Genomic DNA, 72089 nt, shown 5'->3' on the forward strand with positions numbered 1-72089 from the left:
AAAAGAGGAATGTCAAAGAAACAAATCAAAATTTCTAAAAATGGTTCCCAGGTAGGAGTTATTTAAAATCTACTTATGTATTAATATATACAAATAACAAATACAAACAATGTCAAAAAGCAAGAAACACAATCAAGCATTTAAAATGGTCTCGATTATTATTCAACTAAGAAAACGCTGTTCTATTTTTCTTTTTTAAGGAAACCTTTCCTAAGTGAGCAGTCACTGAAATTACTGCTAATACAGCATAATGTATTTCGCAGTTTCACAAGTGCATCTTAATTTCTCCCGTATTTCTTTCCTTCTGCTTCTTCCGTTTATCCCACTGCACTGTTTTCTGATCTTTTCTGAACTGACCATCTTTCTGTAGCTTCATCCTTATTCCTTGCCAGCCTGGGGCCTGGCTCTTTCTGTGAAAAGATCCTTGGTACGTATGTGACACCTCAACCCTTGTTTCAGCAGCAATGACTGGTGGAACCTTCTGGACTATGGTTGCAGCCCCGAAAGCAATGCCTGGGTCCCCAGCACTGGCCCTCAAGTAGCTTTCTGCTCTGTGCCGTCCTTGTTGGACTGGCCTTGGGCTCTGTGTCCTGTGATTGGGGTTTGGCCAGATCTATCGGGGTAGACAGATAGATGGTAGGTGGTGCCAACATTTCCTTTGCTCTTTGGAACCCTTTTCTCTTTAGAATTAGAAGGGACAACAAAAGGGCACTCAGTTCGGTGTCAGGACTTTGAGAGGAGTGGGATGCAGTCGTCTCCTGGGACCAGACAGGAAGGGTTTTAGATAGAGATGCAACCAACGGTGTCTACTTCCTGATTAAGACACTTGAAGATTCACACAGACCAGTGTTCCTCCACTGGGGACCAACCGCAACATTAGTGTCACACCCAAAGGTGTTTGGACGAGTCTGGCCTAGGCCTCTCTCTGTATCCATGAGTCAGAATCTCTATTGGCACCTCAAACAAGGTTAGCATTTTCTTTACTACTATCGGCCCAGTGCACGAAATCATGCGGCCCTGCCCCGCCACTCTTGCAGCTCTGCCCACCCATGCACGCCCCACCCACTCGCCCTGCCTGCAATCAGAGCCTGTGGGCCGCAGGGGAGGGACCGAGAGTTGCTCCATGCACTTCTTGGTGACCGGGCGTTTGGTCGTTTTGGTCGTGATGCCTCTGGCCTTTTATTATTCTGATATGAGCTTTCCTTGCTAGGGTAATACGCTTTGAGAATCTGAAGAAAGGGGGCTGTTATGGGATAAAAGGTGTCACCCCCAAATTCGTATGTGAAAGATCTAACCCTCTCCATAATGTGACTGTGTTATTTGGAGATAGAGTTTTTAAAGAGGTAATTAAGGTAAAATGAGGTCATAGAGTGAGCCCTAATCCACAGTGACCTCTTGTCACTATAAGAAGAAGAGATTAGGACGAGGACAATCCCAAAGGGAAGATCATGTGAAGACAGGGTAAAGATGGCTATCTACAAGCCAAGAAGAGAGAGGTCTCAGAAGAAATCAATCCTGCCCACACCCTAATCTTGGATTTGTAGTCTCCGGAATTGTGAGAAAATCAATTTCTGTTGTTGAAGCCCCTCCCGCCCCCCCAGTCTCTGGTACCTTGTTATGGGAGCCCTAGCAATGGACTACCAGGGGTAGAATCGATTGTGTTTTCTAAATGAATTCGATCACACAACCCCTCTTTCACCAATAGAATTTAGTAATTTCCTGGCCACAGTCGTTGTCAGTGGTGCTGCTGTGGCAGACATCTCCCGGGGATGGGTTAGCAGGTGCTGTGTGCTCTGCCTTTTACGCATATTCATACACCAGGGAGCTCGCTCGGCTCTGCCTCACAGCCACATTCACGAACTGTGGCATACGATGGGGTCCTAGTTTTGAACTTTGTAAGCTATGGAAGACTGATTTCTACACAACACAATCTTAGTTGGAGTTCCTGGAAGTCAGAGATGGTGTTTGATTTGTGTGATCTAAAGTGAATATAATAATTTGTAACTGGCTGACATTGGGAGGAAGATTTACATATGCATACATTACAGTTCTCTGTCAAAAAAGATGTGGTTTAAACTGATCACTTCAGCAGAAGTTTCTAAAGTCTCTTTTCCTTGATGATTGTGTCATCCTTCTGAAGGATGCTATCTCTTTAATCAGACGACCTGGACCAGGTGGCATGATGTAAAGGCTTGGGAATAAGGTATTTGATCATTCCTCACGCACAGTTCCTTTTCACAAAGGTATATTCCATTTTTTGGTTATAGATATCACTATTGGCAACAGTAACTGTAGATTGTAGGATGGCTAATAAGAAAGAGAGAAAGTGCTATTTTTTTTTATCAGAACACATAGCTGATGTTCCAGAGCTGCACTAATATCAAGTGCATGTGGTAAGTAGTTCTGTAAGCCTTTCATGGAGGAATGGAGAGTCTCTTAATAAAATGAAATAATTATTGTTATTGGAAGGGAAGAGAAGAAGGGGCCAAGCTCGGGTTTTCTCGGGTCAATGTGACACTACTCACAGGGTCAAACGAACATCTCTAGAAAGGTCACAGAGCAGATTCATCCCGAGAAACGAGTCAGGTAAGAATTTTATTCTCTGTTATGTGTGTGTGTGTGTGTGTGTGTGTGTGTGTGTGTGTGTGAATGTGTGTGTGTGTGTGTGTGTGTGTGTGTGTGTGTGGTTTAATGGAAAACAGTCCCTTAAGAAGGGGTGGCTGTGGTGGAGAGTGGAAACAAGGAGGGGCTGTGAGCATGGGGTTTTTAGATAGCAACTGACTCTGGCACCCCACATGTGGCCACCATGACTGGCCAAACAGCCCAAAAGCCGACAGGAACTACCGACATATGGAAATTGCGAAGGAAATCAAGTTTCACGTATCAGTCTTTTGAGGGTCAAGCTCCAGTGTTCCCCAAACTCACCTTTGGATGCTTGTTAAAGTAGATCCCAGGGACTCTTCCTCCCACATTCAGATTTAGTCCATCAGGGGTGGGGACCCAGTATCTGCATTGTAAGCAGGTGCTCAGGTGATTCCGAGATAGTCAGTCCTCAGCCCTGGCTTGGGGAACCACTGGCCTAGAAAGGCCTGTTCTGGGCAGGGGACGGGCCAGGCTGTCTCCTTGCTGCATAAAGCTTGCCAGGAAGCCCTGCAGCCTGGCCGCGTGATGGACATAATACAGTAAACGGAACTTAGATGAGTCATATGTAAACGTATTAAGTTCAAATTTTTCATAAGCAACTTATCCTTTCCAAAAATCAGGTTATAATGGATTTTAGAGGGAGACTTGGGGTTTGCTTGTCTGAAATGATAACAAATATAGTCTTGGGGGGCGTTGCCACCCAAGCAATGGATTCTGTGGAGCACAGGAGCACAATCTCTGTTGACAATCAGATGACTGATTTTGCTGGACTTCCCTACAAGGGTCCTGCTGTGTGTTACACATTTCCTGGCCTCTTGTTTGGAATGCAATAAACCAACTGCCTGTTAAAAGCCCCTCATTCTCTTTAAATGTGTCCCAGGAGGTGATTTCTTTCTGTCCCACAGAGTTTAGAGTCTCTCCCGAGGAATGGGCCTCAATTTTTGCTAAATTAACTCTTCAGGTATTATTCCATCAGGAGAGACTCAAAAAGGGGGGATCTTAATTGCTCACAGATTACAGAGTCAGCACTCTGTGGGACATTTATGCAATTTGTAGCCCTGTGTTTATCTTAATCCTGAAATGGTTTGGATTTTATGCAAAACTAGTTTCGTCCTGATCGCTGCTGATAAAATGATGTAAGAAACACACAAAGCTTTTCTTGAGGTTTATTGTTGTTTTATTCGTCTTTAAGATGTGGATAGAAATTTTGTTACGGGCCAGTCTATAAACCTCCTCATACATTGCTGGTCATTAGTGTCTCTCAAAGTCCAAAAGTCGCAAATACTATTGTCAAAATCTAAGGGGGAAAGAATTTTTTTGGGGGAAGTCAAAATCCATTTAAGCGTTGTGAAACAGTGCCGTTCTTCTATTAAATGTGTATTTACCAATGTAGCAATTAGATAATTTGGATGCTTCTTGGCCTATCGTGGGAACCTGGAAGGCACGTATCCACTCCTATATGGATGATGTAATCTTAATCTCACCCAGAGGGATGGGTGTTAAACCCCAGTGAGCCCATTGTCTGGTTATTATCAGAAAGGATCAGTAGCAACCATAGGAAAATTAAAATTACTCTGGTTGGCCGAGATTTCTCCGAGTTGAATTGAACTCAGCCCTAACCGGATAGTTCTAAATGAACCACTCATTCAGAGTTGAGTAACATAATGAGTGTTCTGGATAAAATATGAAGCTCTACTCACATTAAAGACGACTTTTGTATTCTTGGGGCTACTGACTTGGGGTACCTAACATCCTAGTGGGCTCATCGGAATTTAGAGCTATTGAAAATCAGAAATTCACCTGGGGCCATATTGGGGATTTAGAAACTATTGATATAGCCAACTAATATGACTTAACCTTGAAAAATTTCAGGCCAAAATTCTTTCTTTTTTGACCCAGAAATCTTGGCACTGCAACCCAAAATTCATCTAATTTAAATTAGCATTTGGCAAATTTTAAGCCCAGTTTTTGTGAAAGGCTCTGGCCCTACGTCTAGGCCAGTGGTTCTCATCTGAGAATGCTCTTCTGCCTACTTCTAGGGGGCCGACCTCCCTCCTCCTCCCTCCACCATTTCTTCACCCTCACAAACCAAAGAATTTATGCCCCGTGCAGGTCAATAATGCTGAGGTTGAGAATCCCTATTCTAGGCCATTCTGGTTCACATTGTGTGCGGTTCTGGCAGGCATTCCATAAAGCCTTCTCTGTCTTCTCAGTAGCATTTCAGTTCTGCCTCTGGCATCAAAGACTCAGAGACTCCTCTTGAGGTGTCTTCATAACTTACTGACACTGAGTCCCTTGGCAGGGATGTAACCTCTAAAAACAATCTAGCATTTGCCCAAAGGTCAACTGAGGTTTGATTTGAGGGAGATGTCTAAGGGAAATTTTGCCTATTCATTCTTCTAGAGTCTCTAAAATCTTTCCCTGCATTGACTAGAGCAAACAAACAAACAAGTCAACATCCAAATATTTCCCAATTTAGGTGGTGGCATGATAACGTCCTGGGATGGGGAGAGTTAGTGAAAGAGAACGGTAGAATGCCATGTAAGCACTGGGATGATGATGAGTTAAGGTTTCTCTTGTAGCTTTTTTTGCGGTGTTATTTAGGAAGCATTTCTATGATGAGTAGTTCTGCGTCTTCATACATCTTTAGTATAACTGTATACTAGTATATCCTACAACCTACCAGCGTGGCGTTCCTGAGAGAGACAACACAAGGAAGTGACCAGGCCTGAGTCCTCTCCATTGAACTCCCGCCCCCAAGTGACACAGAACCACTAGAACAGAGCCAGCTTAAAGCTTCAGCTCTCCCCCCTCATCCCTTTCCCAGCTGCTCGCTGGGCTCAGTATCCAGATCCAAAGCTCCTCTTAAGGGAAAGGTACCCCAAGTCCCAAGTGTTCCCTTCCAGAGAAGGCAGATGAATCTGGAGTTTTCTGTAGGATGGAACAGGTGAGCACAGGGCCAGGCAGCTTCCTTCTGGAGTTTCTGCAGGATGGAACAGGTGAGCACAGGGCCAGGCAGCCCCTCCCAGAGGGCCACAAGCAGAGTTTGGGTTGAGGGGACAGGAAGAATTTGGGTGGCACCAACATTCGAGGTGAGGACTCTCATTACTTACTGCTTCTTATATAAATATGCCAGAAATACAGTACCTGGAAGTAAAATTAATCTCTTCCTGGAATATAGTACCTGGAAGTGAAATTAATCTCTTTTCAATGAAGTTGGCTGCTTCCTTTTACCAGGAAGCCAGTGTCAGCGAACGGAAGCCTGTTGGAGTGCGCAGTTGCAGTGACTAATTAAATCCAGATGCCTGCCTCTTAATTGGTTTTGATCTGTCTTTTACCTGGAATCTTTCTATAGGATTTAATAATGTAAGACAACCGTTCTCCCGAGAACGTGAGCAGGGTAGAAATGATAACAGGTAAAAAGAAGAGATACGAAGGTTTAAAGTTGATGTCTTTTAATAACACGATATTGATACAGAGCCTCTGCTAAATGTGGGATTGAGTAACTAAATAAGGGAATCATTTGAGTATCTTGTCTAGGGCGGTGGTGGTTCCCATGGATGGGAATGGCCCAGCATTCCTTTCTTCCTTGTTGGCTTTGCTCATCCATCATGGACTTGACATCCTCCATGTCTTTCTCTTAGTGCCTCTTCTCCTTTCTCCAAGTCTGCTTTTACCCTGCCTAAGGGTTGATAATCTTAACCTTTTGCACTCGGATGTCGAGATTAAAATGACTCTTTGAATGTATCAATAATTTGAAATATAAAAAAAATCCAAATAAATAAGTTTGTATGAAAAGAAACTCCCGTTTTTTATTCTACTGCCGCGCTTTGTAAAATCTGGGGTATTTAAAAAATTAAATCCCGAGTAGAATAAAGGAATCGAGGAAAAAGCAAGCGAGTGCAAAGGGTTAAAACAACCAACAAACCTGAAATAGGTTAATTCCTTTGCAAAAAAGTCTGCCTCTTGATTGGCCCTATGCTGTTGTGAGCTAGACCAGGCATCACAGAAGGGCAGAGTCCGTGTTCAGTCCCTTGACTTCTGAGCTGATTGGCTTTAAAGGTGCAGTGTGGACGGCTCCCTCCCCTTCCTGTCCTCAGTGTCTTCCCTTTCCATTAATTCTTTTCTCCCTGCCACAAGGAACCTTAGGGATTAACCCATCTCCGTTGAGTCTAGTGCTTTTCCTATAATGGTTTCCCAAACCATTTGAAGTTAAGCCTCTGGCCATTGTTACTTCAACAGAGCGAAGTCACACTAATTTGGATCTCCTAGAGTTATAGCATGTGTGGTTATTCACCTTCAGTTAACTAAAGTATCATCTTTTGTCCGAGGTGCAGAAAGGGTTTTCTAAGTCAGCATTTCCTAGAGTGTGCTCTTTGGAACACTGATCCTATTAGATGCTGGAAAAGATAGTTTTACCATCAAATAAACAATGTTTGGAAATCACCGCTTATTGTGCTTTGCTCATAAGAGGTTCAAAATGCACATTTTTGGTATGTTACAGTCCCAGAGAATTCTTGCAAGTTCCCCAAATGTATTCAACTATACCTCCTCCTACTATATATATATATCACCATATCAACTAACAACATCTTACCCAACACCATTAAAAATGAGATTCTGGGAGAGTTAACCTACCTCAGAGCTGAAGAAGAAAAACTCAATAAGGATGAAGAATAGATGGGTTCTCCCAATCAAAAAGCTCTGAGCCTCTGAGGAAAAGAGATGCCACTGGGGAAAACCAATGGTCTCTTTAATATTTTCTCTGCCAATGTTAAAACCATGCTCTGAGAACCAAACATGAAATAAATGGTGTCAGATAATTTTATCAGAAATTTAGTAATTGCCCTGCTTCTAAATGTCCATTTTTATTCATCCTAAAAATTCATGTGTTCTTAGTTTTCCCCAGAAGGAAGTCTTAGGAACTACCCCGCCATTATTATTATCTATTCCTGCATTCACATGAAGTGCTCTTTGTTTCTGGTGTCACTTATCCTCAAGTGAGAACTTCCTGGCCTGCAAACAGGGTTGCAGTGGGCTCTTAAGAAATAGTCCTTTAGAGAACAAGTGGCTTGAAGGGACTTGACGATGTTCTTTCTACCACCCATGGAGGTTGCTAATTAACAATGGAGATTATTGAATGCAAACACAAGTCCACTGAGCTGGCAATGCCTGGTGATCATGAACATGGACTTGGAGTCAGACATTCAAAGCCCAGTTTCATCCCCTGCTGCTTCTGTGATCTTGGGCGCTGTTCTTAGCTCCTCTGAGCCACAGTGTTCCATCTGAGACAGAGAACACTAAAGGCACTCACCTTGTGGGAGCCCGGGTAAGGCCTGAAGGAGTGTCTGCCTGCGTTACTTCCCCAGGGCTGCCATGACAACGCAGCCCAGACCCGGTGGCGTAAACAGCAATGTATTGTCTGCCAGGTCTGGAAGCTGGAAGTCTGAGATCAAGGTGTGGGCCCCTTCTGAGGGCTGTGAGGGCGAATCTGCTCCAGGTCTCTCCTCGCTTCTGGCGGCCTTGGTTTGTAGATGGTGTCCCCCCCCCTGTCTCTTCATATCATCTTCCTCCTAGGCATGTCTGTGTCTAAATTTCCCCTTTTTATAAGGACACTATTTATATTGGATTAGCCCCCCCCAACATCTTAACTTCATTAACTGTAAGAACTCTACCTCCAAATGGGATCACACTCTGAGATTCTGAGAGTCAGGAGCCCAACATCTCTTTTTTGGGGGGATTACAAGTCATCCCATAACGGTGCCTAGGAGATGCTAATAACACAGCAGATGGTAAGCACACATTGAATTTCATTAATTATTACTAGTTAATCTTTATGACATTGCTGATATTTGACCATTTTCCCTACAAAAATGGAAATATAGTAAGATTTAACATGTTTTTCTTTGCTTCTTTCCAGCAGTCTCTCGCTGGATGCTCTTTGTCCCGGACATAGACGCCCACTTTCTGGGCAGCTCGCGTGAGGCGGGGCGGCGGGGGGGGGGGAGAGAGAGGGGGTAATGCAGGAGAGGCCTCTGTGCTGACTCGCTTTGCGGCTTCCATCCAAGGTGCTCTTCTCCTAGCTCAGGACCTTCTTCTCTAATCATTACCTCCAGAATGCAGTAGGTGGGCTGTGAAACTACTGGTTTACCTGTCAGGACCCCTCTTGTAAGGGAACCTCCCGAGGCCCGGGGAGAGACCTCCAACAGGTATTCACATTGACATATATTTTTGTAAAATTGGCAGAAATAAAATATTTAACCCTAGTCACTTACTCTCCACCTTCTCTTCTGCTACACTTTCCCTCATCCAGAGTCATTGGAGTAGCCATGGACAATTTTTATAAATAGACTTTATTGTTTTAGAGCAGTTTTAGGTTCAAATCTTTGTGCAAAGATCTTCTCTATACCCCCTGTCCCTACACAGGCACAGCCTTCCCCACTATCAACATCAAAGTGGTATACTTGTAATAACCAATGAATCTTCACTGACACATCATAATCACCCTAAGCCCATAGTTCACGTCAGGGTTCACTCTTGGTGTTGTGCATTCTATAGATTTGGACACATGTGTAATGATAGGTATCCACCATCCTAGCATCATGCCGGAGAATTTCACTGCCCTAACAATCCTCTGGGGTCCACCTATTCTTCCCTCCCTTCTCCCAGCACCTGCATCCACTGACCTTTTTACTGTCTCCATAGCTCTGCCTTTTCCAGGAAGTCATACGCTGTAGTTAGAATCATACAGTAGGTAGCCTTTTCATTGGCTTCTTCCACATAGTGACATGCACTTAAAGGTTCTTCCATGTCTTTAATGGCTTCATAACTCATTTCTTTTTAACGCCAAGTAATAGTCCGTTGTCTGGATGGACCACAGTTTATTTATCCAGTCACCTACTGAGAGCATCTTGGTTGCTTCTGATTTTGGTATTTATGAATAAAGCTGTATAAAGCCCTGGGCAATTCTGCGATAACTCGAAGTGAAGGTGAGATGGGAGTACATTTACCTTGGGTGCGGTGGGATACACGGTTTGACTCACAGTCACCTCCATGTGTCCTTGAGCATTGCTAGCTATCCTGGTGCAGGAGCGCTTTGGGAATACTTGTGCCACTCCCTGTGCCACCTCCTGGCCCTGAGGCTTTGGGTGGGGGCCTCCCTGCAGTGTGTTCCTCACTTGTTCCCCGAAGTGGGAGGGAGTGGGGAGGAGAAATAAGGTTTGACATGGATGGGGCCAGTGGCCAGCTGGTGAGAATTTCATTAGCTGTATGGCACTGAAAGTGGGAAATTTGGTTCTTAGCAACACCAACTCAAATGGAAGTTCTCTCTGGTCAGGAATATATCCATTAATGCAGCATCTCTCTATCAGCTGTGCCAGAGGGAGGACTGAACTATCTTTCCATTCTATATGTAGACTATATGCAACTCTTTTGTCTTAAGAAGAGGTGATTAAAGAACATCCAGGCGAAAAATAAAGGAAAAGAGTCTTCTTGAGCTATGTTAGTTACTTAGTTAATAAAAATATTGGTCATTGTTAGATTTCTATGCTCTGTGTGGTATTTGTCAGTTTTACTTGTAGAATTTATTTTCTCAATTATATATTAAATACACCCCCATACCAATTCTACATTTAAAACTTCGTATTTTTTTTCTTAAAAAGGGACTATAAGATTGTAGAGTCTTCCGGCTCTCTGAGACTAGATTCTTCCATGCCCCTTGGCTTTTTAAATCTTAGTGTTTGACTGCTTTTTGTGGCATCTGACCAATTCTTTTTGGCACATTCAGGTCATTTTAATACCCAACAATAAAGTGAGTATTATTATACGAGGCTCTTGACTTGCAAAGAAATTAATGATGGCAATATATAAAGGAAGACATGCTCTAAATAGTTCATTCCTCTTGGCCTTCCCCCATCTGAGCACATCTGTGGACCAAGGTCTTTCCTGTATTTGCTGAACATCGTAGTATGAATGGTAGAATCTGTATATTTGATTCTTAAAAATAATCTCTCATCATATAATTAAAAACATTGTGATTACACTCATGGAATGATTCAACAGTGTTTTATAATTCTGCAAAACTTCTGTGTTTTGTTAATGTTAAGACAGTGGTCGGCAAACTCATTAGTCAACAGAGCCAAATATCAACAGTACAACGATTGAAACTTCTTTTGAGAGCCAAATATTTTAAACTTAAACTTCTAACGCCACTTCTTCAAAATAGACTCGCCAAGGCCATGGTATTTTGTGAAAGAGCCACACTCAAGAGGCCAAAGAGCCGCATGTGGCTCACGAGCCGCAGTTTGCCGACCACTGTGTTAAGATAAATTCATGTTTTTTTATTACAACAGAAGTGACTTTTGCTCCAGTTTTAAGTAGGGGGTATTTGACTGTTGTTAACTATATTTTTACTTTTTTAAATAAAATTTTTCTATACTTGCTTTTTAACTTATTAGATTGCTGAAAAAGGTTGTCTTTGGAACATGTTGTTAGGACTGGGCCTATTTCACTGTTGGTAGAGTTGATGTAAATTTCTAAGCTCTGTTCCCAAAACTCCACTTTTGTTGTCATTTATTTGTAATTTGGGATTCAATTCAATTATTTTACTTGATCTAAACACATTTCACTCTGATTTTTGGTGGGCAGTCTTTGCTGTAGAAAGATGAGAATTTACATATTTTGCTTCTAAATAGAACCATAATGAAGGATTTTAGGTCCTTAAGTGGCTAGTTTAAGTGGGGAATAGCTAGAAAAAGGCTGCTGCCTTTTAATTCTGTGAGTTTCCTGAGTATCATTGAATATTGGGGCAGCCAAGCGTTGTTGACAGCAATAAAGAGAACAGTCAGTGTGTTGTTCTATGTCTGGACATTTAAACGTCGGCTCCTGGTCCTCTCACCACTGTCGACCGCATGTGGTGTACATGTTTCACCTCATGCCTGTACACAAGACACATCAAAATGACAGAGCGGGTGAGGATTGCAAATCATAAGACTCTTGGAAAACATCATCCGGCATTGCTTTCAATTGTGCAAATCCTACGGAGTTGTCCTTAAATTATGCAGATTGTGTTATAAAAAGGAAATGACATAAGAACTATGTCAGTGTCACATCAAAATGAATGACTACAATGCCATATAAAGGAAAAACAACTCTTATACTTGATTTCATTGACAACATGCTTTTAGGTATGAAACACATCTCATTGCACAGGCCTCACTGGAGTTCAAAAACACAAGACACAGCATATCCCAAACAGTCCTGAAGGGCGGAAGTGTAATCATCCATGTTTGCAACCCTCAGCTCCTTCCTGAGCCACTGCTATGCATGGTTTTCAGCACCACAGACGCAAGGGTCAGCGCAGGTCTGGGGTCCTTGCTCTCAGAAGGCTTTTCTTTCAGCGTGATGGAAAACAAACCAGTGACAATATGCATATGTAATACTAGAGGCCCGGTGCATGAAATTCATACCCTTGTGGGGGTCCCTCAGCCTGGCCTGCACCCTCTTGCAATCTGGGAGCCCTCAGGGGATATCCGACTGATGGTTTAGGCCTGCTCCTGGGCCTAAGCTGGCAGTTGGACATCCTTAGCGCTACTGCAGAGGTGGAAGAGGCTCCTGCCACCACCACTACACTTGCCAGATGTGAGCCTGGCTTCTGGCTGGGCAGTGCTCCCCCTGTGGGAGCACACTGATCACCAGGAGGCAGCTCCTGCATTGAGTGTCTGCCCCCTGGTGGTGAGTGTGCATCATAGCGACCGGTTGTTCTGCCATTTGGTCGATTTGCATATTAGCCTTTTATTATATAGGACTGGAGGCCTGGTGCACGAAATTCGTGCACGGGGGGGGGGTGCTCCTCAGCCCGGCTTGCACCCTCTCGCAGTCTGGGAGCCCTCCGGGGATGTCCAACTGCCGGCTTAGGTTCGCTCCCCACCAGTTGGACATCCTTAGGCGGGAGAGGCTGCTGCCACCACTGCTGTGCTCATCAGCCGCGAGCCCGGCTTCTAGCTGAGCAGCGCTCCCCCTGTGGGAGCGCACTGACAACCAGGGGGCAGTTCCTGCATTGAGCATCTGCCCCTTGGTGGTCAGTGTGCATCATAGCGACCAGTTGTTCCGCTGTTCGGTCGATTTGCATGTTAGCCTTTTATCATATAGGATAAGCATCACACCAATAAAGAAAAATAAAGCAGGGAAAGGGGGTAGAGACTGAGGGAGATGGTACTTTACAGAGTTATCTGAGAAGGCCTCTTGAAGGTGGTGATATTTGAGTTAGAGAACCTATGTGCATGAGGGAGGGAATTGTGTGGTTCTAAGAAAAGAGCTTTCCAGATGGAGGGAACTCCAAGTGCAAACGTCTCAAGGTGGGAATAAGCAGGGCTTGTTGAAGGAGTAGCAAAAAGCTGGTGTGTGTGGAATGAAGTAAGTGATGGGCTGAGTATGTAGGGGACGATGATATAGGGGAAGCCAGGTGTGCGTTGGCTTTCAGTTTAAAAAGATTGGTGGGCCCGGCTGGCATGGCTCAGTGGTTGAGCATCGACCTATGAACCAGGAGGTCACAGATTGATTCCAGGTCAGGGCGGGTTGTGGGCTCCATCCTGAGTGAGGGGCATGCATGAGGCAGCCAATCGATGATTCTCTCTCATCATTGATGTTTCTGTCTCTCCCTCTCTCTTCCTCTCTAAGATAAATAAACATATAATTTTTTAAAAAAGATGGCTGGTTACCCTGGGGAGAGGATGTTGTGGCAGGCAAGCACGAGAGGAGTGTTTATCCATTAGTGTTTGCAGAGAAACCATCCCAAGATGTAGCAGCTTAAAGCAGTAGCCATGCATTTCAATAGCTCACAAGTCTGTGGCTCAACAACCTGGGCTGGACTGGGCCGGCAGCGTCCGCTCTGCTTCAATGTTTCAGTTCAGCTGAGCATGGTATTCCTAAAATGTTGTGTGGTTAGAAGGCTTCACGGAGGGCTTGGGACTTGAGCTGTCTCTGAAAGATGTGGTGGGTTTGAACAGACGGGTGAGGGCGTTCTGGAGGAGGGGCAAGCATGAAGGAAGGAAACACGGAGTTGGTGATGGAGTGGGAACCAGTCCGACTAGAGAATGATGACTCTGGGGCGGGGCGGCTAAGGTGGTCGGGTATGGCCAAGCTTTGGGGAGACTGGACCACAAGAGGACTTCAGCTCTGAGGTGGAAGGAAATAGCCATGGGAGGCTTGTGAGCATGAGAGCAATGTAGGTGATAAAGGAGGACAGAGGCATTGTATTAGATGACGAGGACTGTGGGGGGCGGCGGGGGCTGCCCACCCCCTGGGGAGCATGGTGCTGAGAAGGCCCACCCTGGAGTGATCACCACAGGAATCAGGAGGTGGATATGCAAGCCAGCTTGTAAGGTGAGGCAGAAAGATGTGCTGATGATGGTCAGATGTGGGAGGGCGGGGGACATGTTTATAAAAGGTGGTCCTTTATGGCAGCATCTCCTAAAAGTGTGTTCTCTGCTCCATAGTATAATAACTGTACTGTTGATTAAGTTCTCATATCATCATCATAATGGTCAAAGATATAAAACCCCAGGTATTCAGAAGGCAGGGACTTAATACAGGGGAATCCTTAGCTTTTAGCGGGACAGGAGGTTGTGGCATCTCCAGGAAGCGATCAGATGCAGCTGCCTCCAACACAGATGGTGGTTCACTGAAAAGTCCCGTGTTTGCCAAAGCCCTGCCTTGCCCCGCTGCCGGAGGAGCAGCATTATGATGACGGCTGCTCTTTGCCTTCCAAACCGCGGTGAGCGCTCCTCCAGGGTGGAATCTGACAGGGTGCCCTGCAGGGAGAGGGTCTTAGACTCTAGCTCCACAACACGGGGTCCAGGAGGAAATGGTGCTGAGCAATCAACAGCCCATCTGACTCATGTGGGCCCTTCCTTCCTTCCTCTCAAGTGTAATGCCAACCCCTGCAGAGATCCCTGCCCTATTTTACAAGACTCCTTTGAGCAGAGTTTGGTTAAAATTTCCTCTTGGCACTCCCATAATCAGTTGCAAAGAATAATTTAATTTTATTTTAAAGACCACTCAGCAGTTTTTCTTCTTGTTTTCTGTTATGGAGCATGACTGGATAAAAAATTACGGTGAAATAACTTATTGATTTGCAGGTAGACTCACTTGTACTTGCCTTACATAGTTTTTCAGCATATCTGTCTATACATTTATCAAAACAGTGGTAGGAATGTATAACTTGCTAGTTAATTGAATCTCCAACTCCTCAAGCATGTGCGGCAACATCAAAACGCATACAGAGATGGGATCTGTTGTTCAAAAATATTTTTAAAGAGCTCAATAGGCACGCTCTAAATTAAAGTTCATAAAAAACCAAGAGAAGTAGATTTCCGGGGTGTATTCTTGAGTCCATTTTGCTGTTTTGTTTGTCAAGACTGCTCAGTGGTCATTCTTACACTGCCTCACCCAGCCCTTATTTCTCTGTTCCTTCATTCTGCAAACATTTATCAGGGGTCTGTTGTATGCCAGAGATTATGTTAGAAGGTGGAAGATAAAAATATGGCCTTGACTCGTCTTTAATGTGAAGTATTCCCATTTAAATTCATCTTCCTCACCACTTCAACATTTCTCTGTGTATTCTCCTGTCCTTTTCTGTGAGATAGAGTGGATGGGTTAGTGATGTGCTAGGTTGGAAGAATAGACTCCTGTTGAGTGGGGACCATGGGGGTGGGTTCTGAGGATAAGCCTATTAGACAGACAATGGCCATGAACCCAGATTTTGGTCTGTTGGTTTAGAGTCTTCCTCTCATAGCTGGTCTCCACTCAGGACACTATGTCCAAACTCTCCCCCCCCCCCACCCCCACACCCCTTGCCACAGCCTTGCCATTTCAGCACATGAATTTTCTGCTTTTAATTCTTAACCATAAGGTTACTTCTCATAGAAACCAGGTCTAGTATGTAGGTTTTTAAGCTTACAAAGAGTCTCTCTCTCTCTCTCTCTCTCTCTCTCTCTCTCTCTCTATATATATATATATATATATATATATATATATATTTCTTTTAAATAAAAGGTTTTGTTTTCAAGTGAATGATATATAAAAGAGATATGCTTAGAGCCTGTGGTCCTGGAAGTCTTGTCCAGCCCCTACCTCCTCCCGCAAGGCAGCTCTTGAAGAGGCCCTGAGCGGAGTGTGAAAGCTTGGGGTGTGGAAGGAAGATTTACATGGAGCGCTTGGTGTGGGTCTTCTTTCTTGGAGGCATTGGCTAAAACACTCAATTCCTGAGAATCTTACTTTCCTCATGTTTATACTTTTTCTATAAAATAATACTTGCCTTCCCTGTTCATACCTTAAAAGATCTTGTAGGTAAGGTCCCTTTTTTCTAGGGAATGATTTTTAAAAAGTGAAAATTCCCTGCAAAAGAGAGAAGTTTTGCAAATGTTAATTGCTGCATTCAGATTACAAGCACCTCCCTGAATTCGATCAATATTTGTTGATTTTTAAGAGTTTTAACAAATGTATGGGTGCCCATAATTATTTTTAGCTACGGTACATATTTCCTGTTGTCACTTTTTAAGTAAACAATTCCCAAGGCTGGCGTAATAAGCAAAAACAATATAAATGTGAATAGCAACTCGTGTTAAATGAGAAATGGGTGCACACTACGGTGCATTTTGTGCTTTCTCTGAGGGATGCTTCGAAAGCATATTGCGGACTGAAAAATAAGAGGTGTTATAGTTGTCTTTATTTTTCATGTTCTATATCTGAAAGCGGTACCCAAAATGCCCCAAGACCAAGATAATGGAGGTTCATTTATGTATTCAGCCCTTTACGCCCTGCAATAGAATCCAATGGGTGAATGTATTTTGCATGATTTTCCCATAGAGCGTGCTGTGTTTAATAGCATCTGGCACATCTCGGAGAGCCCCACTGCATATCATGAGGTGTTTAAATCGTATTGAATACTTTATAAAAGCAATTTCCATTCTGCTGTGTTCTTTCTGCAGATGGTGATCTGAAACAGTTAACGTGATAATACTCTTTACTTTACTTATTTGTGACTTATCCCTGTTATAGATGAAGAAACAACATTTACGGATCACTGTTTCTATTCCCTGGTTTTGAGGCTGACTTCTCCTTAGACAGTACCTGGGATTTCACATTTAGGTCTCTATTGCCAGATGGAAGCTAGCATTTGTGTATGTGGACTTGATTTGTACCTGTAATAGTCAAATAGAGCGCTCGATTTAATAATGACTGGTACCTACAGAGACCAATGAACTTGATTCTTCAGGTAATGGAACCAACACAAATACCCTTTGAAGAATGTGTCTGTCTTGCCCAATTTCAAATGCCCATGAGCACTCACTTATTCAACGGACATTGAGCAAAGTGGTTGACTCTGTGGGGCTGCACTGTTAATAAGACACACTTCTGGCTTTCCGGGGTGACATAATGAAGCAAGGAGGAGTTATTCCATACTAACAAATATTCATCAAATGTCTTCTTTGTGCCAGGCGTTGTATTATTCAAGACAGTACAATGATATTTTATTTATAATATTTCAAGCTAACTCACAACATATCCAATTTGAAGCTTGAAGGGGAGGGGGGAATAAAGCATTTTAAAGTCACTGTGATAGACTCAATAGCTTTAGTTGTCCAATAGCCCACCAAATAGAATCTATATTGGTAAACTAGGCATCCTGGTTGGTAAGCCAATCACTATACCTTAATCCATTCACCAGTCATTTACCAAAGACATCTCTAACTTGCTGCTTTCAAGAAGTAGAGGCTAACGTTTTGAGCTGGGGGAGATTAATAAAACCAATATGTTACGTTTCTTCTAATTCATTTAAAGGAATATGGAGATATTTACATTTGGGTGATAGTCTCTGTAAATCTCACTATGTATATATTCACATACCAAGTTAAGTGCTAAGATGCTTTATAAGTGTAAAGTGTAACCATATCACAAATATGCACACACATTTTAATATAAGTGTATGTGTTTCTATAGCTCTCACATGTCTGCTGTTAGATTGTATAGCCAGGTGTTACTCAGTTTGTGCAGCAGAGAAAAGAGAAGAAAAAAAATCTGTCAACGTTCATCCATTTGTTCACTTCATCATTTAGTCTTTAAATAATATTTATGCACTAATTCATATAAATGTTTAAAGAGTGTCTATTATGTACTAAGTACTGGGTGTTGGAAAGAGAAATGAATTAGGCAGCATCCCTACCCTCAAGTGCATGAAAATAAATGCCTTTAATACAATGTGATCAGAACTCTGAGAGGTAAGCAATGGATAGAGCGCTTTCATGGGAGCAGGGAGATGACTTCTGCCTTGGGGGCCCGGTAAGTGGTGCGGACTCTGAGTGAGGCTTCTTCAGAAGAGGAGATGGTAGACATGGGACAAATAGGATATCTCCAGGGAAATAGCAGGTGTGGGAGGGCTGGGGTGAGGGCACTATGGCTCAGTGTGTGCGTGAAGGCTCAGAGGCCCAAAGGCTCTCTCTAGTGTGGCTGAGGAGGGTCATTTGATTAGAGTGTGGATGATTGGAGATTATGGGCCAGAGATGAGAGGCCAGATCATGAAGGGTTTGTGTGTGTGTGTGTGTGTGTGTGTGTGTGTGTGTGTGTGTGTGATGCTGAAGAGTTTGGGCTCCAAGAAGTACTCTAGGCCAGTGGTCGGCAAACCGCGGCTCGCGAGCCACATGCGGCTCTTTGGCCCCTTGAGTGTGGCTCTTCCACAAAATACCATGGCCTGGGCAAGTCTATTTTGAAGAAGTGGCGTTAGAAGAAGTTTAAGTTTAAAAAATTTGGCTCTCAAAAGAAATTTCAATCGTTGTACTGTTGCTATTTGGCTCTGTTGACTAATGAGTTTGCCGACCACTGCTCTAGGCAATGGAGCACCAACAAAGGGTTTTAATCAGCTCCATAATCACACCTTCACTTTATAATGGTGCCTCTGGTAGTAGTGCTAAGGAGAGATTCAAAGGGGTCCATTTGCCGATAAGAATTTAGTTAGGAGATTCTGATGAAAGTGCAGTTAATGAAGAGGGTACAGAAACAAGAGACATTAGAAAAGGGGGCATTATGTTGGGGTGAGTTGAATGGGGAGTGGGGGTGAGGGAGAGGAAGGTAGTTAGGATGAATGCCAGATTTTGGAAAACCAGTGGGATGCAGTGCCATACTCACCAGGGAGAGAGATGGGAAGAGAAATGCTATTTGGCTGCAGATGATACATTTAGTTTTGTTTCGGTTGAGGGTGAGGTAATGTTGGACTGTGTGGAGGGGAGTCCTGGTGGCAGTTTTTGGAACGTGTGACTCGCTGTCCCAGGCAGACGGGAACACGATGAAAAGAGCATGAGTTCCTATGAAGAATTCGCAACCCAGTGGAGGAGTCAGTGTCCACACTCTAGAACAGTGCACGCCGAGGCTCACCCTGAGCGGAGACGGAAGACATTCCACTTGTCTCTCTACTTCCAGCCTCTCCACAGCACTCATCCTCCTTGAAATGCTGGCTCCAACCCTGGCTAGACTTTGGGTCACATATTCAATTATGTCCCTTCCCAGGTAAAGATCCCTCTGATGGCTCCCAGTTACCTATGGGATAACCCCCTCACCCCTTAGCCTGTCTGTCACTGAGAGCTCCTCAGGGCTCATAGTCCACACCCCCTTACACACCAATAGATGGGGCCAGTCCACTCCACAGGCTGCCATTGTGCCTGTGAGCTCACACTCCCGAACTTTGCGAATACGTTCTCTTGGCTTGGACAGTCGTCCCCAGCTGCTCTGCGGGGATAGTTCTGATCACTAATACTCTGCCTTGACCTCTGCTGCATCTAGAAGAATGACTCCATAATAGAAGAAGAGATGATGAGGGGTGGATACTGGAGGACCTGGGTTCTAGTCTTGGCTCAATGCTTTCCAAATGACATGGTCTACAGTCAATCACTAAGTGTCTTTAGATTTGATTTCTTCATCTGTAAAATGGAGGCGAAAATGCTCTTATAGTTTTCCCTGGGAGATGAAGTTCAGAGTGATAAATAGACGTAAAGTAACTTGTAAATGAAGTGCTTTATAAATGTATTTTATATAGACATTTCACTTTAGGCACTGAAGTGTCTATTTCTAAATAATAAGACAAAATGTACAATTAATGATATCTTTCAATTGCAAACCTTTTTTCTTCCTGAGAAATTTTTGATGAATATATACTGCAAATCGGGAGGTGCCATCTATCACCAACCTGCATCGATCACTTACATTGTACTTGGTGCCCTGCTAGGTACTGAGAGTTTATCATTTATTTTCTCCTTTTGGAGATGGTGTATTTGTATGTCACAACTGCCTGGGCTGCAAATTATGTTCTCTTATATTTCAGGGAAATTCAATTTTATCTCAGATCCCATAACTAACTTTTACTTAGGTTTGGCTGCACAATGGGTAATAGATAATTTCCTGTACTTTTGCTGGATAGTCCTCAAATATTTATGATCCGTTATTCTTCTCAACATGGTAATTTGATGGCACTTGGAAGATCCCTCGGTGAGGAGGCTGCAGCTGGAATGACGGTGATGAGTAGCTTCTTTGACATTCGCATTAAACTTTTTATCTGCTGTCCATGCATCTGCAAAAGTGAACGCACTAACACGGGGGCGTGGGGGGAGAATCAAAAATGGGCTACTTTGCAGATACGCATTTGCATGTGTCATCTGAAATGCAAGTCCTCATCGGGCCTGGATGGCTGCTGTAAACTTTCGTTGTCCCTCTGATTTACCAGAACTGTTGCATCTGAACATTCTTTTTTCTTTTATATATTTCTGCACCAGCAAATACACAAAACGCTTGCATATCCCCATTTTCTGAAAAACCCAATATTTTATCCCTCATTTCTACCCCCTAAGCACCGACCTTTAGCTGCAAACATCACTTAGCAACATTAACAGCAGTACTTATATTACTACTGCCATTGGTATTTATCAAACATTTCATGCATCGGGCTCTGTGCAAAGTGCTTTATTCACATTATCTCATTTATTCTTCAGAACATAGGTTGGTAAGAACAACTATATGAATTGATAGGGACTATGGTATCCTTGTTTTGCTCGTTAGGAAAATGAAGCATGGAGAAGTTAAATGATTTGGCCAAGGTCACCTACCCAGCTTGTGACAGGGCGAAGTCTAAAACCCAGGACTCTCCAATTCTAGAACCTGGACACCTAAACACCGATTCCCACTATCTCCTGAGTCTTTGCTTCCTGGTTACATTTCTCCTTGCAAACCTACCCTACCCTTCAAAGAATTATGCATTCGTTTACATCACATGTGTCTTCTCTCTTCTCCTATCCTTCCCTCGGCCCAATTAAATCCCAGCATGCAACACTTGAAAGTGAAGTGTCTGAACTGGAGGGCTTTGAATGTGTCACCAGGGGTGATGAGTGGCCTCCTTTACCCTCGGGGTTGGCAGGCCTGTCCTGGGGTGGCTGGTGGCTCTGGCTACCCCTGGCTGTGAGCAGCACTGGTCTGCCTGGTGATGTACATAGACACATATGTCCTTCTATGTATGTGATGTGATAACAGGTTGGGGGCCTGGTAGGGTCTATGGGAAGCCTGTCTCCTCCAGGGAGACTTCAGAGAGGTTCGGCTGCTCAGGTCTCATAGCATTATATTCTTTCTCACTGACTCAGCTCTGAAAGGATCATTGCTCACGTTCACCGATCTTTCTAGAATCTGAGTGTTGACTTCAATTAGAGTAAAACTTCCCGAGGGCAGTGCGAGGCACATGGGAGTTGCTTGTGGGTAGGCGAGCATTATACATAAATAAGCAAGTAAGCTTTTGCCCTGAACAATGACCTGTTATTATCTTGTGACTAGGTTTCCAAGTCAAACTGAAATAGAAAATTGAAGTAATTATCTGGACAATTTAGCAAGAAAATAGTGGCAGGCTAAACCCTCCAGATAACGTGTGATTGGTTCCCTTATCACTTCGATGAGGGGATCTGGACTGTGTTTGCACACCTGGTCCTATATACAGGGTGTCCCCAAAAACGTATGTGCACGTCAACAGCTGGTAGCTCCATTTTGAAAGTGAAATGCGTGTGACCAAACACTGCCTTGGTCATTATTCAGAGTGTGTGTATGCATTTTTTGGGGACACCCTCGATTAGGACGCAGCTGTCAGCCCTGCAGGAGAGCACCCTGGTTCTTTATCCAGAGAATTCCTCTAAGTCGCCTGGGCAGCCGGGCTCCTGGCAGTCTAGTACTGTACCCGGTACAGTCATGCGTCACCCTGTCTGCCACCCCCCTTGACCACGCTGTTGGGGAACCAGGTAGCCACCTGAAAACAGACACGTGCCACTCATCGAAGAAAATGTTCATATGTGGGGAGTATTGCAAAATGCCATGAGCTACACTCCACGTGGCCTGGATAAAATGCTTTCTTGACAGAACCACCTCAGGGGCAGCAATCATCGGTCTAATCAAGGCACCAAAGACCGTGTCACCCCTAGCAGCAAGGGACAGGGCGCCGCCATGGAGGCATCTCTCCCTGAAGGCAGGATCTTTTGTGCTGGAGACTCCATAGGTGGGAAGCACAAAGGGAGACAGCATAGCTCTTGGGCTCTCCCATTCTGGAAGAACGGCAGGGGGGGTGAGGGAGGGGCCTGCAGGGGAGGACGCAACCTTGTGTCTCTTGCTCAGGGACACACTAACCCGGCCTCTCTCCTTGTAGCAGCTCCCATCCCCACACACATCTCCCTTCCTGCCCAGACCTGCACGTGGCTGTTTCCTCTTGGATTTCTCAGTTCAGCGTGTGGACGTTGGTACAAGCCAAACAGATCCTTCCCGCACTTAATAAATCCAGAAGAGGCATGGAGGGGGGCCTTATAAATATCTAATAGCCACCTCTGGGTAACACTTAGCCATTTTAACTCCCTGAAAGGGATGTTATTTTGAGGGTCTCCAATTGTAAGGTCGTGAAAGGAACCCCGCGGAGGCTGTGGAAATGGAGGGGGTCATGCATTTAACATGGCTTTTCTTCGGCCCACTCTTTCATCAGCTATTGATTTGATTGCAAAAGCCTTTAGTCAGGGCAGGAATTCCACTGGTAACAATTAAATTTTCAAGAGATGGGCTGGTAGGAGAAACGAGGGGGCCGGGGGCGGGAGGGGCTGCCTGTGCAGTGGGCTCCTCGGCCGTTAATGACTCTGTTAGAGTTACATGAAATTAACAGAAATGAGATCTATGGTTATTGAAGAGCCTCCTTTCTATGGAGAGGAGCCATTTGAGTGTAACGATTGGGGATTATGGGTCACCGGAGCCTTTTAACTGTTCGCTCGCTGCCTGGCTGACCGCTGGGCGGGGTGCGGTCCATTCAGGATATTGTGCAGCGACGCCCGCTTCCCTGTCTTTTGGGTTCCTTTACCCGATTTTCTGCATCACACACACCGCAGTGCGGGCCAGTGCTGGGATTTATTTTTTCCAAAGTGAGGTTGACTGAAACGAGCAGTTCTTGCAAAGTGTGCGGTAATTAACGGTTTCCCCCTATTTATCTCGATTTCTGTCTAAGAGACCTTTCCCCCCATTTCCGTAGAATCTAATTGGAATGTAGTTTCAGCGTTTCCTTCCTACACGGGCCCCAGTGGCTCTAAAAGGTTACCTCGCTCTGCACGTGCGTTATCTCCAAGTAGAGGCGGGGGACCGTTCAGAGAACAGCAACATTTAAGACAATAGCGTGCAGCTCCTGCGACTGACGGATCCCTTTTTTCTTCCTCTGGAAACATTGTGTATGCTAATGTGCTTCCGACTCTCCTGCTAACTCCGGCCTTGGTTGCCACGTCCGTTAGCTCAGGTTCCATGGGAAAAGAGAGTCTCTGTGAGTAATGGGGTGAGAAGTGGCAAGAAGAATGCAATCGGACTGCGTGTGATGAAGACCTGACAGGGAAGAGTTAAAGCCCCGTCTATTGTCTGAGGCGCGCTTAGTGTTGGGAAACTGGGGCGCGTACAGGAATCCACTGGGGGCCAGCCGTTTGATTTCTCTGCCTGCCGCTTGGCACGGGAGTGAAATCGTAGCTGTGTTTATAGCGGAAGGCTGGATCATGTTCTCTTTTGCAGGAATTCAAGCCCATAGGATAATGTAGGCAGGGCCAAGCCAAACGAAGCCCAGACTCCAAAGGGGAGTTGGTGGAGTGAATGCAAGGCCATACCGTTGGTTTTCGCGTCCAAATGGTGTTGGTGCCCTGTGCCACCCTTTGGGTGGGTGGCCCGTGTTCCTTGGGAGAGAAATGTGTGCAGAGTCTTCTGTCGCTTTGTGCCGTGGGTATTTTTTTTCTACGTTTCGCTCGGACTAACCCAGGAAAGCGTGGCTGCTCTAGAGACTGGGCAGGCTCCTGGACGATGCCCTTGGCGGTCACCACTCCCAGGTCTCACAGTGCTTGATTGGGCTATGAATCCGCCATCAGCCTGTGACTTTATGTGCAGATACTCAGGGTAAATAATTCAGGTAGTACAGGGAAAGCTAGGTTTTTTTACATAAATATTAAAGGGTCTGTTTTAAATGCTTGTGGTGCCAAAATGCCCACCACGGAGCAGACTTGAGACGGCCAATGTTACACTAATGGGTCAAGGCAGATGGCGGGGTGGGGGGGGGGAGTTTCAGTTCTCAGGGGCTGTGCAAGGAAGTGCCAGGAGGCTGAGCGGAAGGTCGATGGCAGGATGCTGCTGATGTTCACTGCCTCCCCATAGGCGATGCTATTTTAAGTAGAAGCGCTTCACAAGGTAGTTAGGTATGAGCCGCTCTCATTGCCAGGGGCCAAAGAATCCTCTCCCAGGTGGGGGCCTGGGGCCCTGTTTCTGGATCCACAGGCTTGTTCCACACAGAGTGTTTTGGATCCACAGATCTGTTTTAAACAGTGTGCTTTGGAGATTGAGGTGGGATGCAGACCCACTGCTGGGGTGAGGCAGCAGCCATAATAATAACATCACAGTTATAATAGTGATATTATTGTTCTTATTTTAAAACCGCAAACGATATTTTGGAATACTGTTTTTATTTTTTTTCGAATGGCTTTGACAAGAATAATCAGATAAGCTTTGTGGTAGATGAGAAAGAACGTTATTTTGCAAAAGACTGGACTATAAATACATACGTAACAATTCTGCTGTAGCGGCTATTTTCAAACCCAGAATTTGTTCCAGTGCCATTGGTATCTTAGGAAGCCATGTGAACACCAAGTGAATCTCATTGATGTTGGCTTATGTGTGATCTCGTCAGAGAGAAAGGCTGGGTGAATACAGAAAACTACAGCCCGGAACCAAGGCTCATAGGCCGGCCTCAGGGAGGACCGTACCCCCAATCCCCGCCACCCCTGTGGACCCTCACAGGAGTTTCACTCATTTGGGACCTTAACCAATAACAAGGATCTGGTCCCCTCCTTTTGTAAAACTTTATTCACATCTCATAATTAATGGCTGATGACAGAAAAAATGCTTCTGGAATTCTACTGTCTTCGGACGGCAACTGTAATGTAAATGCTACTTTGTTCCCAGGGCTATAATGGATATTAAAGTTCCCCTGCCTCAGTGACAACCACTAATCTTTATTAGTTCTCAAGCACAGAACAAATTAATAGATTTTATTGTTGTTCCCATAGCTTCACAATTCCACAAGCAATACATTTTCTCTAGGCATGATTCATGGCCGCAAACCAGAGGATAGCAAGGAAGATATCTGCAATTAAGAGATAAGTCTGGGGTCTGGCTGCTGCTGGGGATCGCTCGGTGGTGTGCCCAGGGGGATAGCCCACACTGTGGTGAAGATGCCCCGTCTTTCCAGAGGTCAGCCTTTACTCAAGGCTAAGGAATCACCTATTATTCAAAAACTAGAGGCCCGGTGCACAAAATTCATGCAAGAGTAGGCCTTCCTTCCTCCGGCTTCTGGCACTGGCTTCCCTCTGGCACCTGGGACCTGGGCTTCCCTCTCAGCCCCGGCTTCGTCCGGAAGGATGTCCGGTCTAATTAGCATATTATGCTTTTATTATTGTAGATGTAAAATGGAAGCTTTTCACCCAAATGAAATATATAGCAAACCCCAATATATGAAAGTTTTTGGAAACTGCATGGGCAATCGTAGTTGGCAGACCCTGGGGGAGCATGGCTCCTTCCCTCCCTTGGGGAAATGCTTGGCACACTATGGTGATACATGAAAGGCACATGCCTCAAGTATCTGCCCACTACCTCAGTGCACCATGCATGATGAGCCACACCTGTGCACAGGTGCATGGTGCTACCACTTCCCTCCTTTCCAGACAACCTCCCGGCCACCACTTCACAGGAACTCACCAGCAGCAAGCAACCTTATCAAGTCCACAGCATTATGATGGTAAATGCCATATATGTAATATATGCATATGCATTATTATGCATATGATTTCTTAACCATCTCACTGATGTATGCACTGTTGTTTTTCATAGGTTCTCTTTTCTAATTTTTACCATGTCACTGATGAAGGCTGTGCCCCCACCTCATTTTCTCCATAAACCCAATGGCTTTATCGTGTGATTGTGCAGAGTGCAGTGATATTTAGGAGCCCATATGTTGCATTCTGATAGGACTGACTGTATTTGTTACAGTCATTCAGCAGAAACTAACATTTCTCTCTCATTTAAAAAATGTGTTTTCTGAGTTCATTAGAGCCTCTTTTAATGCTTAACTAATTTAAGATAAAATAATATTCACCATCATATGAATATTTAGCTTTGTGAAATCACAGATCTCTTCATATTAAATAATCTCAATAAATGTTTGTTGAAATGATTTAAATTGGTTTATTCACTGGTTAAATAATAGAACCTGTAATTAGGGATGCTAAGATTCCTGCCTCATATCTATTCACGCTCACCACACACATCCCCATGAGTGTTCCTGATTTTATTTGTAGAAATAAAATTCTATGGAGACAGTATTTCCAAGGGTCCGGTTTAATAACGATACACGCAAAGCAAGATTTTAATGAAAACAAGGTTGAAGGAGCAATTTACTTTCTTTCTCTTTGGTTTGTAAATGTTATTAGTCACGGCTTAATCTAGGAGTGGATTTATCAGAAACTCTTAGCATGCTCCTTCCTCTATTTCTTTCATTCTTACCTAGGAGTTGGCAGATCTGATTGACAAGGGCAGTTCAAGGAATTATGTGACCAACTCCTTCATATATGGCTGATGAACAGATATTGTTCTCTGTTGGTTTTCAGTTCACTCACGAGTCCCTTCCTTTTTTCAGAAGAAGAAAAAGAAACTGCGATAAGTATAAAAAAGAAAGGCCAGGGAGACACCCAATATTCCCCCTACCATAGGGAAAATCTATATATTCAATTCCTGTGCAAGAAGAGAGAAGCAATTTTAAACAGATATTTCTACCGGTGGACTTCTGAATTTAAGTTTGATGACTCTTCTTCCTCTGAGGTTGCACCAAGTTGAGCTCAGGGCGTTCCTGGAGCAGATCAGAATGTTCTGTTTGGTGGAAGAGTTTCTTGGAAGACATGTCATAAAAAAATTTGCATTCAGCCCTGGCTGGTTTGGCTCAGTGTATAGAGTATCTTGGCCTGCAGACTGAAGGTCACGGGTTTGATTCTGGTCAAGGGTACATACCTCGGCTTGATCCCTGCCTCTAATCATGTGTCTCTCTCATGTGGCTGTGTCTCTCTCTGTCTCTCCCCATCCCTTCCACTCTCTCTAAAAATCAATGGAAAAATATCCTCGGGTGAGGATTAACAACAACAACAACAACAATAGTTTGCGTTCATTGTCAGTGAATTTTGAAATATTCAAAGATATTTATGTGAGATTTTATACTTAAATTAAATTAAAAGCTCTAAAAATATTTTTGAAATTAAAAAACTTTTGTTTTTGGGGAAATTTATTTCCTGGCATTTTTCTGCCATTGTTTTCTTCTGATTTATTTCTTGCTTTTTTGGCTAGTGTAATTTTTTTTGTATAGCTTCTATGCTGATTCCTTTTAAATTATTGCCCCTATTTGTAAGACATTCCTGTCATGGAAAGGCCAGAATCATAGGAATTCTCCTTGTGCCATAGGGTAATGTGTGAGAGAATATTCTTTTACTCCTTACTGCTCAGTTAGCAGCATTTGGTAATCACAGGCCTGTTGACAATCTGACTTTCTTCTGCACCACCTCATGGACAGATTGCTTCCTACAAATATGGCTTGTTTGTGTCATTCTTTGTTCCGATTCAGCTATTCTGCACCTGATTGAATGAAGCTGGGGAGGAATGTTCCCCCGAAGGGAAGCCCCCAAGCTGTTGGTGGGAGAGAGGGATTGATTTGAGGAAGGCACTCAAATATGTCTCTAATACTCACATAACTTGGAACTAATTATACACAAACTCTAAAGATAATTCTCCAAATTAGCTTATTTAATGTTTTCTACTGCACCACACTGGGACTTCATTAGAATGGTCACTACATAGAAAAGGGACTGATAGTTCCGGAAATGCCGTTCCCCCTTGTCATCCATCCCACGGAAGAAGAGCTGAACGTGGGACCACCAGAGGAGTGTGGGTCTGAAGAGAAACCAAGGGAGGTCACCACACCTGCACCCTGAGCCCCATGTTTGCATAAGTGAAGGATGAGCTGTCTTCTTTCTTATCAGGACATCGGGACAAAAGTAAATGTGAGGACAATGGGATAACCAGTGGGTCTAGGAATGAAAGAATGGCAGGCCATTTTAATTGCCAAATCAGTCCTGCTGCACAGACTTGAGGAATCGTATGTCTCCCTGGCCTTTCTTTCTTAACGTCTACGCCTTGCTTTTCAGTTAGTGCCAGGCGTCTCCCCTTAAAGAGAGCATACCTATTACTAACCTGCCCTGGGTTCATGTGATAAACACGTGATAAAGTTGTGCTAAGGATTTAAAAAGTAGAGCGTCCTAAATATCCACAATTAAAACAACGTACATTGAAGAAATTTGTAAGCAATGATCTCACATGTTTGGAAAAGACTAACAGTAGGCAGTGGGTGTCCAGAAATCTCAAATAAATGTCCTCAGCCAGGCTTGTTAACTTGCTCGGGATTTGCTGGGCAATCTTCTCTCCCACAGACGACAGAGGGAAAGACCCGCAGATAAAATCATCCTGCAATCCAGAAGCAATCACGCAAACATTGTGCCGGATAATGGCCCGCATAGGTCCGCAGGTGGGATACTTTATTGACTGCGAACTCCTAGAGCCCACGCACAAATGTCGGCAGGCAGGTGACAGCGAGCAGTCGGAAAAGATAGGCAAATAGATGAAGCAGAGTCAGAGTCTGGGAAAAAGACCCTTATTGTCGTGGCCACATAAGTGGAGAATTTCCCTTCGCTTTCACCCACAGAGCAGTCATGGACTCATTCTTCCTCCAGTCATGGTTGGGCCATATCTATGGTCTGCACCTGTGGTTTCCAGTCGTTGCTGCACAGTACAATCACCCGGGAGGCTGTGAAAACTGCTGACGCCTAGTCTGCACCCTGGGAGAGTCTGATTTATTTGGCCTGGGTGGGGTGCAGGACCTGTTCAGCTTTATAACCTCCCCCCTCCCGCCCCCCGATGATTCCATTGTGGAGTCAGTGTCGGGCAGCACTAGCATCTCTGCAGAGTAGCTGTTCTTGGGTCTGGAGAAGTGACTCTTAACCTTGGCTGCATGTTAGAAATCCCGGCACAGCTAATAAAACAGCCACTGTTCAGGGCACATCCCTGACCAATTAATTCAGAGTCTCTGGACCTGGACCCAGGAATTGTTGTTTAAAAACCTCCCTAGATGATTTGCCCGTGCAGCTGAGGTCACGGCCCACTGACGTAGGGCGATGTGGGGCCTGCAGGACACAGTTTAGTGTGAGGATATCTAACCACGAAGAGACGTACTTCGAGCAGATGTGGTGGTGCCACTAGCAAGAGAGCAGGCACGGCAAGTCCTTTAACTTCTGTCCAAGGGCTGAGGTCTGAAAGCCTCATCTGTCCTCCACCGGAGACCCCCTACCTTTTGTCTCCTTTTATTTTGAGCTTTATGCACGCATCCTTGCATCGGAAGAAAGAATTCTACAACTCAAATAAATTTCAAAAATTGCAGAATTAGACAATTTCTGAAATGGTCTCCAAGCTCCCTCCAGTACCACCATTTGAAAATTCTAGATCCCAGAATTGGCTCTGAGGCTCCTGGCAGAGAAACACAGGTTCTCTGTGCCATGTTCTCAGGCAGCCCTCCTCCTCCTCATCTCTGAGCTGTGTGGCCAGCACCCAGGGGGCAGAGGGAACATCTCGGTGCTTGTGCTTGGGTCAGGCACTATCAGGTGCCACCCCGGACCTGTCAGCACAGGGAGACAGTCGGGGCAGAGTCCGGCCTGGACTGTGAGCCTCGCGATCCTGCTGGAGACTCAGAGGAGAAGAGATGGACCATCAGGAATGCGATCCAGAATGAGCAGGGCAGAGCCTCTATCTTTTACTTCTTCTGATGTCCATGTGCATTGTATGTGGGAAGCACTCAATAAATGGTTGTCTAATGAATGAAAACCCCGATCCCAGGTAACAGCCAGGGGGCTGACCAGAGGAGCATGTGGGGATTTCCCTGTTTGGGGTTTTCTGGGCGTCTCCCCCTGCAGCAGTGGAGATCAGGGGACGCAGGAACTCAGGGCGAGATCAGTGTTCTTGGGAAGTGGTGCATGCTACGCCCTTCCGTGTGCTGCCGTGCGCTTGGAGGTGGTGACAGAAAAGCATGGTTTAGAGCAAGACCATGGGTGTGAGTCTTGGCTCAACTGCTTATCGACCCTGTGACTTTGAGTAAGTCACGGGACAGGGCTCAGCCTCAGTTCTCTCGTGTAAATTTTGATTAAGTAACAAATTGCAAAGACTATTGTGTAGAGGACACTGTGTGTGTGTGTGTGTGTGTGTGTGTGTGTGTGTGTGTGTGTGTTGGCAAAGAGCAAGATCTCAATAAATTGTAGCTATTTCTTTATCCCAAGCAGGTGCAGCCCCTGCCCCATAGAAATGTGTGCTCTGAACCAGCTGGCATTTTCTCCGATTCCATGGTGCAGTGATAAAAGGCAGTGACTGGGCAGGGCGGCTGTGTGTGCCGTGGGAGCTAGTGCGACCCGAGGCTTGGCTGATCAGAGTGGCCCACGGACCATCAGCAGCAGCATCGCCTGGGAGCTTGTAAGAAATCCTGACTCTCAGGCCCCACCCCAGACCTCTGAGCCAGACTCTGCATTTCAATAAGATCTAAGTAATTTGTATACATATTAAAGGACTGGCAGGATCTGCAAGGCTAAGACCCACATCGTCAAACTGCATGGAGTAGAACTCTCAAGGCAAAGCTCAAGGAGGAAATGCTGGTGTTTTTCTAATTTTCCCTTTAGGGCAGATATATCTGCTGTGTGATACACTGAGGAGCAACCCCAGGGCTGGCCTCCACCCGTGAGGAGGTCTCCGTGTGCGTGCGATGCGTGTTCTGGGTGGGGTAGAGATACGTGCGAAGAAGCTCCGCACTTGCTTCTACGTTTGACCTCGATCTAACTGATTGCTTCTGTGCTGGCGGCCCGTGTGCGTGACGGGCGCTGCTGAGTCAGGGTGTGCTGGGAGGGAGAGGGCGCGTGGCTGCTGCTGGTGGCATCTGCAGTTGTGACCCGTGGCCTCCATGGAGCACAGAGCAGTGGTTGCCATGGCAACTGCTGTGCTTGGTCAGGGGTGACTGGCTGAGCTGCAGGAACTGGGCTGCAGCCCCTCCCAGGGTCCTCCTGTCCCTGACACAGCCACACAGCGAGGTCTGGCCCCTCTCGCGTGGGAATTGGGCTGCGAGGCAGAGGGGGCCTCCTCCTTCCTTGCTTTGCCATGTGTCCTTCACTGGGGAAAACCAGGAGAACCGAGCGCTCGAAATGCAGAGAGATGAATGGGAAGTTGACAGTATTCTGTGCTAAACATGAGGAACATGGAGTACATGCAATCATAGGAACTAAAAGCACATGGGAGCGGCCCCCTCCATTCCCATCTCAGAGCTCATCAAGATGGGAGCTCAGGGGAGCTACGAGATCGCCTCCGCTAAGCCCCTCATTTTACAGATGAGTCTGAAGCCCAGAGGGGTCAGTGCATTGCTCAGGATCACACAGCAATGCGTCAAGTAAAGGATGAGAGTGTGCTCTGTAGACGTTTATGGGCTGATTCTAGAGCCCAGGGTTCCTTATCCTAGCACAGTGCTCTTCCTGACACCACGCACGGCCTCGTCATGGATGTTCTCTGCGTGTCCGTGTTTCCCCGGCAGAAGGCAAAGGCACCTGCCCTCAGCTCGGTGGCGTGGCCTTTAGAGTGGCACTGACCTAGATTCCAACCCTGGGTGGGTACTCACGAAGAGTGGCCTTGGGTCAAGGTATCTTCCTGCCCCGAGTCCAAACGTATAAAATGCAAACAATAGAAGCAATAACCTCTAACGCACAACGGGGTGGAGATCCTGTCTGTGAAGTGCCTGGCAGGTCTGTGTTCAGTAACCATCCGTTTTCCTTCCTGCCCTCAGCTGCCGTGGAGGGACCTCCTCTCTACTAGTATGTACCTGACCTAATTTCTGTGAAAAGTTTATAATATCGAGTGAAGTGCATATTTTCAATGCGTGTCAGTGTGTGACTCAACAATGACGAAGGGGGAGGCTGAGAGCAAACGGACTAGAGCCTCCACACCGCAGGCCGCCTGTGGTCCCCCGTGACAATAGATGCTGCTTGAAAGCACAGTGATGAAGCAGCACGGACATATACCAACAGCTCTGGGAGGTGTGAAGAGAGGGTATTGAATGTGAGTCAAAGAGAATGATTCTGCTGTTCTATGGAAGCACTAGCAGAGCCTCATTTAGAAGATCGTTTTCAATGCTTACCACTCTGGCGTAAAAAGGGTATTGTGGCAATGGGGATGGTAAAGCAAGAATGATGAAAATGACTCCGGGACTCAGGGAACTTGGTCGGATGGAATAGCCAAAGGATCTAGGCTTGTACTGATTTACGGAAAGCACGAATGGTGACGCCACGGAGGCGGAGGCGCCCTTTGGGAGAACGTGGAGAGTCGCTACCGCGTTCGTGCTTCTGTGAGAAGGGACGTTGTAGGGGGTGGAAATTCAGTTTTGTGTATCATAGCAGCAGGTTCCCAGGATATTCTGGAGCATAATGTACACGGCATATTAGTTTCCTAGGGCTGCCGTGACGAAATGCCACAAACAGGGTGACTGGAAATAACACATTCATTCTCTCACAGTTCTGGATCTTAGAAGTTCAAAGTCAAGGTACTGGCAGGGCCAGGCTCTCCCTGAAGGCTCTAAGGCAGTGGTCGGCAAACTGTGGCTCGCGAGCCACATGCGGCTCTTTGGCCCCTTGAGTTTTTAGCAAAGGCCAGCTTAGGAGTACCCTAATTAAGTTAATAACGATGTACCTACCTATATAGTGTAAGTTTAAAAAATTTGGCTCTCAAAAGAAATTTCAGTCGTTGTACTGTTGATGTTTGGCTCTGTTGACTAATGAGTTTGCCGACCACTGGTCTAAGGCACAGTCTTCCCTTGTCTCTTCCGGAGCCTGCACGGTGCCAGCATTCCTGGTGCTCCTTGGCTTGTAGCCGCATCCCTCTAAGCTTGGCCTCCATCTTCAAAGGACTCCTTCCTTGTGTCTGTCTGTGTGTCTTTTCCGGTCCTTCTGAGGACACCAGTCACATTAGATGAAGGGCCCACTCTGCTCCAGGATGACCTCATTTTAACTAATTACATCGACAATGACCTTATTTCCCCAAACAATCACATGGTGAGGTTCCAGGGGTAGGACTTGAATATATAGTATATTGCAAGGAGTGGGAGGCACAACTCAACTCACGACTCATAGGAAAGAATTCATAGGGTTGTCGATTGAAAATTACCTTCTGCTACCAGGACGGTTAAACAGAGAGATTTCTGACCTCAGGAATTTTTTTTTTTTTAACTTCAAATGTTGTTGTTTTTTTTAAATTGAAAAAATGGTGGTTAAATAACATAATAAGTAAATTTACCATCTTAACCACTTTTTGAATGTACAGCACAGTAGTGTTACTCTGTGGAAAACCATGGGGTTTTGAGGGCCATGGGGTGGACCCCGTGGGACACTCCCCAGTCCCACCTGCCCCGCCCTGTGCTGAGTGTTTCTGCGTCTCTGCATCCTCTGTTCTCTGGGTCCAAAGTCCGGCGTGCATTTCAGTGTCACCGAATCCGTTCCTCCTTCACCACTGCACCAGTGCAAGAGCCGGGAGGCCAGACCCTCAGGGCTCAGGTGGGAACCCTGTCATAGACCAAAACGGGGGTGGCCCAGTAAGCCCCGCCCTTCCTACGCCTCTTCCCTTACCCCTCCCTTCCCAGCAGTTCTGTGGCAGTGGGGGTCTGAACTCCTCAGTGACCTGTCCATGGCACCTCCTGGCACTCCTCCCCTCAAAGCTCGGGTAAAGGTGTTGGCACTGTCTGTTAAAGCCCTAACCAGAGAAGGGGTGCCGGGATTTGTGAGTCTCCCCTGCAGTGCGGATGGAGCTAACCTCACTTTCAGAGCAGCCTAAAGCCAACATAATTCTTGGCCGCCTGGAGCCTGACTCCCCGTGTGCTGTGACAGAGCACATCAGTGCACAGCACTTGCTGACACAGGGGATGCGAACGTGCGGGAGAGGCGGCTGCTGGGAGCTGGGAGCTGGGAGCTGGGAGCTGGGAGAGCGGCAGAGAATAGTGCAGCGCCATGCATTATTTTCACGTGGATAATTAATACCAGAGCAACAATATAACGACAGAGAGCCGCCATGAGAGAACCGTCGGCTTCCTCACTCATTTATTCTTCTCTCACCAAATTGATGCCCCAGTCGGCCGCCTTTCTAGATCCACACGGATGATGAAACTGCAAACAAGTTTCATTTAAATAATGGGCAAATCTTCCAATTAGTCAAAGCCTAATCTTCCTGCCTTAAAAATGACAGACGGCTCTGTTTGTTGAAAAGCTAAAAAAGGGGGAAAACCCCAAATGCAAATATTGATGGGAAGAAATGTAGACGCACAGATTCTACTGTGCATTCATCTAGGGTGAGATTCACAAAGTCGGTAATTGTCATGAAGATTCATTGGTCAACATTTAAGGCCTAATTAAAAAACTATATTTTTGATGGTTTTATTCCTAGAGTGTTTGCATTTTTTGGCTCTTGGAATATTTTAAGTTCTCTGTGAAACAAAAGAGGAGTTTTCCATAAAGGAGCAGGTGTGGCTGATATAAATAAGTAGGCATTTAAAAATAAATATCTTAAAATGAATTTATTGTCTATACGTTTAAACGTCTCTGCTGCTGACAAAGATACAATGATTTCTCTACTGGGTAGCTATTTGTGTTCTGGTTTAGAAATCAATCTTAAGTACGCAATGACTCAACATGTTCATCATTATTCCTTTATGGGTCCAGCGAGCTTTTACTGAGCACCTATTATGTAGCAGGTCCCCCGCAAGGAACTTAGCAACAAACCAATGCCCATCTTCAAGGAGACACGTGCACAGAGGCCACGGTGATGTAACTGAGTCTAATTTAATGCAGATTCCCAGTTAGTCAATGGTCTGGAGAAGGGCCTGACCCTCTGCATTCCCAGGGATGCTGGGGGCCACTCCTGGGGGACAAGGTCTCAAAAGAGAGCCAGAGAAGGCTGCTCGTAGGTGGAGAAGGGAGAGGAGCAAAATCTCTCTCTAAATATATACATTTTATCTATATAAATTTGCACTGAATGGGTTGGTTTTCAAAGCGTGACCCCCAAGACCTGTTAAGGAGGAGACTCAGTTACATCATTAGAGAATTACCCATTCTCTAATTTGTGGTGCTTCCCCACTAGTAATGTCAGTGGTCGGCACACCGCGGCTCGCGAGCCACATGCGGCTCTCTGGCCCCTTGAGTGTTCTAACGCCGCTTCTTCAAAATAGACTCGCCCAGGCCGAAAATCGACTTCTGCGCATGGGCCACGAAGTTTCCATCGCACGGTACGTGCACGCCCGCACGTGGTGTTTTGTGGAAGAGCCACACTCAAGGGGCCAAAGAGCCGCATGTGGCTCGCGAGCCGCGGTGTGCTGACCACAGGTAATGTGAATGGGGATCTCCCGGAGAGCTTGTCAAATGCAGATTCCCAGTTAGTCAATGGTCTGGAGAAGGGCCTGACCCTCTGCATTCCCAGGGATGCTGGGGGCCACTCCTGGGGGACAAGGTCTCAAAAGAGAGCCAGAGAAGGCTGCTCGTAGGTGGAGAAGGGAGAGGAGCAAAATCTCTCTCTAAATATATACATTTTATCTATATAAATTTGCACTGAATGGGTTGGTTTTCAAAGCGTGACCCCCAAGACCTATTAAGGGGGAGATCTGTGGATCAAAACGATTTTCCTAAGATGTCATTGCTCTTTTGCGCTAATGGTGCCAAAGCAATGATGGACAGGCCGTTGGTGCCTATGAATCAAGGCAGTGGCCCCACGCTGTGCCAGTATTCATTGCATTCCTCACCCCAAGCATCCAGAGAAAAACAGACAAACAAACAAACAAACAAACAAACAAAGCGTAATGCCAATTTCACTTAAGAATGTTATTGGTAAGCATTTTATTGGAACTTGGCCTTGAGTACACACCTTTCTCACGTCACGTGTGCAAAAGCGGAAGTGCACACACAGCGTGCTGCCACCAGCGAGGGGCGCGTGGCTGGAGGAGAGGCCGCTGCGGACTGAGCCGTGAGCTGCACTCGCTGCTTTTCCTGGAAACACTGTTTCTCACTGAAAACATCAGACAGACAAACTGACTTTTCACACTGGGATGGGTATCAGGCAGACGCTTTCTTTCAAAAACGAATGAGGGGAGCCTGTCACTCAGAGGAAAACCAGGGGCGGTATTTGTTGCCAACGATAAAATCTGAGCTTCCAAGTGAAATGATAATTTTGGAAAATTTGTACCTGCCACTACGAGCTTGATAGCGTCCCAAGGCTTAAAAATGTTTTTGGTGAGGTTTGTGGTCATGTTAATGAATGTGGGGTTTTAAAAATAAATTAGTGAACCAATTGTTTCTAATTAATCAGTGCATGAATAAAAGATCCATTCAAAGTGCACAATACATGAATGGATTTTGATATGACCCAGTAGGGACAAGTTCATCAATATCATTTCAGATTCCATATCACAACTAACCTTTTAGAAATGGCCACTGTTGAGTTTTGGTGTAGTACTGAAGAATACCCACAATTATCTGAAAAGGCTATAAAATACTCTGCCCTTTTCCAACTAATATCTCAGCGAGGCTGCGTGTTCTTCATATGCACCAAGCAAAACAAATATCTCAACGGATTCAAGGCAGAGGCAGAAATGAGAATGTAGCTGTGTTCTATTAAGTCAGATATTAAAGTGATTGGCTAAACTACAAAACAATGTCTTGTCATTCTTTTCTGTTTTGGAAAGTAGTTATTTTCTATAAAATTTTATTAATGGCAATATGTAATATATTTATTGTTGTTTTCTAAAAACGAACTAATAGCCCTGGCCGGTGTGGCTCAGTTGGTTGGGCATCATCCCATGCACCAAAAGGTTACTCACTGGTTCCATTCCCGGTCAGGGAACTTCCCGGTTTCCGGCTCAGTCCCCAACAGGGGACATACAGGAGGCAGCCGATTTATGTTGATGTTTCTCTCTCATCGATGTTTTTATCTCTCTCTCCCTCTCCCTTCCTTTCTCTCTCAAGTCAATAAAACATTAAAAAAAATAATATAGTAACTAACATCACTGGTCTAGTAATATTCTATAATATCCAACTTTTGACCCACATTTTACTTTTTGTACAACAAAATCTATAGCTTTGAAATAACGAGCAAAAAAAAAATATATCAGGATGCTATTCTGTTGTGGTTCTGATCTGCATATTCAGCAGAGCCGTGTACTGCCTGGAAGAGCGTGGGCTTGGGTGAAGTAGACCTGGGTTCAAATCCTAGCTTGCTGATGATTGATTTTGTGATTGGAGACTCGGCATATAATCTCCCTCAGGCGGCTTATTTGTGAAGTGGGCAGAGTGAAACAAAAGCTTAGGTGAATTTACAAGGAAAAGCTTTTAGTGGAGACCTTTGCATAAATTAATGCTTAATAATAAAAATATGGTAATTGTTTGATCCAAACGTTTTGGAAATTGTGTGTGTGTGTGTGTGTGTGTGTGTGTGTGTGTGTGTGTGCATGTGTGCAGAAATGAAAAATGCAATTTTCATTTTCAGCAAAAAAAATAGGAATCGCTTGTCTATCTTATCATACAAAAGTGGTATCACCTTGCCTAAATGCCTCCATCAATAAGGAAAAAACTAAATGAAGGAAGCTAACTATTTTTTTCATATTAAGCCTATAGGAATATGTTTATTTTCTTAAAATATAGGCTCTCTTATCTAACTTTCATGCTTCCACTTTTTCTAGAGACATGGGTGTAAGAAATATATCCATCTTTTAGCCAGTATAAGAAAACCATTGGCCAGAGCAGGCAAGTCAAAGGCAACTGTCTCTGGTCTTGTGGGCAGGAGAGGCTGAAGGTGGAGCCACTGCTGGAGACCAGGCCCGTCTGACCCTGCCCTGTCCTCCTTGCTCTATCCTTTGGGCTTCTCAAGGTAAAGATCCAGATACTGGATAATACCTGAACAGGAAGTGGAGTCTAGCGGTAATGGGCCCTTGTGCTGGAGGCTAAGTGGGATCTCTTGGCCCACACTGCCCTGCCCTGGTCCCCACTCCTCCTGGTCTTATCCTAGGGACTGCACATTCTCACGTGTCTGCCTTGAGACAGAGAAGCTGAGACCCAAGTGTGCCCAAGTCTACTTTTCACCCATCCACGCGGAACCTGGAAGGGGCCATGGGTGATGGAGTTTATCAGTTCTGTGAGAAGGGTAGAAGGAAGTGTAAGAAAGAATGTCCCCGCCTTCAGAGGCTCAGTGACCCCACCCACCAGCCCATGTATCCTTCTTAGGGAGTGGGGGTGGGGCTGGGGAAGAAGGGGCTCAGCGGGAAGAGTGGCTGGGAAGGAGGAAGAATCCTGGGATGAGGAGGGCAATATTGACCTTTGAGGCATTGTTTCCTCAGCCTCTAAATAAGGTGTTGTCACTTCAGAACTTCAGTTGTCTTAGAGCCACATTTCTTCACCATTTCCATGTCCATGACCTTAGCCCAAGGGCTTACCACTTCATGCCTGGCACAGTCCCCGCGTGCACCCTCCCTCCCTCCATCGCCCTTATTCAGCTGCTACAGTGCCTTCCACACTGGGCCTCCTTCAGCTCACACTCCTGGCTCGGAACCATAGCTTCACGTGTGGGATTGCAACAAGTCTAGATCCCTCTCTGGCCTTCACCCCATAATCCCCCTTCCCCCTCAAATCTGGTCCCAGGCTGCTTTTCCAGAGTGAATTTTGAGGTGTCTCCACTGTGCTCCTCTTGGTCCAGGCGGGCAGATTTCTCCGGAGGACTTGCTGGGGCTCCCCGAGCTGCCCTGCTTCTGCTCAGAAGCAAAGACTTCCACCTCTACCTTCACTTCGCGCAGGTTCAGGCCTGGGTTGGGAAGAATGACTAGTGCTACTAGAAATCGCTCATAACTAAAAAAATAGGACACCAAATTAGCAATAACTATAATTATAATAAAACATTTTCACATGGGGAAAGACTAGAAAGAAATATTTCAAAAATCCCATTAGCTGTATTGCAGGGTAGAAATCAATAGGAGATTCTCTATTTTTGTAACTTTTCGTAATGTTTTTATGTTTCTTTGATAATTACATGGAAACAAAGGAAAAGTAATGAGTTTTATTTTTTAATTAGTTAATTAATTTTTTAAAAAAATATTGGTTTCAGAGAGAGGAAGGGAGAGGGAGAGATAGAAACATCAATGATGAGGGAGAATCATTGATGGCTGCCTCCTGCATGCCCCCCACTGGGGATCAAGCCCGCAACCAGGGTGTGTGCCCCAACCGGGCATCAAACTGTGACCTCCTGGTTGATGGGTTGATGTTCAACCACTGAGCAACACTGGCTGGGCAAGTTTGATTTTTTAATTTAGTTAAACTCTAGATTAATGGCAGAAGGATTTCTTGTGATAGAAATTCAAAATTCTCTGGTATCATAAAATAAAAATGTCAAATGTCAAGAGGAGATAAAAGGATGAATAAACTAATAGATTATTTGTAGCGATCTGCAAGCTCAATATTAATATATACAATCATGGGTAATGCGTATTATGAAAAGATAAGGGTTAAAATGTTCATCCTATTGACTCAAGAACCAGATGATAAACTATAATCACTTAAGAAAGAATATTATTTTTCAAAAAACCTTCTCTGTGTTTTCTTAACAAACTGGCTTTTAAGGTTTATCCTTTTATTAAAAAAAAAACAACAAACCCAACAACACACAAAACCATTTTTTAAAAAGAGGGAGAAAGGGAATCACAGCCTCTGATAGATTGCCCAGTAGAGAATTATTTATATGAAAAATCCTGCCTAAGCATAATTTTTTTGAGATGACATGTACTTTCAAAATACAGTATGATTGCATCTTGAATGTAAAAGTAACTATCTGATTTATTTATTTATTTATTTTTTTGCTGACACCAAGAGATAGAGAACCTGCTGATGTAACATGGGTGGTAGTTGGCTCAATCAATCCTGAAGCCTATAAATCCATGTGATATACAGTATGCTGTACAGTATTGAGGAAAATATCATTGATTTATGTAATTGGAAATTTGAGCAATACAATTTTACTTAATTATGTTTATTTTTCTTCTTTCAAGCCTGCCTCTCTGATGACTGGGGGCTAGTTACGATTCTCAGAATGCTGCTGTTTCTTCCACCCTGTTCCCTCTTTGAGTACAATTTTGGGTCTATTCATGTGTTTTTTTAAAATATATTTTTATTGATTTCAGAGAGGAAGGGAGAGGGAGAGAGAGATAGAAACATCAATGATGAGAGAGAATCATTGATCGGCTGCCTACTGCACTCCCCCTACTGGGGATTGAGTCCGCAACCCAGGCATGTGCCCTTGACCAGGAATCAAACCTGGGACCCTTTAGACCACAGGCTGATGCTCTGTCCACTGAGCCAAACCAGCTAGGGCTGGGCCTACTAGTTTTGTCTTTGTGGTCCACTGAGTGTGAGAGCATGCAGGGTGAAGATGGACTCGAGTTGCAAGGATTCTTCATGAATAAACCTCTAGCACTTGGTACTCAAGAGAAAAACACAGATAAAAGTAGGCCCGCGAGCCAGTCCCTGAGATTATTCACATCTCAACAAGTCCCTGCCTTAATCTCTCCATTAATGCACATTCTCATTGTGCATGATCTTTTACGTTAGGAAGAATACTGTTGTCGCTCCTCTCATGCAGAGCTTTCGGGCACCATGAATGTTTGTTGAATGAATAAATTCCTCTCCAATGAAGTCTATGTACCCCTGCCAGGAAAACCGTTCTCAAATGTTGCTTTTATCACATCACTTCCCGTTTCCAAAACTCAGAGACCTCACTTCACCCAGAGCCCACTTATCATTTGGGGTTCTTTGCAACTTGGCCTCACCTCTGATTTTCTAGCTTCATCACCTGCCCTCTGCTCCCCTCAATAAGGCCCCTACTGTGCCCAACAGTGGCTACTCACAGACCCTGGAAGGGAAGTGGGTACCAAGTGCTGTAGAGGAAGTCTTCTCACCTTGCTCCCACTTACTGACAGTAGCTGGGTCTCTGCTCTATCCCCACTGTTTCTAGAAAACTTTGTCATAAGCTTCCTACTCATTAGTAGCCCACACCAACCTGTAAGTGGTCTCTACCGCCCTCCTTTGAAGCCATACCAGCGCTCCCCACTTTGCCCTGTTCCTTTACTTTCCTATGATATCCATTGTGCAGTTGCTATGGTTGTGTAAAAGTTTTGCCCTGTTCTCAAAGGCAGGGGGTCTTATAATATTTTGGATCTCCAACAGAGCCAGGCACAGTGTTATGTAGAAAGACATGTGTTATGGGTTGAATTGTGTCTCCTCGAGAGCCATAGGTTGACGTCCTACTGGTAAGTACCTCTGAATATGACCTTATTGAAAATAGGGGTATTTCAGATAAGTAGAAGTTAGGAGTGTGGGCCCCTAACCCAATATGACTGGTGACCTTTTAGAAAAGGAAACTGGGAAACAGAGACACATACTTGGGGGAAATTAGAAAATTTGAAATTAGAGAATGAAAGTGCCAAAAATTGCCAGGAACCACCTGAATCTCTGAGGGAGGCACGGAACAGAGCCCTCAGAAGGAACCTGCTCTAATAATGAAACACGGATCTTGGATTTCTAGCCTCCAGAATTGAGACACAATACATTTTGTTGTTTAAACCACCCAATCTGTGCTTTGTTAAGATAGCCCTGGGAAATTAATACCGCATGCCTAATGTTCATTAAATCAAAATGAAAGAGAGGGGCAAAGGGCTCGCTGTGGACTAAAAAAAAAAAAAAAAAAAGAAAAAGAAAAAGAAAAAGAAAAACAAAACATTTATCAAAACAAGTTTTAAAAAGTACACTTATTTTTAGAGCAGTTTGGGGTTCACAGCAAAATTGAGAGGAAGGTTCAGAGATTTCCCATACTCCCTGCCCCCACATGCACACAGCCTCACTCACTATGAACATCCTGTACCAGTGGTGTATTGGTTACAACTGAGGAAACTGAATTGACACCTCTCCATCACCCACGGCCATAGCTTACTTTAGGCTCACTCTTGGTGGTGTACTTCCTATGGGTGTTGATAAGGGTATGACATACGTATATCCACCGTTATAGCATCGGGCAGAGTATGTTTACTGTCGTAAAAATCCCCTGTGCTCTGTTTATCCCTCTCCTCCCCCAATCCCCATAACCACCCATCGTTTTACCATCTATATTGTTTTCCAGAATGTCATGTAATTGAAATCATATAATATATAGCCTTTTCAGATTGGCTTCTTTCACTTAGTAATATGCATTCCAGATTATGTCTTTTCATGACTTGGAAGCTCAATTCTTTTTAGCACTGAGTAATAAATATTCCATTGTCTAGATGTACCACAGTTTATCCATTCACCCACTAAAGGACATTTGTATAAAGCTCCTATAAACATTCATGTGCATGTTTTTGTGTGGACATAATTTTTCAACTCATTCGGGAATATACCAAGAAGTGTGGTTGCTGGATTGTATGGTAAAAGTATATTTAGTTTTGTATGAAACTGTGAAACTATCTCCCAAAGTGGCTGTACCATTCTGCATTCCTACCAGCAATGAGGGAGAGTTCCTGTCCCATATCCTGGCCAGCATTTGGTGTTAGGTTTTTCATCATTCCAACAGGTGTGTCGTGGTATCTCGTGTTTAAATGTGCATTTCTCCAGTGACAGATGTATGTCTTCTTTGGTGAAATGTGTGTTCAGGTCTTTTGCCCATTTTTAAAATTGGCTTGTTCATTTTAGTATTGCTGAGTTTTAAGAGTTCTTTGTATATCTTGAATAACAACACTCTATCAGATGTGTCTTTTGCAAAAATTTTCTCCCAGTCTGTGGTTTGTCTTCTCATTCTCTTAACCCTTTGCACTCGCTTGCTTTTTTTCTCGATTCCTTTATTCTACTCGGGATTTAATTTTTTAAATACCCCAGATTTTACAAAGCACGGCAGTAGAATAAAAAACTGGAGTTTCTTTTCATACAAACTTATTTATTTGGATTTTTTTATATTTCAAATTATTGGTACATTCAAAGAGTATAAAAAGAGCTGCTACCGATGCTAACCTTGTCAAGTCACACTCGACATCCGAGTGCAAAAGGTTTAACAGTCTTTTGCAGAGCAGGTATTTTTAATTTATGAAGTCCAGGGCATCAATTATTTTTTTCAAAGATCATGCCTTTGGAGTTTTGTCTAAAAAGTCATTGCCACACCCAAAGTTACCTACATTTTCTCCTATGTGATATTCTAGGAGTTTCATAGTTTTGCATTTAGGTTCATGATCCATTTTGAGTTATTTTTTGTGAAGAGTGTAAGGTCTGTGTCTCGGTTCATTTTTTTTTTTTTTTTGCATGTGACTCACCCACTGTTCCAACAGTTTTTATATGTTGAAAAAAAACTGTCTTTGCTCCTTTATTAAAGATTGGTTGAATATATTTATATGGGTCTATTTCTGGGCTCTCTACTCTGTTCCATTAATTTATTTGTATATTCTTTTGCCAGTACCACACTATCTTGATTACTGTATCTTTAATGAATTGAGTCTTGAAGTCAAGTAGTGTCAGCCCTCCAAATTTATTTTTCTCTTTTAATATTATGTTGGCTATTCTGGATCTTTTGCCTCTTTATATAAACACCAGAGGCCCGGTGCACAAAATTCCTGCACTGGGGGGTGTGTGTCCCTCAGCCCAGCCTGCGCCCTCTTGCAGTCTGAGAGCCCTTGGGGGACGTCTGACTGATGGGGAGCAGGCCTAAGCCGGCAGTCAGACATCCCCGGGGTGGGGGTCCTTAGCACTGCCATGGAGGCGAGAGAGGCTTCCAACACCACCGCTGCACTCACCAGCCATGAGCCAGCTCAGGGCTTCTGGCTGAGCAGCGCTCCCCACTGTGGGAGCGTACTGACCACCAAGGGGCAGCTCCTGGTTGTTCTGCTGTTCAGTCAATTTGCATATTAGCTTTTTATTATATGGGACTAGAGGCATGATGCACGAAATTCATGCAAGAGTAGGCCTTCCTTCCCCTGGCGGCCTGCACTGGCTTTCCTCTGGTACCCGGGACTTGGGCTTCCCTTGCAGCTTTGGCTTCGTCCGGAAGGACATCTGGTCTAATTAGCATACTATGCTTTTATTATTATAGATATAATCAGTTTTTCAATATCCAGAAAGTAACTTGCTGGGATTTTGATTGGGATTGCATTGAATCTATAGAACAAATTGGAAAGAACTGACATCTTGACAATATTGATCTTTCTATCACGAATATGGATATTTTTGTTAGATTATTAGATTCATATCTAAATATTTCAATTTGGAGGAGTTAATGTAAATGGTATTGTGCTTTTAATTCCACATTCTACTTGTTCATTGTTGGTATATGAAAAAGCAATTGATTTTTGTATATTAACCTTGTATCCTGCAACCTTGCTATAATTGCTTATTAATTCCAGCCATGTTTTTTGTTCATTCTTTTGGATTTTCTACATATATAATCTTGTCATCTATGAACAAAGACAGCTTTATTTCCTCCTCCCCAATCTGTACACCTTTTATTTTCTTCTCTTGTTGCATTACGCTACTACTTTCAGTGTGGTGTTGAAAAGGAGCAGTGGGAGGGGGCATCCTTGCCTTTTTCCTCATTTTAGTGGGAAAGGTTTGATTTTGTCACCATAAGTATGATGTCAGTTTTAATTGAGTATTTAATATGATCTTGTCTTCTCTCCTTTCTTAGCATTTCAGGTATACCTCTGTTATGGTCTGAATGTTTATGTCTCCCCCAAATTCTATGTTGAAACACTAACTCCCCCCTCCCTTCCCCCACCTCCCCGCCAAGTGATAGTATTAGGAGGTGGAGCCTTTGGAAGGTTATTAGGTCATGCGGGTGAAGGGATTAGTGTTCATATAAAAGAGACCCACAGTGTTCCCTAGCCCCTGCCACCATGTGAGGACCCAATAAGAGTTCTGTGACCTGGAAGAGGACCCTGGCCCCTACCACGCTGGCACTCCAATCTCCAATCATGCTGATACCTCCCACCTCCAGAACTGTGAGCAATACATTTCTGTGGTTGACATGCAACCCAATCTGTGGTATTTTGTTCTAGTAACTGGAATGAACTAAGACAACTTCCTTTTTTTGCACCCCCCTTTTTTCAGTGATTTCCATAGTTTGAAATACACATTTACAATGAACCCATTTTCAGATAGCACTGTGCTACTTCAAAGGTGGTGTAAGTGCCTTCTAATAACAAAATTATCCCAATTCCTCCCTCCCGCCCCTGTGTCAATGCTGGCATTCCTTTTGCTTATACATAAGCTTACTAGTTATAGCTGGATACATTGTTGCTCTTCTATTTGGAATAAACTGCTGTTCGATCAATTAAAAATAAGAAAATAGAAGTTTTTATATTACTGTCAATTGTTCCTTCTCTGATGCTCTTCCTTTCTTTATGTAGATCTGAATTTCTGATGTACATAATTTTCCTTCTCTTTGAAGAATTTTTTTAAACATTTTTTGTAAAGTACAAAAATTCCTATTGGTAAAATTTCTGTCAATTTCTGTCTGAGAAAATCTTTATTTCTCCTCCCTTTTTGAAGTATAATGTCTCAGGGTAGAGGATTCTAGGTGAATGGTGTTTTTTTTTGTTTGTTTTTTTCCTCTCAACACTTTAGATATTTCACATCACTTTCTTCTTGCTTGCATGGTTTCTGAGAGGTTAGATGCAATTTTTATATTTGTTCTTTGATAGGTAGAATTTTTTTTTTTTGGGGGGGCTTCTTTCAATAATTTTTTTATCTTTGATAATTCCAACATCCCTGCACTATCTGAGCCTGATTCTGATGATTCCTCTATCTCTTCAAAGTGAGTGTGTGTGTGTGTGTGTGTGTGTGTGCGCGCGCCTTTTAGTAGCCCTTGTGAATTTGTGATAGCTGCACATGACGTGTTGGGTGAAGGAAACTCCCGGACAGACTTCTAGCGATGTGGTGGTGAGGGGTGGGGAAGGTGAGTGGAGCCCTCTGAGCGGTACTCAGTCTTCCCGTGAGCTGTGCCCCTGCGCCCTGCACCTCCCCAGTACTGCTCAGGCTCCTGCTCCCACCTATGGAATGTGATGGCTGGAGTTGGATGTGTCCCTTCTCCTAGGCCAGTTGGGTTCTGATAGAACCCCAATATTTTAGGCTCTTTAATATATTCTCTGGAGGATGCTCTGGTGTGTTTCTAAAGGGCCCTGTTCTCCCCTCGCTTCCCTCACCCCCTCCGGAAGCACAGATTTTTGTTTGTTGGTTTGTTTTCTCACTGCACTGTAAGGACCCGGTCCATCTCCTGGAGCTGTAAGTCACCAGAATGTGGGATCCCCACCATGACTGAGCCCCCCTGAAGATCGTACCTTCCCGAGTTGAAACTGAACCTGCGGCAGCTTCTCCCTTGCAGTTCAGGTTCTCCTCCCCTGGAGCTGCCTCCCTGCGGAGGTTTCCGCCCATGGGTGACATGGGTGACGTTGTGGTTCTGTGTCCTCCTGTCTGTCTGTCCAGCTCTGAGGCTGTCGTTTTCCCTGTGCCCTCCCTTCTCTGACTTGGGATTGGGAGTGGCAGCCTTCAGGCTCCTTAGATGCCGCCTGGTAACCAGAAGTCCCGTGGACTTTAACGAGCTGCTAGAATCATAGAAAGCGACTCTGGCTTTGTGTTTAAGGCAAAGATGGAGGCACTGTACTTTGAATATGATGCAGTCTTGAAATTATAATCTACGGTGGGGACTGCAATAGGAGTTCACTAGGTACGATGTGACTCTGAATTACAATATTAAAGAAAGCTTTCTCAAATAAATTAATTGCTGCAAGAAATGATCGAATGTAATTCATGAAAACAAAAACAAATTAGATAAATGTAATCATTTATATTTTATCAAGAGCCAAATGTCTATAGAAATATAAAACATCCTTCATATTACTTTGTTCTGCTCCAATATGTGGCATTCAAAAATATCCCCATTAAAAAAATGAGAATAATATATTTGTCTTATTTTTAGGATCGCATAGTCATCTAATATCAGAAGTTGCATTGGATCATTATAGTAGGCATTGACTCGGTGTTCCCCAGGCTCCCACCCCCCTTTTCCATTCATAGCTGAATAGGATAAATGTCATTTCACAAGACTTTCTTATTAATAAATGAAAGAGAAACATCATTGCACATTTTATATTAGGCCGCTCCAAAACTGTATTGTTTTATTGTGTAGAACACCCCTCTTGATATTTTCAGAAATGAGAGCTATAGTTTATCTTCTTTGAAATAGTCCATAATTTTATTTTGTGTAGACAGTGTGAAAATGAAATATAACTTTAAAAATATTTTAATATAAAATGTCTTTCAGTCATGAAAACTTTTAAAAGTCATATTGAATACAGGCCTTTATAATTATTCAAAGTGTGTACATACACTTTTTGGGACGCCCTATATAAAATAAATTGCAATGTCTCAAGTCTATATTGAAGTATATAACTGCGTAACAACATAGACTAGAGGTGACTTCATATGTCAGGTAACGTCCATGCAGTGCTGGGCATGGCCTGCCTTTAAAGGCATCATTATGATATAATACAGGGTGGGGCAAAAGTAGGTTTACAGTTGTGAGTACTAGAACACAGTTTATTCTTGTATTATTATTTATTAATTACTGTATTATTTTCTATATGACCTATACACCTACTTTTGCCCACCCCTGCATAGGTAATAGCCAGTTTATGTATTTATTTTTTTCCACAGAATGGCGACTCCTGACTCATGGAATGCTATTGTTCATCAGCGATTAGGCGACTTCTCCTCATGCTGAGAACACCCAGATGGGGTGTGAGTTTGTGCTATAATTTATTTGCAGACTTAGCTTTAATTAGTTAAAATATATTATATCTGTGTAAACTATATCCCTGGGTTTCACTATGACTTTTTGCAGTGGAGGAATTATTCTCCCTGCACTGGGATTTGGCTGAGCTGTGGATTTTCTTAACTTCTTCTCTGACTAGTTGCTTGATTTTCCTGCTTCCACTCTGATGAAATAATATTGGCTTCATGATTACCCATCTGTCTATTACGCACTTATTTGAAGCTCTGTGGGGCAGGTACTTGATGACACGTGTAAAACACCCTGGGCCTTTCAGAATTGGCAAAGTCTTTCTGTGTGACTTCTCCCAGCTCAGATTGGTTAGTGTTCATCACATTTTCCTCGGGGAGGAGTGGGGAAGGTTATCTCATCTTTCACCATGGAGACAGGGTCAAAACAGACAAGCGTGCCTAGTTACCATTCAGCACATGCTCTGCGCCAGACTCTCCCTCAGCCGTGCATACCCCAGTCCCCTCCTCTCAGAGCAGCTGAAAGGGAAGACGCTGAGACAAGTTTACACAGGATCATAGCCCTGGTCTGAGGCCGTCAGTCAAACCTTCCTTTCCCGCAGCCCTCAGCGCCACACGGGGTGCAACTTGTCAGAAGAGCAGGGGTGAGGGTGGGGGTAAGGGGGTGGGGGGAGGGCAAATGGAAAGCTGACATGTAAAGAGAAGAATGTAACCCGGCTCTTTGCCTCCAACTTTCCTCCAATGAAAGAACGGGAAGACCTTGGTGGAGACGGGCATCCAAACTTCTGTGAAACAATGGCCAAGACAGCAGTTGCTTTTTCCCCTGTGGGATAAATAAGTATCAGTTAGAGTTGTTGGATGAAACATATCTTCCTTTCTACCTCTTCCCAATCCCACCTACGAGCCCCATAACTTTAAAGAGGTGTTACTGGTTTTAGGACCCTGAATATGCATCTATTCAATACAATACCCTCTAAGCTATGGGGATGACTTGAGTAATGCTACCAGGTTACAGTTTATCACTGACTGTATAGTATTTAGTTACTGCACATATAATCAACTAAATTATCCAACCCGAAAAAAAAAATCTAGAGGATGGTTCTATTAATAGATAACATATCAGTATAATGCAGAGAATCAACATAGTGTAGACTTGAGGCGCACACTCCTGTTGTGATATGTACAGCACCCCCTGAGGCAAAGATTTCCTCAGGTTTGAAGAATGTGAGAATGGCAGGCTCCTCCGCTCACCACCTCTCCATTTCTTTTCTTTTCTGCACCCCCCCCCCCTTTTTTTTTGAGCATGGAAAGATCCAGAGATGCTGCCATATGAGAAGGAGCTTGTTCTGACAAAATTTCCAGATTAGTTCAGTGGATGAATTCCATGAGCTCTGGTGAGAAAGACAATTTTTATAAGAATTCTGGGATTTCAGCAAACTGGTCAGGAAAGATAGTTAAGGATTTTGATGGACATCTCCACTGTTATCATTTTTGTGTTATTCTTCCCTTTCCAAATCATACAAAATTGGTAATAAACAAGTCCCTGAATCAAAATGGCCAGTGGTTTTGGCTCAGAGTCCCAAACTGGTGCAGGGCCTGGGATCAGACCCCCGCCACGTCCTCCTTCCTGTGGGACGCCTGGGCAGCCTGGCACTCTCCTGCTAGCTGGGCATCCCCTCAGGTTCGGGCAGCTTTGCCCCGGCTCCTTCCTGTCTGCTCACGTGGGGTCAGGCATCTCTGGGTAGCCTTCCAGTTTCCTCCTGACCAACTCCCAGGGCTGGAGAGAGGCTCGTTGAGTGCATTTCCCAGGGCCACAAGCCAAAGCTCTGCTCTGCTTGTCAGACAAGACGCTCAAGGACTTCTGCTTATTCCCCTCCAGGAGGAAATTTCCTGCCTCCACAGCATGTCTCCCATCAGAGTTTGGGGCGTGTTAGTTCTGGTGTTTGGAGGCCCATCTCTTTGTCCAATGTTTTCTTCAAAATTTCTCCCAAGAGGATAGTGAGTCTTGAATAAAAAAATTCAAATATACCGATTAGGATTCTCCTTTTGCTGCAACTGGGGCTGTCTGCTTTGTAATTAGCGATTGAGAAGATGCCTATGCATGTATATTATAAATAACCCCACTAATGTCAATATCCATCACCCATTTCCCCAAGGCTAATAACAATGCAAGTTTTGTTACTATATTTCTGGACTATGTCCAGAGAGAAGAAAGTTCAGGAGAAAGATTAGTCCCATTAAATCATTGTACTTCTCTGTAGTGGTTTACAACATACACACACACATTAGGCATTTAAAAGTTCACTTTGACCCTAACTGGTTTGGCTCATTGGATAAAGCGTTGGCCTGTGGACTGAAAGGTCCCAGGTTCGATTCCAGTCAAGGGCATGTACCTTGGTTGCAGGCACATCCCCAGTAGGGGGTGTGCAGGAGGCAGCTGATTGATGTTTCTCATCGATGTTTCTAACTCTATCCTTCTCCCTTCCTCTCTGTAAAAAAATCAATAAAATATATTAAAAATAATAAATAAAAAGTTCACTTTGCCTCCCCTTTATCTTTCTCAGAGCTATTGAGTCATTCATTTATTCATCCAGTACATAGGTGCTGAGCACTTCACGGCTGCACTGTGCTCTGTGCTGGGACACCGCAGTGAATGAGATGGAGGTGAACTTGACCTCACAATCTGCGGGCTAGTGACTGTAGATCATATACCTCGTTTGTTTAACTTCATTATAACTGCCCATCTCCACTTAGGGATGATTATCTTGTTGAGTCCCAGCACTTCTGGTTTCTTTCAAGATAAGAACAGATGCTTTTAAAACTTAGCAGTCAAACCATGCAGAGACCTTTTGAAAGATGTTGATTTGGAGCCTGTTTCAGTATTGACAGTTTGCTATGAGAGTTGTAAAGAACTGAGTCTGCGTATTAAGGCAACACGGTTAATGGTAAGTACAATGTGCTTGTTTTGGATAAAATGCAAGTAAAAGCTCAACAATGTAATTGGTCTCCTTGAGAAGCCAACATAAACCATAGGATGTTAATGCCAGAGGGACCCGGAGAATGTCTTCTCTCCTCCCCTTGTTTTATAGCGAGAAGATGAAGAGGGGCCAGGCAGTGCTGGGTCACCCTACCCGTGCGTCACACAGAGGGCTTAATTGAGATCAGCTGAGGCCTTCTGGCCTTTCCACGGGGTCCACTATGAAGAGAGAATTGCAGGAGAAAATAAGAACTTAGAAGAAGGGACTGGGTTCTCTTCAGAGACTTGGTCTGGAGCAGCCTCGCTCTCCAGGACCGCGCAGAGGCAGGTGCCTGGGAAAGAGATGCTGCTTTGGGAGGAGCTTGCTTGAGATTCTCAGGGAGAGGAGACTGACCCTTTTGAGACCCCGAGGAAGAAATTAACCAAGGGCTGTTGTCAAAACTTCACTCTAACGGTTGTTAATTGACTTTCTTGGGAATTTTAGCCATCTAAGAATGAAATGCAAAATGTTTTCGAGAGAAAGAATTACCTAAAATACATTTATTAAAATCCACTTATCCATTTTATTAATTCTAAGTCACAGTTGATTTTAAATGCCCCATTATTTTATATACCACTAAGAAGGAAAAATCATTGCCCATTAAACTATGATACAAGGTTTGCTTAGCACTTAGAATTTATTTTATAATCTACATATATAAAAGCCCAAGTGACCATGAGGAGCGGATGACCGATGACTGGCCGGTAGCTATGATGCACACTGACCACCAGGGGGCAGACACTCAATGCAGGAGCTGCCTCCTGGTGGTCAGTGTGCTCCCACAGCCCACCTCCCGCTGCCGGCCAACCTCCCGCAGTCCCTCCCCCCTGCTGGCTGGCCCCTATCAGCTCCGATCGAGATTGGGCAAGATGGCTCCCGATCAGCTGAGGGACCCCACCTGTGCATGAATTTGTGCACCAGGCCTCTAGTCATTTATAAAGCCCTTTGAACATAGACGTAGGTCTTTATCATCCATCACTCCTTTGCCCACAGAAAAAGGGAAAATATCAGGGAACTGAGCTATTAAAGTTTTCCTAAAGCTTCTTCACACCCAAAGTCTAGTTCTTCTGCTTTACTTTTCATCTATTGTCACTGATGCTTATGTTTGTGTATATATGTGTGCCTTTCAAGACCCCAGTGGCTCATAGTCTCCTATGGAATCTGTAAGATAATTACCCGCCATCAGCACATAGCTCTTACCTGGCTTGGCAAGGAAGTGGCAGGAGCCAACTTTGACTCCTATATCAGGAATGAGGCTGAACACGTAGTGACAAACTCAAACCTACTCCCCCTAAACGTCTGATTGTGAGCTCATGACAAGAGTGCGCTTCTAATTTTCCATTTTTTTTTTCCAAGTTGCCAATGCTTGGTCATGCTTGGCAAGGAGACACCAATTCTGAAACACATCCTGATTTTGGTTCTTAGCAAAATGTAAAATGAAATATGTGTCTCAGAACTAATGAATGATGGCACTCCAAGTCTCCTTGCCTTTATTGCTTTTCTTCCTTTGGTATTTGACCTATTTTGTTGCAGACAAAGTAAATTAGCTCTGTTTTTGTTATTTTAAGTAATTGATTTTGAGGTTATGTACAGTTCCTGCCAGGCATCGGCATTTCCTACACTGCCTTTTCTGAGTGATGGCTGAGCTGTACATAGTGTTGCATGTGGAAGAAAATGCTGTGACTACAGAAGTTTGGAAGATGCTATCCACCACATTTCTCTCCTGCAGCAACGCTTACAATGAGCATATTAAAGCCGCTGGAAGGTCCTACAGTGAGAATGTCATTTAAATGCTTACCTCTGTGCTCAGACTTAGGGGACTTTAGAATCCCTTTCCCCATTTTCATGTGTGCCCTAGCAGAGTCTGAGAGTCTCCTAGAGTATTTCAGTGCACAGTCCTATTAGCCAAGCCCGCACCACCACCCTGGCCTCCTGATATGGCCCTGACGTTTATTACTAAGTCATCGATGGTGGCTGCCTCTCAGGGGAAGGGCATGTCCAAAGGAGAGCTAACAAGTCTCGCGGGATTTTCCCAGTCCTCCAGAGGCACGAGACTGTCACAGGGATCAGCCATTTCTAAGGCTCTTATCCAGCCATGCTTCTCCTGTGAGTTCTGCTCACCCCCGTGGCCTTGGGCTCATATCTCACATCTCAGACCAGGGGTGGGCTGTTCCCTCTCTCTTTAACTGTTGTCTTCCTGTCTGATCTGTCCTCACCTGTCTGTCTGCACACTCCACACCTTTCCGGGATGGTCTGCTCCATGCCCAACGCGTCACCACGTAGATAGCAATGGAGATTTCCAAGCCTGCTTCTCCACCCTGGACATTATCTAGAGCTACTGAGTAGACGTCTGATCATCACCACTTCAGATATTCACACGCCTTCAATTTCAATACATCCTGAAAGGAACCCATAATATCCACATGCCTTCAAACACACAGGTCTTGGGTTCTCTCAGTTAATAAGCATCCAGGAGAGAAAGCCCCAGTCAAGCATGATCCATCCCTTGCCCTAGTTCTCCACAGTCAGCCCCAAGGCCTGTGAATTCACACCCATGACTTCCAAGGCGGGGCCCCTCCCCATCTCTCTGCAGCCTGATTCAGGTGCTCTGACCCCAGCTGGAATGCCGGTGCCCTCAGAATTCTTTTTGCTGGGGTTCACTTTTCAAGCTGCCTGGATTGTTTCTTCCAGTCACATCAAGACACTCCTCTTTTTTAAAAAAAATATATATATTTTATTGATTTTTACAGAGAGGAAGGGAGACGGATAGAGAGTTAGAGACATTGATGAGAGAGAAACATCGATCAGCTGCCTCCTGCACACTCCCCACTGGGAATGTGCCCGCAACCAAGGTACATGCCCTTGACCGGAATCAAACCTGGGACCCTTCAATCCGCAGGCCGACGCTCAATCCACTGAGCCAAACTAGTTAGGGCAAGACACTACTCTTAAATACATCTTCTAGTTCCCATTCAATGAGTGTGTCCAGCATTACCCAGTTGGAAACCATTGGAGGGGTTAGTTAAAAACAATTATATATACATTTATGGTAGAATACTATGCATCCACTTAAAAAGTTGTACTTAATTTATTTTTATATTTATTTATATGAAAGACTGTTCATCCTATATTTTTAAGTAAAAAAACACCCACACATTACAAAATAGTATGTATCATAGAATCCTCACCAAGGATACATATGTACAGGGGTGGGCAAAAGTAGACTTATAGTTGTGAGTACTTGAAACGCAGAGTTTATTCTTATATTATTATTTATTATTGTATTATATATTTGTACTACAACTGTAAACCAACTTTTGCCTACCCCTGTATTTTATGTGCATATAAAAATATATGGAAGGATCTCAGAGGAAAAAGAGTTTGAGGGGCTGAAAGAGAGTAACCAAAGAACTTGTATGCATTATGCATAGCCCAAGAACACAGACAATAGTGAGGTGAAGGCCTGGGTTGGGGCAGGGGCTGGGTGGAGAGAAAAGTGGGCGGGGGGTGGAGGATGGAGTACACCTATAATACTATCAACCATAAAAAATGTATATGGAAGGATATAAAATGCTAAATGTTGTTTATCACTTGACATTCGGGTCACAAAGATTTTAATTAATTTCTTCCTTTATACTTATATGCTTTGAGTTTCTTAAAGTGAAGTTGTGTGCTTTTAAAATTAAAAGTTTATTATTAAAAAGATTTGGTTCTGATATACTCTCTTCTGTGTGAACTTCCCTAATGTTCTTTTCCCATCACTTGCTACCCACGTGCTTGTTACTCGGAGAACAGAACAGGTTGTGCTGAAATTACCTGTGTGCATCTGCTCCCTGGACTGGACTGTCAACTCACTGAGGACACAGCCACATCTTACTGGTCTTGAAGCCTGATATTTAGCTCAATCACTGGATTTCCTACTAGAATTAAGGCTCTTTTCCTACTGATACGTGTGTATGCTTACTATCCATTGGGCCCTGTTTTAGGCAAATCACATGCATTACCTATGAGGCAGACAGTCATATGATTATTGCTGCTGTTACTGTGGGGTGAATGGAGACTTGGAGGTAAGTTTTGCCTGGGAATCTGCTCTGAGCCCGGGTGCCTCACTTGAAGTCCCTTGCTCTCAATGACATCATACTGTCTCCTATGGGTCCACTATCACCATGTAACACGTTGGGAAACAAATGCCCATCACCACAGAAAAGGTCCTGGGAGAGTCACTGGGCTCTTGACAGAGGGAAGGGCGGTTCTGACCAGAGTAGACTTGTGAACAGCCAGCACTGTGTTCTTGCTGCACAGTTTTGCTCAGAGCTGGTTCCATGGTAGAAAAGTCTAGTCAACATGCTGACCCGAAGCCACTCTGTGTTGTTAAGGTGGCTCTTGAAGGTGAGGTCCTGGCATTCCTAAGTTCCCATGACCTGAGGAGAAAGAAAGAAAGAAAAAAGCAAAGCAAAGCAAACAAGTAAGCCTAGAATCTTCTGTTCTGATCCAACTAAAAAATGACTTTATTACATTGGCCTGAATCAGCAAAGTGGCTCTGTAGATGAAAAACAAACAAACAAACAAAAAAATGGCTAGAAAAAATGGCTAGAGTACAGAGTTGCTCCTATTTTTCCATGTCCCCTCACCTGGTTTCCTCTAGGGTGACCAACCATCCAAGCGTACTTGGGACTGTGGGATTTATAGTATCAAAATGGGGATAGTTGATCACCCACCACCTTATTTCCACATTCCCACATGACACCATCAAGGAGCTCCTCCTTACTCCTTTATACTAGTACATGCACACACACCACATACACCGCCCCCCACCTCCTCCCCAAACACAAACACATCACATACACAAAACACACATATACCACACACACCATACACACACCACACACACAACATACACTACACAAACACACACACAACATACATAAAACAAACACAACACACTCAAAAACACTACAGATACTACTTACTCTTCTCTCATTAAAACATAACACATAAGAAGTATGGAAAATATAGAAAAGTGTGAAGAAAGACAAAACACACAGACAGCATGCCACCACCATCCAGGGGCAATTGCTCTTAAAATTGTGATGTATTTCCTTTCAGTCTTATTTTTTTTTTCTATACAGGCAACCTTTCTGTGACTTATTTTCACATTTCATAGCTGCCCTCAATACTCATTCCAACCAAATTATCTTCATAAAATTATTTGTAGGAGTGAAGAAAGCCCAGGATGATGGATTTTACCCTATATCCCTGAGATATGGCTCTGGACAGGTGCCCAAGGTGTAAGATACTAGAACTACCGAGGACTTTAGTATCAGGTAATTACATCCTTAACAGAGGTTAGCAACCGATTTTGAGGCTTATAGTTAAAGGAAGGCAGGAGAAGTTGCAGAAAATTTAGCAGAGAACCACAATAGCTTTGGAATATTTCATAATGAGATCAGAGAGCTGGTTCCATAATTATTAGCAGTATATGAGTATTTCTTACGTGAAAGAGAGTGATAAATTTCTCCCCCTGCCTCTAGTGAACAGTTAGACAAGAAGAAATGAGTCTTAAGCATAGTGTGAAGGATTTAGGCTAGATAATAGGAAAAGTTATTAACTACCTTAGTGGGTGAGAGAGAGTCTAAGAAATCTCCTTCTCTGAAAGTCTTTAAAAAATGATAGAGATTTTCCTATCAAGGAAGGATTAAGTGTGGGCCTGCCTAACGTCGAAGAATAAACAAAATAGCCTGTCAGAGTCTCAGCCAGCCCTCGGGTTCCATTATTCTCTACATAATAGAGAGCACACAAAAATACATGTAAAATTGATTTTTATTTCACATTTTCCTTTGAGAAATCAAGAAAAATAGATAGTGATATTTTTAAAGTTTGAGTTTAATTTTCAGATGGTTGTAGAACAACACGTTGCTGTGGGGCTGGGGAGTAACATCAGAGGAGGGTCACTGGAGTGTGACCAAGTTGACTTCCATTATTTTTCCAAACTGCGTTCTTGTTGCTTTTCCCCGAAATTTTAAAATAAGTTCATTTGGTTTAGTAAATGTCTTAGCTGGGATTTCCAGCCCTATTTGTATTTCAGGGGATTAAACAAAATCTGCATGGCTTGCAACACCACGGGTGACTTCTGGCCTTTGCTTCCTCGTGCCTGTTATGTTGGTCATTCCTAATTGTTAACAATGTTCAGTTCAATGCTCTTTATATCTCCTGCTGGTCTTTTCCTCTTCTGCACGTTCATGCAAATAGTGTATTTGTAGTAAATATGGTCCCTTTCTATGCAAATTGGCAGCTTGGGGAATAGTTGGGAGCAAACAATGTCATTGAAAGTCACTCAAATCAATTGGCAAAAATGACTTTCTGTGATTATCTAGTTTTTGCAGTTACATTTTTAATCTTGACAGTTTAAGTGTGTTTAGGGTTCACGGTAGTGAAAGGCCACGTAGAATGTGGGGCAGGTCACTGCTGAGATTCCCATCGCTTGGCTAATGAGATTTCTTTGGATTTTTGGTGTCATTTAGTATTATTAAGATTGGAGAGAGATACTTCAGAACAGAACAAATGAACAATGACTTATTGGGTGCCGATGATGTGCCAGGTATGTATTAAGTAGAGTGGCGCATAGATATTAGGTGCACTTCGCTTTGCAAGGGCCTTACTATCTGATTAACAAGAACAACAGAAGCAGTTATAAGAATATAGCCCACATAGGAAGAGGTGCCACACAGCAGGGCATGGTTGCATGTCATTTGAATTATACACGTGAAGATGACTTCATTTTGGGGAGAAAACTGTGTCAGGCTCCTTTTCTTCCCGTGACGAGCAATGCGTTGGTCTCAGAGGCCTTGGGTAAACAGAAAGGGGACCTTCCAGGTGACCAATTACTGTGTCAAAATAAAGTTTGAATGGGAGAAAGCAAAAGGTATGTTTAGGAACCAATGACTATATTTTGGTTGGCAAGGAGACTTGGAGAGGGAGACTAGTGGGAAAAATTTGGAGACCAGTTCTCAGTTAATAGCACGTGTATTCATTTTCCATTGCTTTGTTACCAATTACCACACACTTAAGAATTTAAAATAATACCAATTTATTATCCCATAATTCTGTAGGTCAAAAGCCTGGGTAGGTGCAACTCAATTCTCTACCTAAAGTCTATAAGGGAAGACCAAAATCCAGGGGTCACCTGGGCTAAGATGAGGTTCTGGAAAGCATTGGCTTCAAAGGTCTTTCAGATTTTTGGCAGAATTCAGGCTCTGTGGCTCTAAGAGTAAAGGTCTTCTTCTTCTTATTTTTTTGTTAGCTGCTGGCCAGATACCACTCTCAGCTCCTAGAGGGCATACTCTTGTCCTTGCGTGATGGTTCCTTCCAACTCAGCAATAGAGAAACTCCCTCCTGTTGAATCCTTCTCCCTCTCTAATCTCTCTGACTTCCTCTCCTGCCACCAGCTAGAGAAAACACTTGGTTTTTGAAAGTCTCACATGATTAGCTGAGGCTCTCCCACATCATCTCCACTTTGATTAATCCAAGGTCAACTGATTAGCAACCTTAGTTAGATCTACAGAATCCCTCCATGCAGTCTAACTCAGTCATGGGCATAACACAAGGAGATGGAGATCGCGGGCATCAGCTTCAAACCGCCCGCCACACCAAGCCTATACATGGTGCTGCTGCCACATCCCTTTCTGTTGTCTAAGAGCTCCAACCTCAGGGCATGTGAAGAAAAAGTGCCTCATTTAAATAGTGGCAGAAATGTGGTAGAATTTGGCACTTTTGTCAACTCTGGGTTATTTTCAATAAAGATCCTTTTCGTGGAAGAAAAACGAAGATGAAAGGAAAGTTCTTAGAGAGTCTTCCATTCATCTCTCAAGGTTGTAGCTTATGAAAAGCTTCCTTATACCCATGAAGACATTGGCAGCATTACTGACTTGACCTGGATGGGAAGACAAACTTGAAAGAGTGAGAAACATTCCTCCGAGGGTGTGCATACTACTCATAAATCCCCCTTCTCTTTGGCTGGCCGGAGTCTCCTTATATTTGCTACATTTTTAAAGAGTCACATCATTCCCAAAAGAATAAGGTCCCATTTCAAGGGATAGGCAGTGGAGTTGGTGTCAGAATTTAGTGAAGAAAAAATAACTCTAGATGTTTATAACTAAAACTGACTGTGGCTAATGGTATTCTCTGTACCGACATGGCTGCACCATGTTGAATCATTCAGGGAAGAGATGGTGTTTATTTATACCTCTCCCACTGAGTCATTGCATCCACTCTGAAATTTGACAGCCAGCCGAGTGGGCGGAGGGAAAGGGGGAGAATGAGTATTCAGAGCTGAAGAACAAGGAAATAGTTTCTTGTACAGTATCCTTGGCCCTGGTTCCTGATGAAGTGCAGACGGTTGCACGCAGGCAGGATATATACTGCCAGTCAACACATTAAGTGCCCCTACCAGCCTCGGGCAGAGCACTGTGCACGCTGTTCTGGGATTTTTCAAAATTGATCAAGTCCTTTTAGGCTATGAAGAAAGCTCCTTCTCTTCACCAGGCTGCTTAACTTTATGGAGGAAGCGTATTAAGACCTCTCTCATAATCTATGAATTCCATGCTAATGGCTGAATGCAAATATTGTTATCACCTACCATTGACAGAGGACTCCATTGTTACAATGGAGAAAAGTGTTAATCCGTTTGTAATTAATGCCTTATTGGGGTCTGCACAGGTCAAGGATAGAGTTGGATTTTGGTAAATTAACTTTGAAGTCCTTTTCTTAATCCTCATTTTTCTTTTATCTTAAAAAATAACCATTGTATATAACTTTTTTTTAACCAATGATATGTAAGACCTAGCTTATAAGCTGAAATGAAACAAACCTGGACAAAGGGTGAGTGTGAAGGACATATAGCTCTTAATATAACCTCCCTAACAAAACACGCGGAAAAATCCAACATAGAGAAATTACTCTGGTCATGTGGTAAGGATTAAGCAGTGTAATAATTTGCAATCATTATATTGGTGTCTCCAAGAATGGTTAAGAAGAACATTTCTTCTAAATTCTGTCAGAGATAAAACTGTATCTTAAAACCAAATGGAAGCTGAAAGCTAATATATTCAATTAACTAATGAGCTCATCAATTCATGAATATTTGTTCTGTTAAGGATATGTGATATAGAAGAAAAACATAAAAATATTTTCTCTCTTGGTCACAACAAGCCGTTGGAGACACATGAAACCAGTAAAGAGTTTGATGGTGTGTTTTGTTTCATGAGTATGGTTCAGAGATGAGTGGCAGGTGTCTGGAAAGGTGCCCAGGAGGAGTGGGCGTGAGCCACGCTCACTGAGGAGTGGACTGGGTAGGCGGGGACTGTATAAGGTGGCTTAGCAGGCAGGAAATGGCAAGTGCTAGCAAAGGCAGGATCTCAATGGCGTTGTTATAATCTTTGACCTTAAATATGTATAGATGGCACACAAAATAGCGATGAGCAGTGTGGACTTCGCATTCAGGCAGAGCTTGCTTTAAATCCAGCATCATCACTTATGAAATGGCTTTGGAAAAATTATTTAATCACTTTGGACTTCAGTTTCCCCATCTGTGAAATGACAATAAAAGTAATAATTACCCAAGGTCTGTAAGGAGGGTTGAATCAGAGGGTATTTAGACTTTTAGAGGTATGTATCTGGCATGTGGTATCATTGCTATTATTTAAAAACTAGAGGCCCAATGCACAAAATTTGTGCAAGAGTCGGCCTTCCTCCCCCTGGCTCCCGGCACCGGCTTCTCTCTGGCACTCAGGGCCTGGGCTTCCCTCGAAGCCCCGGCTTCCTCCGGAAGGTCGTCTGGAAGGAAGTCTGGTCTAATTAGCATATTATGCTTTTATTATTATAGTCATGAGGATGATCAATCAAGAGCTCCATTTAGCCTGTGAATAGAGTAAAAATATCCAACAACTATTACATGTTGCTACATGCCAGACATTCTTTGGGAGTATGTGACATGTATTACCTTATTTACTACTCACTCCCATGCTATGGGGTAGGTAGCATCATTATCCCCATTTCACATATGCGGAAAGTCCAGCAAGGAGGTGTGTGATAACCTGTGCAAGTTTGTAAGACAGCTGGGATTTCAACCCAGGCAGCCTGGTGCTGGAATCTGGCTTGGGGTCACCAATCTATATCACCCAGGACTCCCTTGGGAATCTTAACCAGCAGATGCCATTGCTTCTCTTTGAGCTCTGCAGGATGCTCAAAATTGTCTTCACTAATGATATCTATCCTTTATTAATTATGACAGTAAGGTCTAATGGGTTCTAACATTTTAAAAAATTAGGTACTTTATCCTAGAATAAGAATTTATTCTAGCAATATAGAATTTCTTCAGTAAAATTCTTAAAGAATTTAAAAAAGGGCAGTGGAAGGAATAGTGTAACATACACTGATTCTACAAGGCTCGTGAATCTGCAAAAAGTCTGTTGTTTTACTCCTGGTCTTTGAAAAATTTCAGCAGCCAATCAACGTACGTGCTAAGCATTTACCATGCACCAGCTACCGAGAAAGGCAGGCGGTCTCCTATCCTCGAGGAGTGGCCGGTCTAGTCGAAAGTGCAGAATAGTAGAAGCGAGCCTTGCTGATGGACTAGACACAGAGCCAGAACTGAAGCCCAGGCCTGCGGCCTTGAGGCGGCGTCACCCAGTCTCTGATGTTCCTGATGTTCTGACTGGTAAAATGGAGATAATACCACCTACTTCCCAGGTGAGAACTGAATAAACTGAGGAGGTATCTGCAAAGCATCTGGTATCATTCTTGGAAAGTAGCTGGTTCTCATTACATGGTATCTGTTATGATTACGATTAATATTATTTGACATCCGTTCATAAGAAGATAACCAGACATGACAAGTATATCAAACTAAAGGTGCAAATGATAGCTATGCATTAACTTCAGAGGGGTAAGAGCAATAGGCTGGCGTGTTCAGAAGCGATTTTCCAAACGAGGTAGAGTCTTATTTGAGTCGGTGCTTTCCTGAGTGGTTTCTAAAAATCCCTGAGTTGTTAGAAGTAAAAGAGTCCTGAGGTCACACGTTTAGGAGCCGCTGGCCACAGAGGTTGAGTAAGCTTCTTCGCTGTGTGAGGTGGGACTTCTTGTGTGGCTTCTCAGTGCCTTTCGGTGACACCTACACAGTAACTCTCCAAAAGGAAGACTCAGTAGTCGGTGTTGCCCGGGCATATTCATCTTTTTGTTCTTTCATGGAGTTCCCAGGGGCTGGGCTGGTAGAGCAAACTCTGGGGAATGTGGAGTGAGACCATGTCCAGAGGATGGACGGGCAGGCTCTGGACGGAGATGGGGCAAGGCCATGCAGGAGTAGAGGCAGGACCATGTGAGCCATGGGCGATAATAGAGAATGAGGGGAGGGTTTGTTTGCATTTAGAAGTTTCGTGTTTTTAAGAAAGATGAATCTGAAAACATGATCCAGAGGGTCTGGATGGGCTGAGCCTGCAGCGGGAAGGCTGGCCAGAAGGAGTTTGTGCCACTCCAAGCACGAGATGACCCGGTTCTTCCCAACCTTGTCTTTCCCAGCCTCGGCTGATGACAGCATGCTCACTGCTTTGCTTGGGCTCTGTCATTGCCAAGTGTCTAGCTTCATCACAGACACCCAGCATTTGCACCAGGTCCCCAAGGCAATACCTTCAGTAACTCATGACGATGCTTTATGACATTTCTGTTGTTTCAAGTCTGTCTTTTGCTTCAAAATCATTAAACCAAACAAAACATTTACCATGTGGAGACATTCACGGTTAGGTACAGCTCTTTCGCAGCTGTCTGATCCAAAACTTGCAGAAAGCACAGCCTCTCTGGTGCATTGCACGTTTGCGTGTCTGTCATTTGCAATGCCTCCCAGACTTCACCGGAAGCTGGCCAAGCCGAGTACACAAATGGGATGGCCTACCGGCCTTCAGGGCTTTTCCCCTTTAAGTAAGCAAAGAAAGAAAACCAGAGGCTTCTCAGCGAGAATGCGAATTGAAAACATCACTAGAGAAAGAGCTGATAAATTACAGTTTATAACTGCTGGAAATCCCAGCTAAGAGGAAGGCCTCAGGACTGTCTGGTGATCTTTATGGAAGGAATAATTATTGCTTTTGTGGAATCTCTCTCTCTCTCTCTCTCTCTCTCTCTCTCTCTCTCTCTCTCTCTCCCCCCCCCCAGTCCCTTACTTCTTCATCCACTTTGACCTTGACCTGGAAGATATTCTTCTACCATGCAGACATTTTCAGCCACAGTTTTGTACTGTTTGATCACCTGTCTTGTATTTGGTGTGTGAACTGCTTTATAAAAAATATACAAAGAATATTTATATTCCCTTGTTTAACCAGCGAGGGGTGAAATAAAGGAGCTCTTCATAAGCACAGAGATGAAAAACACAACAACAACACCGCATTCTAGCCACCTGACAGCCAACAGCTGCCCGTGGAACATCACAGCGTTTGCAGCAGGAGTGGCCAGTGGCGATGCAGCGGAGGCAGCTCAGGTCACACGTCCAGCACAGGAAATAGATTTTCATCGTGTTATTTACGACCCAGCCTTAAAGGAAAACAGATGGTACTACTTTCAGAGCTGTTTTGCTCTTGTTTCAAATGGCTAATTCAAATCAAACGCAGGATTCTATTCTTAGACCAGGCAGCTGCTGCATTGTCTGAGCCGGGCTGTTTTTCCCAACAACACCCCCCTCCCCTGGGCCGAGTAGCCGGAGCCCACAGCGACGTCACCGTCACCCAGCGGCCCCGAGAGAACGGCATCTGCCTGAGCACAACTGCCGATTGCTGGGTGACACCCCTTGGGATGCACGGTGGCTGCATGTGCTTGTAACCCACAGCGTCCACTCCCTCCACCTGTGCGGCGCAGCCTGCCAGAGGCGGGCCTTCCCTTTGACAGCAGCGACTTCTTCTAATTTTAGAGCAGTGACCTTTCGGGAACTCTTTCAGGGTGGGGAAGATTGCAGAGATGGAAATAGAAGTCAAGGCTGAGAGAGGAACTAGGGTGTGAGAGATGTTCCCACGAGATGCAGCAGCGAGCGCCTTCCCCCAGGCGCCCTTGTCACCTGCAGATTTCCTTCAGCCCAAGGCTCCATGCAGGAGACACGACAAGAAACTGAAAAGCAAACATTTGAATCCACCATTTTCTTAAAAAATCCATTTTTTAAAACAATCAACATAATATGTGCGCATAGTTTACAAAAGAAAACACTTGCCATTTCTTTGTCCCCCCCCCCCCCTCCACTCTCTGGGAGAGTTCCTTGGCTTAATCGCCCACTGGACCCCCTCCCTGCACCCCACACCAAGGAAGCAGTCGCTTCAAATTCTGCAGCTGTTACCTTCAGGGATTTACCTCCACATTTCCAGGAAATGTGTTTGTATTGCTGTTTCTTTAATTGTAGACAGGATCTCAATGTTGTCTGGTGGCATCTGAGGATGCGCGTGCCTACAACTCCTCTCCCAACTTCTCCCTTCTCCCAACTGAGTTCAAGTACATCTTGGTTAATTATCTGTTTTTATATTATTACGAGTAAGTAAATAATTTTCATTGTCAAAATGCACAGCATAGCATTAAACTTTCCTATACAACTTTTAAGTTTTTCCAGGAGTCAATTATTCCACAATTTTTAAATTTGCTTATTTTTATGTTCTTTTAAAACCCTTTTTTTTTTTCTTTAGGATAAAAAACTTGTCGAATGACTAACCATATATTTTTCAAGTAATCAGGCACATCCTATTACCTATAGCACTCCATCTCCCCTTCACCCCCACCTCTCGGGAACCTCCCTTCTCTCTCTTTCCTCTTGCTCTGATCTATCGGCTGGTGAGGTCATTTGAAGAAGGCTTAGTCCTAGGACTTTCTGTTACTTTTTCTCTGTCTTGGCTCCTTTTCTTCAAGATTGCTATTAGTGTCATTCTCGGTCACCATCGGAGTTACGTTGTTCTTGTCTCATCCTGAAACTTGCAGGTTACGATGTGGAAGAATTGTTTTTGTTGCTCATTTTGTTGTTCATCTTGTTTCTGTTTTCCCGGTTCCAGTGAGTCCATCTGGTGTTCTGCTGATGGTTGCAAAGATGCATTTAAGACCCTTGAGAGAAGACAGCACACCCGGGAGACCACAGTGAGGCTACCAGGAGGATAACACCAAGACACAGAATTATGCTCCTTCGCCAGCTCTCCCATGAGCCAACCAGTTGGTTCTCAAATGAGTCCAAGGATGTACCTGAAGGGGCTTCAATCTGATTTAGCCAAGTTTAAGATGCTATGATAGATATGTGGGAAGCAAAATTTTTGATTGCTTGGATTCCTAAAATAATTATTATTTTACCCTCAGATTATACAATTATGTCTTGACACAGCACAGACAGTGAGAAACCAAGATTAGTGAACTTGAAGATATATTAATAGAAACTCTTCAAAATGAATACCTAAATGTAAAACCTAAAACTAGAAAACTTCTATAATAAAACATAGGAGAAAATCTCTGAGATCTTGAACTGAATTTTACCAAAATAAAAACTTCAACTCTTTCATAAAAATATAAAAAGACAAGCCACAGACTGGAAGAAAATATTTACAAAACATGTATCTGATAAAGAACCTATAAGCAGAATAAATTGTTAAATTAATAAAAAAAGGAGGCCACTAAGGTGGTTGTAATAGCTTAACAGTTTACATAAGCAAACCAAACCGAAGTCTGTATATGCCTTAAGGTTCAGAAATCAAAACCTAAGGATAATGAATGACAAACAGCCAACTCGCTTTTTCTAAATATGACAAACGCTTCAGCTACAGCCAATCAAATATTTTCTTACTTTGCTTCTGCCCTTTCTCTGGAAACGTTTCCCCCCTAGCTCCTATCCGTGACGCATTTCTAACCACTTCTGGTTTGGCATTGCCCAATGAGAGCAGATTATTTGCTCAAATAAAATCTTACAATTTTTAAGATGCTTCCGTTTATCTTCCAACAGTTCTGGTGTCAGAAGTAGAGACCCCTGGTGGCCTCCAAGAGCAACAAGCAATGAGCAGGTGTAAGATACCCGCTGAGCTCATCACACTCAAGCTGTTTTCTCACCGCCTCTGGAGGTCCTGGGTAAGTCCCTGTCCGATAGCCAAGCTCCACAGCTTATGAAACCTCAGTCTTTCCACAGCATGTCTTTTTCCGGACTGGATCTGGGGTCAATTTCCTTATTGGCCGAACCTGGAGGAGTCTGTGCCATGGCCAATACTTCCTGCTGTACCTGGATCAACATCTCTGATGTTGTAGCAAATACAAGAAATTAACAAACACGCCACTTGGCTAAATCAGATTGATGCCCCTTCAGGTACATCCTTGGACTCATTTGAGAACCAACTGGTTTGGCTCATGGGAGAGCTGGCGAAGGAGCATAAATCTGTGTCTTGGTGTTATCCTCCTGGTAGCCTCACTGTGGTCTCCCGGGTGTGCTGTCTTCTCTCAAGGGTCTTAAATGCATCTTTGCAGCCATCAGCAGAACACCAGATGGACTCACTGCAACCGGGAAAACAGAAACAAGATGAACAACAAAATGAGCAACAAAAACAATTCTTCCACATCGTAACCTGCAAGTTTCAGGATGAGATAAGAACAATGTAACTCCGATGGTGACTGAGAATGACACTAATACCATTTTTTTTTGTCAATTTCTCAAGTATGAGAGGATGGCCAAGAAAGTAGAATTGTTAAGTTAATTAAACAAAGAGGCCGTTAGCCTGAGGTGGTTCTAATACCTTAGCAATTTACATAGCCAACCAAAACCTAGGCTTGGAAATGCCTCAGGGTTAAGAAAGCAAAACGTAAGGACACTCAACCAGATAGGCTTTTCTAAACAAGGCAAACGAGTCAGATGATTTCCCTGCTTTGCTTGGGGTCTTCTCTAGAAAAGTCCTTCCTCTGGCTCCTTTGGGTAGAGTGCTCTTAACCACTTTCCCTTTGGCACTGCTTGACGGGGATCGATTTTGCTAACATAAATTCTTAAAATTTTTAATATGCCTCAGTTGCTGTTTTAGCAATATAAGTAACCCTCAAAACCCAGCAGTAAGAAAACAACTCAATACAAAAATTGGCCAAAGATTTGAATGGACGATGCGTGGGTGGCACATAAGGCCACGGAAAGATGCTCAGCATTAGTCAGTAGGGGGATGTACATAACCGCCAGAGTGAGTTACCGCTTCATACCTATTAGAGAGAAAAATTAAGCAGACGGCCCTTGCCAAGCATTAACAAGGATGTGGCGGAACTGGAATGTTTATGCACTGCTGGTGGGAATGTAAAATATTCCAACCACTTTGGAAAGCAGTCTGGTAGCTTGTTAAAAAGTTGAACTTACATCTCTTATGTGGTCAGCCATTCCATTAATAGGTACTCACCCAAGAGAAAAGAGAGTCTATGTCCACAGTTCTGAGCAGCATTTTTGTAATAGCCAAGTTCTAGAAACAACCCAAATGTCTGTCAGCAGACAAATGGATAAACAAACCATAGTATATCTATACAATACGATATAACTCAGCCATAAAAAAAAAACCACAGATAAAATGTTGATATACATAATAATGTGAATCTCAAAATAAGTATGCTGTGTGAAAGAAACAGACAAAAACGGGTACACAGTATGTGAGTCCAGTTATATAAATGCTAGCTAACACAACCTAATTAGTAGTGACAGAGCAAATCAGTGGTTGCCAGGGGTGGGGGAGGAGGCACTCGATGGAGGGACCCAGCGGGTTCACTATCTTGGTCTAGTTGGTGGTGGTTCGTGGATAGTGACATATGCCAAAGATTGTCGAATTGCACACTTTAAATATATGCAGTTTTTATTTGTCAGTTAGACCTCAATGACGTTTTTAACTGAAAATAAGAAAGCGTCGTAGAGATACATCTGAAATTATACATTTTGACAATTCCAAGAATGCTTTTGGATCACTGGTATCTATTCACCCATCAGCATCTATCAGCCAGCCACACACTGAGTTACAGCTATGTTCTAGGTAAGCACCCCAGAGTCCCTCACTTCACTGGCTTTCAGTCTGACGGGGGAGAGAGACAATTGTATCTATAAAATAATAATATGTGATACTTACTGAGCCTTTTCTGTCTGCCAGGCATTTTTTAAACGTACATATATAACTCATTGTTTTATTGATGAGGAAACCGAGGCAGAGACGAGTACTCTGCCCAAGGTCACTCCGTAAGTGGCAGAGCTGGTGCCAGCCCAGGCTGTGTGGCTGCAGAGGCCCTGAGCCTACCCACCTCACTGTTCTGCCTTCACAGGGACACACTGAGAGGCACTGTGTGACCTGTGCACGATGCTGTGATGGCATGGCATGGGAGAGCGCCACCTAGCGAGGGGTGGGAGGAGTGGGGAAAGTCCCCCGCCAGGGAAGCCAAGCTTGAGTGGAGAGGTGAAAGGTGAGGAGGAAGGAGCTCTGTAGGGGAATGAGGGAAATGCTCTCCAGGCAGCAGGCATGTTAAACTTGTTCTGTTCTGTCCATATTTACGCACAGGTGTCTCTCTCATTCTCTTTCTCTCTCTTTAAAATGGATAGGGATAGGGAACCATAGTTGCCGATTGTTCTCGACAACACAAGAGAACAGAACTAGGTCCCCGGGGGCCTGGGCGCAGACACCTCTTCTTTTCTGGTGACATCTCTGAAGGCTTGACAAGAGCGGCCGGAGAGCTGGGAACAGTGGCTACAGGCTTCATGTGGCGTCCAACATACAGGGGCTTTCATACCTTTGTAGATACTCGCCTGAAGCCTTCTGAGAGAGTCCTGCAGCTGCCGAAAGCTATGCCAACACCAATTGTTTGAGGGAAATATGTAAATGACTGTGATAGTGTAATAGTGTCATTCAAAGTACTCGTCTCAACCTGTGCGTCTTCCCATCCAAAGGGAAGATACACTCAGATTTGCAATTGCAAAAAGCCAAAGCTGATCTGCCCCCAACTCCCCAAATCCCTACACGGCACATGTGACAGAATGAACTGTCGAATCACTGGCCGGCAGCAACGCTCCTGAGCAGTGCGGGGCCTGCCGAGGCCGCGGGAACCGCCGATGTGATTGCGATGGTTTCGCAGGAAAAACTGGATTAGAGATGAGACACGATGACACGAAGGACGCACAGTGTTTGGCAAGTTCGGCAGGCAGCTCAGGGGCCCCCCCTCGTCTTTAAGCCCCTGAAAGGTAGATTGTTAATGCTACATGACAGATAAATTATATCGCGAACCCCAAGAAATGCCTCGAGGGAAATCAAAAAATGCCATTAGCAGACAGACCTTTTCTGATTTTCCCAGGGTGCTGCTAGGTTTCCAGAAACTCGGCTCACAGCCTCCCTGAATCACAGACGTCACATCACCAGAAATAGTTGCTGACAAACACTTCATTTAAATGCAATGGAGATAAAAGCAGGGAGGCCGAGCGCCCGTTAAAGGCGCAAGAGGAACATACATGTCCATGGGTGCATTGTCCCAAACGGGGGGCTGCATCATTTGTTTCCCTCTGCCTGGTTCTGCAGGTGGGGGGGGGGGTGTGTGGGGGGGAGGAGGCCTCGAAGACATATGCCACTTTCCCACCTTCATGGGGCCTTTTCCGGTTTGTTTGGATTTATGTCACCAGCCTAATGAGATTTAAATGGAATTTTGGGATGTGAATAATACGGAGCATTAATGCAGGAACTTTAGTTTGCTGGGCTGCGGGCAGATTTTGCATAAGGGGTTTTAAATATGAAAGAAGAATATGGAAGCCCTTATAACTCACAAGGCACTGAGCACTACCGGAGCCACCGAGCAAGCAGCTGGAATTACCGAAGTAGCCATCGGTCAGGGAGAGGCGGTGCCGTCGGATTTATGAATGTCGCCAGCGTGGGAGGAGGTCCCTCGGGCCGCAGCATCCTTGACGGGACCTTTGAATTCCTCCCCCATCGGGACTCCCCCCACACATCACACATCACACATCACTCGGTCATCAAGGTCTCTGGTCTCCAACCGAGCTGTGGGGACAGGGTTTTAGGGAAGCAGGGAGGGGGGCCACTGGCCCCTTAGGAAGGGGACTCAGCTTGCTTAACTTCGCAGAGAACTCAGCGCTTCCTCTGTGAGACCCTGTTGTACCTACAGGAGCCCGGACATCATTTCCCTGCTCCCTTGCCAGCCTTACGGGCCCTAGGACCTCTCCCCACTTCCTCTCACCCCTGGGGTTTCGGGGTCTCTGTGAAGTTGCTTCCAAGTCACAGTGTCCCAGTGCTTCCTGGGACTGGAAGCTTTGCCCTCCAAAGTCAAGGCTTGCCTTTGCTTCCCCCGCTGGCCAGGCCATGTCACCTGTCCCCGAGGCAGGACGCAGGGAGCCCAGGCTGTGAGCAAGGGCAGGGCAGCTGGGTGAAGGGAGGGGCAGTCTTCCAGAATTTCTGAATGTGTCCCCCACGCGGTCATCGGTGGGACACGCAGCCTAATCAAGTCAGTGCGGTGCCCAGGGCTGCTGGCTGGGGACCCGTGTCCTCCTGAGGCTCTTAGGGAAATGAGCTGGCCATTCACTCTCCATCTCACGCAGAGTCCTGAGGTGAGCCTCATGAAGTCACTGTGTCCCCGAGCCAAGGGGAGGAGGAGGATCAGGAAGGCACCAGCCAGGGTCCCAGCCGCCCTGAGCATGCTCCCGTGGGCCGTGCTGGGCTGAGCACCCCCTGCCCAGGTGTAGGGTGGCTGCCAGCAGAGACTAGAAGCCTCCAGGGAACATTAGAGGGAGTCAGGGTGTAACGATGACCTACCGCAGGATCAGCGCCCAGGACAATCAGGAATTCTCAGCCTGTCTTTATTTAAACAGTTGATATTGTGTCCATCCTGGTGTTTCTGTGTAAGATTAAAATTTTGGAGCCGCTATACATTTTGTGTGGGCGGTTGAGTGCCTCACCTTTGTCACCCTAGTCCTGGCTCTGGGATTTCCCCAGTTCTTCAGATGTTCAGGTGAGAAACTGAGGCACAGAGCACAAAGTGGCCGGTGACACAGGCAGTGAAGGGGAACATGCATGCAAGTTTATTTACAGCTGGTGGGGTTTTTTTTTCTTCCTAGTCCACCATACTGCTCCTTCACTTGCTAATTTTCTTTTTAATGGAAGAAAAAAATTTTCCAGAAATCTGGAGAAAGTTTCCTTCTCATCAAGTTTAAGGCCAGTTGTCTGGGGTGAGGAGGGGCAGGGGGAGCTGACAGGTGCGCTGTGGGAGGGGAAAGTGTGGGACCGCACAGGCGGTTTTGCAGTGCGGGTCCCAACGAGCCTACGTTTTCTGTAGCTACAGGTTATTTCTGCGAAGGTAGGTCAAGTAGAATCTTTAAATGGCTGCTTCTTCAGATTTATAGCTATTTTAATTTAACACCAAGTGCTCAGAGGAATGCTTTTATTTAACTCCAATAGAGGATAGCTTTATTAAAGTCAAATAAGAAACAGGAAAAAATGAGCCCAGAGAAAATATGCCCACGGAAATGCTGATTTGAGAAATGTTCAGATATTACATGCCTTTCATCTTAATTTATTTCTTCAGCATTGAATGAAATTTTAGGCCCACCTGAGAAGCAAAATAAGATTAGTCTCCTGAACAATAGGTAACCCGGTTAGAAAAAAAAGACAGCAAAATTTGCAGAGATAAAAGTTTAATTATGTCCTAGTTGCTTGCTGAGATCTGGAAATCAATGTAGCTATTTCAATATAATTCTTAGTGGGCTATCAAATGACACGAGGGATCTTTGTCCCCCTTCTGTTAAAATACAGCCACCATAAAATAATTAACCAGAATGGAGTTGACATTAGATTAATGGAGCTAACCTCAGGTTGGCGGTGGA

The sequence above is a fragment of the Cnephaeus nilssonii genome, assembly GCF_951640355.1.
Source record: "Cnephaeus nilssonii genome assembly, chromosome: 9".
Taxonomy (NCBI): domain Eukaryota; kingdom Metazoa; phylum Chordata; class Mammalia; order Chiroptera; family Vespertilionidae; genus Cnephaeus; species Cnephaeus nilssonii.